Source organism: Dermacentor albipictus, unplaced genomic scaffold (genome assembly GCF_038994185.2).
Source record: "Dermacentor albipictus isolate Rhodes 1998 colony unplaced genomic scaffold, USDA_Dalb.pri_finalv2 scaffold_38, whole genome shotgun sequence".
NCBI classification, from domain to species: domain Eukaryota; kingdom Metazoa; phylum Arthropoda; class Arachnida; order Ixodida; family Ixodidae; genus Dermacentor; species Dermacentor albipictus.
Window position 1 is genome coordinate 1,360,140 of NW_027225592.1, and position 72,089 is coordinate 1,432,228.

The 72,089-nt window shown below is 48.1% G+C and overlaps 2 protein-coding genes and 2 non-coding genes across 4 annotated transcripts; all 4 read left to right on the forward strand.

Annotated features, from left to right (window-relative positions):
• The first annotated feature begins 3,805 nt into the window (after positions 1–3,805).
• LOC139052820 (uncharacterized) lies at positions 3,806–36,706 on the forward strand. The gene is made up of 2 exons (XM_070529958.1): positions 3,806–4,930; positions 35,866–36,706. Exon 1 carries the CDS (start codon positions 3,975–3,977, stop codon positions 4,908–4,910), a length of 936 nt encoding a protein of 311 aa, XP_070386059.1. The 5' UTR covers positions 3,806–3,974; the 3' UTR covers positions 4,911–4,930; positions 35,866–36,706.
• LOC139052819 (uncharacterized) lies at positions 9,134–56,672 on the forward strand. The gene is made up of 2 exons (XM_070529957.1): positions 9,134–10,416; positions 56,566–56,672. The coding sequence occupies exon 1, from the start codon at positions 9,228–9,230 to the stop codon at positions 10,191–10,193; it is 966 nt and encodes a 321-aa protein (XP_070386058.1). The 5' UTR covers positions 9,134–9,227; the 3' UTR covers positions 10,194–10,416; positions 56,566–56,672.
• TRNAM-CAU (transfer RNA methionine (anticodon CAU)) lies at positions 31,541–31,612 on the forward strand. Its single transcript has one exon. It is a non-coding gene; the product is annotated as a tRNA-Met (tRNA).
• TRNAM-CAU (transfer RNA methionine (anticodon CAU)) lies at positions 33,837–33,908 on the forward strand. Its single transcript has one exon. It is a non-coding gene; the product is annotated as a tRNA-Met (tRNA).
• Positions 56,673–72,089: the final 15,417 nt, after the last annotated feature.

The following is a 72,089-nucleotide window of genomic DNA, read 5'->3' on the forward strand; positions in this document are numbered from 1 at the left end:
GAGTGAACTTCAGAGCGAGTGTCCCACATATTCGGGAAGTATATCATGCCTAGAGTAAGCCTCCTGAGTGGGTGGCTATTCTCGATGATTTGATGAAGCTCAATAGATTGTACTATACAATGCTAGCCAAAGTGTGGTTGACATGTTTTAGCGTTTAAATGTGCACTTCATTTGAACTGTAAACGGGCGATCAAGAAAAAGAAAAGCTTCCCGTGGTATAGTGGTTATCGCGTGCGCCTCACACTCGCAAGTCCCCCGATTCGATCCCGGGAGGGATCAGTGCATCACATTTTTTTTTTCTTTTCTTTGCGATCGCGTACACGCAAAACAAACGAGGGAGAGAAATAACCGACCCCGTGCTCGGTTCCCGTGGTGTAGTGGTTATCCCACATTCCACTTACGACCACCACCGTGAGCCGTCGAGGAATGCTTCGCTCGTCTGGGGCGGTGTCAGCGGCTACATCTAGCCGTGGAAACCGGAATGCAGCCAGTGCCAACCATGATTATGAAATTATTTTACCTGCTCTGCCAACCGGTGGTATTGTTTTAACCACTGTATTTTTTCATGGGGATGTGCGTGGAAGCTACCGTGTAGAAGATATTCGCGATGCACTAGGTGCTTTGGCAATGCTCTCTGACGTTGAAGCGTTAGGGGCATACCAAATTAACCACGTGCGGGCGGTGACGCTGCAGACTATGGAGGCTAAGAATAGGTTGCTTTCTGCAACTGAAGTGTCCGTGAAGGAACCCCGTTGTCTCGTCGTAGATCCAAACAACCAAGATGTTCGACTGAAGCTGCATTGGGTCCTCCATTATGTGGACGACGAAGACATACGGACTGCATTTGCACCCTACGGAAAAGTCACCGAAGTTGCAAGAGAGCGATGGTGAATGGAAGGGTTATCGAACAAGGGCTCTACTACGCGTATTATCAGTCTTCAGCTCAAGGCAGGCTACCCGAACGAAGACATCTCTCATCAACTACGAGTAGCAGGTGACCTGACGTTAGTCGTAGCGGCTGGAAGAGCTCCACTCTGCCTACGGTGTAAAGGGACTGGCCACATATGACGCGAATGTCGTGTTCCTCGGTGCGCGCTGTGCAGATGTTTTGGCCACACTGAACAAGAGTGCGTGAAGACTTAGGCGAAGGTTACAGGCCGATCTGCGTGGGATGACAACGCAGACCTACAAATGGATGAATCAGAAGCTGAGGCTGTTGCTACCAGCAAGACCAGAGAACCCGAACAAGCGGAAACGCCGCCTTCGTCGCATTCGCCCAAAGTAAATAAAGAGAAAGAGGATAACGATGAGCAAGTTGTACAACCTGTGCCGCCTCCTCCGACGAAGACCAGTGTGTCCAACAGTTCAGCAAAAAAAAAGGAAAGAAAACCATCAAGAGCCTGTCAACGCCTCTGGAGAAATCCGAAGATGTCGACATGTAGGATTCGAAGACCGATGCAGGGAAGAGAACACGCGAGGAAACAGCACCAGCGAACGCGGCCTCAAACGAGTCCACTGGCTGCGAGTCAACCCCTAAAGAGGCTCAAGGGCGCCGCACGAGCTTCAAGCCAAAGTCCAACGTACCACTGGACCGTCATATTCCGGGGGGACGTAGCCCCCTGGTTCAGTGAAGCCCGGGTCAGCCTCATGGTTCAGACGCTACACATGCTAAAATTGGGCGAGGACAAGCTAAGGGGCTGGAACCCCAGTACCTTCTTTCTGAGGCACTCGTTGTGTGTTTGCCCCTGACAACTGAAGATAGAAAAGCCTCCAGTTAACTTTTTCAGCCTCTCACAGAACAAGCTGAGCGCCATGCGACCTGTTTGATCATTCTCATAAATGGCAGTAAAACTTGACGCACCGCTTAGCATAGGCACGTAAACGTGCGGGGCCTTTCTGCAAGGCGTCGACACTACCAAGTAAGCCGTCTTTTACTGGAAAATGATCTGGACATCGTAGCAATTCAAGAAACTAAAGTCGAAAGCCAAGATCGAACAGATCGCATGGTAGAACCTTTTACTGGACGCTACTATGTATGCGTGTGTCACGCAGTAGGCTCGTCCGGAGGGTGTGCCTTGTTACTACGCAGCTCCCTGAGAATCGTAGTAGAGACAGTGACTTTGTGTAAAACTGGGCGGTTAGTTGTGAATGATTTTCTTTTCTCTGCTTTTAAGTGGCCGACAATATGTTTGTACGCGCCTAACAGAGAAACCGAGCGCTCAGCTTTTTTTGAAAGCCTTCGATCCTTCTTAAATTCTGAAAGATTGATTCTAATGCTTGGCGATTTTAACTGTGTGTGTGTTGCTGCCGATAGAATAAAGAACGAGCCGGTACGCGATAATAGTGCCATGAAATTAAGCGCCATAGTTCAGGATCACTGCCTAGAAGATATTGGTCAACTTGCAGCTGGCGGAAAACGGCCACAGTTCACTCACTTCCAACGCACAAGCCATGCACGCTTGGACAGATTATAAGTATCTGTAAATATAGTGCCGCTGTGCTAAGATTACAACGTAACACATGTTTCATTCAGTGATCACTGTTTGGTTATGGTTTCTTTAGGAGCAAAGCACAAAAGGTCGTCATTCAGTTCGACACTTTGGAAGTTTAATGATAAGCTTTTGGACAATGATAAGTTTGTGAGCAAAGCAAAAGAAAGCATAGAAAGACTACTGTCTAAAACGGATAGTTTCATCGCTGAATGGGAGCTGTTCAAACAAGAGATTAAGATCATTGCAATCGAGAGGGCATGCGCACTACGCCGCAGTGAAAGAAACGAAGAAAATGTGCTCCGTAGTCAGACTATTTGCTGAACGCCGAAAGCACACAACCAGGGGCATTAAATAATGAAATTAAATATGCAAAAAACAAACTGGAAGCAATAGATATCGAAACATATAAGGGAGCCATTGTTCGCACTCGTGGCGAAAGATTGTGATTGGGAGAAACGCCTACAAAGCGCTCACTAGCGGATGAGAAAAGTTATGCCGTCAAAAATGAAATAAAAGAAAAACAGTACGAGGTTGTTATTACAAAAGACAAACGCATAATTGAACTTCCTTTTGCAGAATACTTTGAAAATCTGTTAGGTCATAAAATTGATATTGCAACCGGCTTTGAAAATGAATACCTTCACTTAATGCCAAGGTTAGGCGATGACGTGAAGACGCGCCTTGAAGCAGATATTACCGTACGTGAATTTGAAGACGTAATTGATTAATAATCCGTAGCCAAATCTCCAGGCCCGGATGCCTTAAGCACTTGTTTCTACCAAGCTTTTAAAGGGGATCTGGCAAAAGCGCTGCATCATGTGATAGCCGAAGCCTATAATGAAAATGCAGTGCCCCTATCTTTCAACTGTTCTCACGTTGTATTAAAACCCAAGAGAGATGACCCAGGTAAAGTCCTATCGGCCTCGTCCTATCGACTGATAAGGTTCAGCAATGTAGATTACAAAATATATATCAAATTACTGGCAAAAAGATTACAAACCGTGATCAAAGTTTTGGTAGGACCCCAACAAACATGTCGGATCGGGGGACGCTCGATATTTACTAACATTCATGTTACCAGAAGTTTACTTGAATATTGCGGTGACTTTCCAGTACGGGTAGCAATGTATCAGCTTGATCTAGAAAAAGCTTTCGATCGTGTATCACATCAAATTCTTTTTAGTCTTTTGGAGTATATTAATGTTGGGTTTGTGATTGCGAGTGGTGTGAAAATGTGTTACACTGACAGTTCAGCTAGCATAGTTGTAAAAAAAGTGTCAGCGCAAGTTTCAAAGTTCAGTGTAGTATTTTTGCATCACCGTATTTTTGCACGGTGATGTTCGCGCCAGACCTTACAAGGTCGAAGATTTTAGAGACGCCCTACTGCCGACGGGCCTGCTACCTGATGTGGTATGCATATGGGCGTACCAGATCAACCACGTCTGGGCAGTGACCCTCAGCGACGCGACTGCCCCAAGAAGGATGCTGGACCTTAAAGAACTACAAGTTAAGGGCCGACGGTGCGTCATCATTGACCCGCAAAACCAGCAAGTGAAGATTAGGCTACACTGGTTGCTGTACGGCGTTGCCGACGAGGACGTCCGGGCGGCGTTCGCGGCTTTCGGCAAGGTGGAGGAGGTGAGCCGTGAGCAGTGGCGCGTGGAAGGCATGGGGACCAAGACCTCAACGACCAGGACCGTCCTCCTCAAACTGAAGGGCAACGTGAAGATTGAGGACCTTCCTCATCAGATCCGCGTCGGCGGTGAGTTCGCCTTGGTCGTCGTTCCTGGTCGAGCGATGCAGTGCCTGCGCTGCCATGGCACAGGACATGTCCGCCGAGAGTGCAGAGTCCCCCGCTGTTCCCGGTGCAGACGCTTCGGCCACGTCGACGCAGACTGCGTGAAGTCTTATGCTGCGGTGACAGGCCCACCTGCTATTGACGTGGCGGCAGAGCACGTGATGGACGTGGCCGAGGCGGAGGACGCGGCTAAAGGAACCGGTGACGCGGTCTCGGCAGCTACAATTAGTGGATCGACGACTCTGGAGGTAGACGGAAAGGCGGCTGAGGCTACCCAGAAACCGAGTAGGGCGGAACAGGTCGCTACGACTGAGGGGCAGGTGACGGGAAGCGTCAGTGAAGATGCACCTGACGACGCGACCGCAATGCAGCAGGACGAGGGCGTCACCGACGACGACCATACCCGGTCTCTTGCTGCCTCCGTCAAGCGCACTCACGACCAGACGAAGGACCGCGAGGATCGGGCGACCAGCACCAGTGAGGGACCGCCGACGATGACGCCTCATGGCAGGCGGATGGGAAACAAGCCAAAGCCCAACATACCGCCTGAAAAGAAGCCTGTCGACAAAGCGCCCACGTCTAAGGACACCAACAAGCCGGGAGGTCCCGGAGGCGGCTAGCCGATGGCTAGTCGTGAGCGGTAAGCACCATGCTCCGGGCCTACTTTTCTTTTAGATCAAGATGGCTCAAATACCGTCCCTTAGGATTGCCACATTAAACGTGAGAGGGCTGGCAGCTAGTAGTAGGCAAAGTCAGGTCCTACGGTTGGTCACTGACCACAACATAGACGTACTAGCCGTCCAGGAAACTAAGGTTGACGGAGAGGAGCAGACCGGGAGCATGGTGCGACGATTCACGCACAGATATTTTGCGGTGGTTAGCCATGCGGTAGGCACGTCCGGGGGGTGCATTCTGTTCGTTAAGAAGCTGCCTGGACTGCAGATTCAAAGTGTATTTTCATGCGAATCTGGAAGGATTGTTTTTTGTGATGTTTCGATATGTGAGGTTGAATTCCGTGTCATATGCGTGTATGCTCCGAATTCAGTGGAGGAGCGTGTCTTGTTTTTTTCGAACCTTTCTAAGTATGTCCGTTGTGAGAAGCGCGTTATGTTGTTAGGGGACTTCAATTGTGTGTTGAATGCCAGAGATAGAGTGAATAATGCCGGTGTGCGAGACAAAAGCTGTAGCGTATTATCAAAACTAATAGCGGAAAATGAACTTGACGATGTTTACGAGTGCCTGGAAGGGGGGCGTGAAGTGACTTTTACTCGTTTTCAGGGCAGTAGTCACGCACGACTGGATCGAATGTAGTACATGTCATTGGACACGATTCCAAGATGCCATAGTTATTGTGTTGTGCCCGTGTCGTTTTCGGACCACTGCCTTGTAAAATGTCACATAGGTGTAGTGAAAACGAAACATTCTTTTAATTGGGATCTGTGGAAAATGAATGCCTTGTTACTAAATGATCAGTGCTTTGTAAAAGCAGTAATGGATGCGGTTAACGAAGTATTCGATGATGCAACGGAAACAATAACGGAGAAGTGGGAATGTTTTAAACAGAAGGTTAAAATTAAAGCCATAGAAAGATCGAGTTGCATGAAATTCGAGAAGGAAACGAAAGAAAAGGGCTTAAGAAGACTGCTTGAGCAGCTGATAACGCTTGAGTGTAGAGAGCCTGGTACATATAAAGACGACGTGCGAAACATCAAGGAAAAACCTGAACAGTTCGACAAAGAGCGTTATCAAGGCGCCATCGTGCGTGCGCGAGCACATGCACTAGCGGCAGGGGAGACGCCCACTAAAAGGGCGCTGGGTCTTGAGAAGGCGCACGGACGGCGAAACCACATCGATAAAATTCTAATCAACGGGACTGTCGTTGAAGACAGTGAGAGCATTGGGAGCGCCTTCTTCGAGTACTACCAGTCACTCTTTGCATTTCAGGCTGCGAGTGTAGGGGGTTTCAAAGCGGATTTTCTTAATCTCATGCCGCGAATAAGTGATGATACCAAAGAACGGTTAGAAGCCAAAATAACTGAGGGGGGGGGGGGGTAGAAAAGGCAATCGACAATTTGAACCTTGGTAAGTCGCCTGGACCTGACGGCCTGTGCGCTGGGTGGTATAAGGCGTTCAAGAGAGAATTGGCTCCATTGTTGGCAGAGGTATTAAATGACGCGTATCAGCAGAAATGTTTGCCCCCTTCCTTTGGAAAAGCGCACACCATACTAATACCTAAGAGCGGTCAAATAGATAAACTAAAGTTGGTGTCGTGCTACAGGCCAATATCACTAACAAATGTTGATTACAAGATATTTATGAAGATTTTAGCTACCAGACTCCAAGGCGTCATCAAAGAAATAGTAGAAGACCATCAAACCTGCGGCATCAGAGGGCGAACTATTTTTTCTAACATTCATAAGATGCGAAGTGTTCTCGAGTGCTGTGACGTCACCGGAGGTGGCGTTGCAGTTCTTCAGCTCGATCTCGAGAAAGCTTTCGATTGTGTCGCACATGTTATTTTGTTTGCCATCTTGGATCACGTTAATGTCGGTTCCATCATCACTGAGGGCGTGGCCTTGGCGTACAAGAATTGCACAACCAGATTAATTGTAAACAAGGCACTGGGGGCCCCCATTAACATTATGCGTTCAGTGCGCCAAGGCTGTCCCCTCAGTCCACTTCTGTTTGCTATTTATATAGAGGCCATGTGTGTGGCAATAAATGAAATTGACAAAATACGTGGTTTTAGATTGGCAGCGACAGAAGTGAAGCTGCTGGCGTATGCAGATGACATTGCAGTGTGTTGCACAGATAAACCAAGTGTAACCGAAGCAATATCTGTAGTAAATCATTTCTGTGAAGTCACGGGTAGCAGAGTAAATTGGAGCAAATCCCTCGGGCTGTGGCACGGGGACTGGCTTTCCGCACCGGACTATTTCGCGAGTGTGAGCTGGGTGAAAACTCCGATGAGGTTTCTCGGTGTTCCCCTAGACAGTTGCAATAGCAGTGATGAATATTGGAGGAACCAAACAAATGACATGAAAGAAAAAGCAGACAAATGGAAAGGTACTAAACTGTCTGTTTTCGCAAGAGCGACCGTGTGTAACATCTTTTTAATTGCCAAGTTATACTATGTTATGCAAGCGTTGTATTGTTCTAGACTAAACGTGCAAAGGCTGCACAGAGTGTTTGCGGTTTTCATATGGGGTTCAACATGGGAAAGGTGCAACCGAACAAATTTGTTTAGAAGAGTGAAAGACGGGGGTGTGGGATTAGCCCATCTTTTTGTTCGACAACTGGTCAACCGATTTTTCTTTTTCCGCGATGTGCGCGATCCTTTTCTTCGCACCGTATGTCAGCTCAGATTAAGCAACAGATTGCCGGCACATGTTGTCAACACGGCAAGCATGAATGGAACACTTCGTGGCTATCTTAAGGAAGTTGCCGACAGTGTCCGTTTCCTTACTGTTCGGTTTTCAAATGATTACCTATGTCAAGTGAAAAGGAAAACGCTGTATAAAGATGTGTGTGATATTGTATTTCCATTGCCGCTATACAGAGCCATGTACGGTGGAGGGCAAGGAATGGACGTTCTTAAACGGGTGAAACGCATGCAGGTGCCACCAGGGGTCAAATCATTTTTTTTTTAAGCTCCACACTGGAATCCTGTCTGTGAAGACGTTTATGGAAGAACGAGGCTGTCTCGTACCGTGGGGTTCTCACTGCTTGATCTGCAAGAAGCCCGAAACCATAGATCACGTGTTCTTGCACTGCTGCGCTGCTGTGTTCTTTTGGGACTTCTTGCAGCGAACCCTGAAGAAAGAATTACCTGTAAACCCCCAAGGGATCAGGTATCTGCCTATTAAGGATAAAGACGGGGTCCCATATGACTTCATTATGTTGAATGCTTTCCACTGTATATGGCGGGCGCGAATGGCTGGGTACCACTGTGATCCCGACGCATGGCCGGTTCATATATATTTCAGAGAATATATGTCAAAGTTTGTTGATGTACAGAAAATGCAAGAATGTCCACCGGATTGGCTGTCGAGGCTAGAAGCTCTCACAGCATTGAAGGAATTTTAATTTGACAACGCCGGTCCTATACGGACGGATGGCATTATTGTAAATTTTTTTGCCTTTTTGGATTTCTGAGATGCGTGTAATATTTGTATTTTCTGTGTTATGTCAAAGACCAGCATATGTTAAGACCGGCTAGAAGCTCTCAAAGCCATAAATGAATTTTAATTTGACAACGCCGATCCTATACGGGCGGATGGCAGTACTATAATTTTTTTTTCTCTGTTTTGCATTTCTCAGATGCAATATTTGTATTTTCTGTGTTATGTCAAAGACCGGCATTAAATAAAAAAGAAGCAGCAGAGTGGCGCAGCGGAAGCGTGCTGGGCCCATAAACTAGAGGTCCGTGGATCGAAACCACGCTCTGCTACACGTTTCCTTTATTTTATTTTTTCCAGTTTAATAGAAAGAGCTTATCAGAGCAGTAATTTGGTGTCTTACAGCCATAATTGCACACCGAGAAGCGATCTGGTGCGCTACGCGCATTTGTTTTTCGCCTTAAAAAGAATACTCTTGTTTATAACAAATATAAATAAGTTTACATAGCTGTGGAGGAGCAGCAGAGTGGCGCAGCGGAAGAGTGATTCTGCTTCCGGCCACCGAGCGTGACGGACGCATGATGACGGGCTCCGTTGGAGCGGCTTCAGCGGCCTTTTCTGGCCGCGGTAACAGGGCTATGGAAATGGAAGATCACTACCAGGTTGTACTGCCAAGTCTCCCAACCGGGCGTTTAGTTTTAAATACTGCTTTTTTTGCACGCGGATATCAGGGCCCGCCCGTACCGGGTGGAAGATTTTCGAGACGCGTTGGCTAGGCAATCGCTTCTCTCGGATGTTATCGCCCTGGGGGCGTATCGGATGAGCCATGTCTGGGCCATCACGCTGAAGGATGCGGATGCCGTTAAGAAGATTGCAGGCGTCGGTGAGCTGCGCGTCAAAGAACGCCGCTGCATGGTTATTGACCCGGCAAACCAGGACGTACGTCTCAAGCTCCATTGGCTGCTTCACACCGTGCCGGACGAGGACGTGCGTGTCGCGCTCGCACCGTACGGAAAGGTCTCCGAGGTGGTCCGAGAGCGCTGGCGTGTGCACGGCGTGTCAGAGAAAGGCTCAATGAGCAGGATGGTCACGCTGAAATTGAAAGCTGGCGTTAAACTGGACGACTTGCCGCACCAGCTTAACGTTGGGGGTGAGTTGGCAGTCGTCGTTGTGCCTGGAATGCCTCCGTTATGTCTTCGCTGCCGAGGTACGGGACACATTCGACGGGAGTGTAAGGTGCCGCGATGCGGACCTTGTCGACGTTTCGGTCACGAAGACGGTGAGTGCCCCCGTACTTATGCAAGCATCGCCGGCCCTGGAACCAGTGAAGATGCCTCGGAGCATTTGATGGACGAGGCGGACGCAGAAGAGGCAGTGAGGACAACTGGGAAAACGGAGACGAAAGATGGGCCTTCGTTTACGCCTCTGGTTAAGCAGAAGACAACGACAACGTTGACGTCTTCAGCAGTGGTGGCATCTCAGCGAGCGCAGCGTGACCCCGAAAGCGACAGCGGTCACAGTGCGGTGGCCGATACGAAAGCTTCGCTGAAAACCCCGGACCGGGTGGAGCCTCGCGTTGCCGACGCCATGGACGCCGACGATGAAGCGGCTGCCCTAACCGCTGGAAAGCGGTCCCGCGAAGAGAGCGCCGGTGAGAACCTGCAGCCCGGTGGTAGTAGCAGTGGGGAGCCGCCCTCAAAAACGACACGAAGTCGACGTTCGTCGTTGAAGCCGCGTCCAAACCTTTTGGCCGAGTCACGGCAGGCAGGTAAACTGCCTCCGTAAATTTTTTCCCGTGTTCTGTGGAATGTCAGCGTCGGTTGTGTATTGACCGACACGGTGTTTTTGGCTGACTTTTCGAGTTTGCGCGCATGCAAAGTGGAGGATGCGACGAGGAGGTGCCTCAGACCACTTCGAGACAAGCACCAGTCAAGCCTTTGGGTGGCCAGACAGACCCCCCGTACATCATTGCGGAACACCAGTCGGGAAAATCACATGGTCGACAGAGGTAGGCACCAAGCGGGGCGCGCCCCTTTTTATTACGTAAACGTATGGTAGTTGAGCTAAGAACCCCATTGCGTGTAGCAACTTTGAATGTTAGAGGGCTGGGAGCACGAAGGCGGCAATGTCAGCTTAATCGCCTGCTTATTGATAATGGTCTTGACCTAATAGCTGTGCAAGAATCAAAGATAGTCACAAGGACATGCTGACCGCATGGTGCCCTCTTTCCGCGCCAACTTTGAAGTGTGTGTGTGTCACTCCGTAGGGACATCGGGTGGATGCCTTATCTTCATTCGCAACACATTAGGTATAAGTGTGGAGTCTGCATTTGCATGTGAAAGTGGCCGCTTCTTGGTTGTTGATTTGTCTTTTTCAAACCTACACTGGCGCGTTGTATGTGTTTATGCCCCCAATGTTGAAAGTGAACGTAAATGTTTTTTTTATTCCATTGAGCCGTACTTGAATTGTGACAAGGTGTTGCTTGTATTGGGAGACTTCAACTGTGTATGTGCTGCTACTGACCGAGTGAAGTGTAGACCAGTGAGGGACAAGAGCGCGGAACTGTTGTGCACGATTTATTTATTGAAGGACGTTGGAAGTGTGTTTTCGGCTGGAACACGGCCTGATTACACACACTTTCAACGCGACAGTAACGCAAGATTAGGTAGACTGTATGTTTCTGCTGATCTCGTGCCACTATGCACAGCCTATGATGTAAAACCTGTGTCGTTTAGTGATCATTGCCTTGTAAGCGCGACTTTTCGAATGAAAGGAAGGAAATCACCCTTTAATTGGTACCTTTGGAAACTAAATGAGAAAATTTTAGACGATGAAGGATTTGTCAAGGAAATTAAAAGTGATCTTGATGGGGTACTAGCTGAGCAAGTGGGCTGCTTTGCCGTTGAATGGGAAAGTTTCAAAGAACGAGTGAAGCTTAAAGCTATAGGAAAAAGTAGCGCAATTCGGTATAAACAGAAAGAAAAAGAAAGGGAACTTCGCGAACAACTTGAGTGCTTGGTTAGGATGGAAACCAATAAGCCAGGAAATTTTAGTAAAGAAATAAAAGACGTGAAGTGTCAGATCGAAACAATTGACACTGACAGGTATAGAGCAGCAATAATACGCTCAAGGAGCGATAACTTGTGGGCAGGCGAAGCGCCTACAAAGCGGGCGCTATCAGATGAAAAGCGGTACGCTTGCCAGAAGGAAATCAGGCAAGTAAGATAAGAGGGGCACATTACAAGCGACCCTAGTGAGATTCAGCGCGCTATTACGGAATACTTTGCTGAACTTTTCGGCAATAGGCGCGAGCATGCGCAAGGGTTTGAAGGGGATTTCCTCCCACTAATGCCAACACTCGACAATGATGTAAAAGAGCGTCTTGAATTGCCTATTACTTTGGAAGAGATCGAGAAAGCAATAGATGATCTTCCGTCTGGAAAAGCGCCGGGGCCAGATGGGCTGAACGCTGCCTTCTATAAAACCTTTAAACGTCATGTTTCTCAGTTCCTGTTACAAGTGATAACAGAAGCCTATAAACGCAAAAAAGTTCCACTGTCCTTTGGTTTTTCACACATTGTACTTATTCTCAAGTCTGATGATGCGGAGAAACGAATGTTAGTGGGTTCCTACAGACCTATCAGCCTCACTAATGTCGACTACAAGGTGTACATGAAAGTACTAGCCAAACGACTTCAGAGTGTAATCGACAAATTAGTAGGGCCGCACCAAACCTGTGGCATCAGAGGACGCAGCATTGCTACAAATATACATGTGGCCAGAACCGTATTGGAATGTGTTGACGCGCTTGGAAGCCAGGTAGCTATGATACAGCTGGACTTGGCTAAAGCGTTCGATCGCGTTTCACATGACATTCTTTTCTCCATTCTAGAGCACGCTAACCTGGGTAGTGTAATAGTAGAAGGAGTAAAAATGGCGTAAGCAAACTGTATGACACGCATTATAGTTAATGGTGACCTTACTGAGCGCCTCGCAGTGCGTTCTTCGGTGAGGCAAGGTTGTCCGCTCTCTCCCCTGCTTTTTGCAGCGTATCTAGAGCCTTTATGTCTGGCCATTATCAACAGTGACTATGTCATGGGTTTCAAGCTGCAATCTGCTGAGGTGAAACTTCTTGCGTATGCGGACGACATAGCGGTATTTTGCACAGAGAAAGCATTTGTGAAGTTACAAACACTCTGGAAAGGTTTTGTAACCAGACTGGATGTCAAGTAAACTGGGAAAAAAGTTCTGGATTTTGGCATGGGGAATGGGATATTACACCGCAATTTTTCTCACGGCTGCAATGGTCTCCCATGCCAACGCGATACCTTGGTGTGCCCCTAGAATGTTATCGCGATCCCAGCCCACTTTGGAATGAAGAGATGTCAAGGGCGAGAGAGAAAGCGGGAGCATGGCAGGGAAGGAGTCTGTCAATTTTCTCACGTGCCTTTGTCTGCAATGTTTTTCTAATTTCAAAAATATGGTACCTCATGAATGTGCTGTGTGCTTCGCGGACCTCTATTCAAAAATTGCATCGTATTTTTGCCGTCTTTCTTTGGACTTCGACCTGGGAAAAAACGAGGAGAACAAACCTGTTTCTTTCAGTGAAGAGTGGAGGCCTTGGACTGGTTCATTTGGTTTGCATCAAGTGGTATCACGCTTTATTTTCTTTCGTGATCAAAATGACACCTTCTTAAGAACGGTTATACAGGTCCGATTGCAGAGGCTACTCCCAAGACACATAGTGTCCTCTGGTGAGAACATGTGTGGTGCTGTAACCGGATTTTTGCGCGAGGTTGTGCTCTCTTGTAAGTTGTTAGAAGTGCGTTTTTCCCCAGACTATTTCTACTGTGTTCCCAAGAAAAAGCTGTACAAAGATCTTGTGGATATCATGCTGCCGGTGCCATTGTACCGGGCGCTTTATCGTGGAGGCCCAGGGCAGAATATTTTAAAGCGAGTGAAAAAGATGCCAGTTAGGCCAGGCGTGAAAACTTTCTTTTTCAAATTACACTCTAATACATTACCTGTCAAAACGTGGCTTCAAGAAAAGGGAATCTTTGTCCCTTGGACAACGAACTGTCCCTTATGTAAGAGGCCAGAGACAGTCGAACATGTTTTTCTGGACTGCTGGGACGGGATATTCCACTGGGATGTCCTACAAAGAACTATAAACAAAGAGTTACCACTAGACCCTTATGGTATCAGGTTTTTACCGGTTGATCACGAAGATGGACCATATTATTTGTTCATGCTTCTTGGCCTCCACAGCTTGTGGAAAACACGAATGCAAGTAAGGCATGCAGATGTTAATACGCGCAGTGCACGTGAAAACTTTATTGAAAGCGCTGCTTACCTTCGGGAATGCATCCGGGCACAGCATGACCAACCTCAGTGGGTAACACTTCTTGATGATTTAGTGAGTTTGAAGAAATTTTAACTTTGCTCGCCTCAGCTCAAGCGTAGCTGAAGTGCTTTATCGTTTGTGACTTATTGTTCCTCATGTGAACTTCGGAAATAAAGAAAAAAAATAGAGTGGTGCAGCGAAAGCGTGCTGGGCCCATAACCCAGAGGTCCGTGGACCGAAACCACGCTCTGCTACACGTTTCCTTTATTTTATTTTTTCCCGTTTAACAGAAAGAGCTTATCAGAGCAGTAATTTGGTGTCTTATAGCCATAATTGCACTCCGAGAACCGATCTGGCACGCTACGCGCATTTGTTTTTCGCCTTAAAAAGAATACTTTTGTTTATAACAAATATAAACAAGTTTACATAGCTGTGGAGGAGCAGCAGGGTGGTGCAGCGGATTCCATTTCCGGCCACCACAGCGGACGGTCACGGAATGTTGTGCTCCGTAGGGGCGGTTCATGCGGCCCAGCCGGGCCGCGGTATCAGGCTTACGGAAACGTCTTCACAGGATTACCAGCTTGTTTTGCCGCATCTGCCATCAGGTAGGACCGTGTGTAATACCGTGTTTTTGCACGGTGATTTGAAGGCCAGGCCCTATCGAGTCGAACATTTTCGCGATGCGCTTGACCGTCATAAGCTTTTGCCGGAGGTGGTGGCCCTCGGGGCCTACCAGATGAACCATGTCTGGGCTATAACATTCAAGGACGAAGTCGGAAAAAAGAAGCTGCTGTCAGCGAAGGCCTTTAGTGTCAAAGAACACCGCTGCGTCGCCATTGACCCTTGCAACCAGGATATTAGAATGAAGCTGTTCTGGCTGCTTCACACGACTCCCGACGTGGACGTCAGAGCAGCCTTGGCGCCGTTCGGAACGGTGACCGAAATTTCCAGGGAGTGGTGGCGAGTACCAGGGTGCGGCGACAAAGGTTCTCACACGCGTCTGGTATCGTTACGGCTGAAGGCTGGTATGACCATGGAAGACATCCCGCATCAGCTACGAGTATCAGAGGACCATGCGCTCGTGATCGTTCCAGGCAGAGCTCCGCTCTGCCTCCGATGCCGCGGCACCGGCCATATACGGCGCGAGTGCCGTGTGCCACGCTGTGGACTCTGTCGTTGTTTCGGCCACGACGAGACCCAGTGCGTGAGAAGCTACGCTAACGTGACCGGGTCTGGCCGGAGCGACGCGTTAGACGAGCACTTGATGGATCAAGCGGACGCGGAAGAGACTGCTGGAGCGGGCGGAGACCCACGAGGCACGGAAGAGAAGCCAGTGGTCATGGCAAGCGTCAAGTGCCAACCCAGAAAGGGCAGTAGTGAGGCAGTGGCCAGGAATGAAGTGCAAAGGGAACCGTCTGCAGAAAATTCTATGGTGCGTGAAAGTGAGGGGGACGCGGAGGCTGCCGAGGGCGTTCTGCGACAGGGCAACTCTGGCACTGCCTTCATCGAAGAATCCGGCGAGAAAATGGACCAGGCCAGCGCCGTTTCACAGAGACCTCGCGAAATACCCGATCAAGATGTCTGGCTTGAGCAAGACGACGGTGTCAGCAGCGAAGGGCCACCCACGAAGGCTTCCTCTTTCCGGCGGTCTACACTCAAGCCCAAGCCGAACGTTCCGCTCGAGAGGAGGCCGACGCGAGAACATCCACCTGAGGGGCGCCAGACGCCGACCAATCCGCCAGGTGGTCGGCAGACGCCAACCGTCCCACCAGATGGGCGACAGACGCCGACTGTCCCACCAGATAAGCGGACAACGCCGACAGTTCCCCCGCGGTAGCGGGGTGCTGCTCGGTAGAAGGCTCAGTAAGGACTAGGTGCTGCGGAACCTTTAAGTGAATGATGAGTAGCGTATTTGGTAACGTCATGCCTTCGCCGTATGAGACGGAGCTTATGATGGAGCAGGGTTTTGTTTTTTGTAAGTTTGGCGGTCTTTGATTTCCGTAATGTATTGTAGTTGGTGCTTGCTCTTCTCTTTCAATGGCAAATAATCATAGAATAGCAATACGTATTGGCACGCTCAACGTACGAGGGTTAACGGCTAGACGGCGACAAGCACAATTAAGTCTCCTGATGCTGGAAAACGACATAGATATTCTTGCTGTTCAAGAAACTAAAATTGAAAGCGAAGAGCAAATGGACAAAATGGTTCAGGTTTTTAAATCCCGTTACAACACTTCGGTTCGTCATGGAGTAGGTAAGGCCGGTGGCTGTCTTTTATTTTTGCGTAATTCAATAGGTATTGTTGCGCAGAGTGTAATGTCGGCCCAAGATGGGCGATTTGTCCTATGTGATTTCTCTTTCAATAATATTGATTGGCGAATTGTCTGTGTATACGCTCCAAACAAAATTAGTGATAGGAAATTTTTTTTTTAACTTTGTTGAGTCACACCTGACGTGTGAAAGAAATGTTGTTCTTCTTGGGGACTTCAATTGTGTTTGCATGTCCGAACATAGGGTGCCCAGTAAAATAATACGGGATACAAGTGCGCATCAACTTTGCGCAATCGTGGCAGACTATGATTTAGTAGACGTTGGAAGCATATTAAGCGGTAACAGTGTTGTTTTTACTCATTTCCAAGGGCAGAGTCACGCTCGACTAGATCGTTTGTACGTATCAGCAAACCTTGCGCGAACGGTCACTAGCTACGCAGTAAAGCACGTGAGCTTCAGTGATCACAGCCTAGTAATGTGTACATTGGGCACGAAACATAGAGGGTCTCACTTTAACTGGGAACTGTGGAAAATGAACGAAACGATCTTAAGTGATGAATGGTTTGTCAAAACGGTAAAAGGAAAAATTGACGTAATGCAAATAGACGCTACAACAAATTGGGCTGAGCTGTGGGAGCAGTTTAAAATTGAAGTGAAAATGAGTGCGATCGAGAGGGCTTGTGTGATGCGTCATAAAGCTAAACAAAGAGAGAAAGAACTGCAAAGCATGCTCGATTATTTTCTAAACGCGGAGTGCACAATACCGGGATTGTTTTCGAAACAGATTAGAGAAATTAAACGCGAACTTGAAAGGGTGGACGCTCAAATTTACCAAGGAGCCGCGATAAGAGCACGATCCGAGAGGCTGTGGCTGGGAGAGGCGCCAACTAAGCGCGCGCTCAGTGACGAAACGGGTTACGCATCCAAAAACATAATAAAAGAAATTTTTTTTAACAACACAATGTCAAAAGACCCAGAAGTAATTGAAAAAGCTTTCGTTGAACACTACCGAGCGTTGCTCGGTAGGCAGGTGCCCGTAACAGAAGGGTTTGTGAACTCCTTTCTAACACTTCTGCCAAAATTACAAGACGAAATAAAAGAGAGACTCGAGAGACCGATCTCTGCGAAAGAAATTACAGAAGCCATAGAAGACTTGGGTAAAGGAAAGGCGCCTGGACCAGACGGCCTAGGAGCAGCTTTCTATAAAACTTTCAAGGCCGAAATAAGCGAGATACTGCACTGTGTAATATCAGAAGCTCATGAAACTAAGCACTTGCCGCCATCATTCAGAAAAAGTCATGTTGTGCTTATACCGAAAACAACCGATACGGTAAAGCTGAAATCTGTCGCTGGATACAGGCCCATAAGTCTTACGAATTCGGATTATAAAATCGACATGGAGGTACTCGGAAAAAGGATGCAGTCAGTTATTAAGTCCATAGTAGGCCCACACCAAACATGCGGTATCAGGAATAGAACAATATTGTCGAATATTCACATCGCTAGGAGTATATTGGAATGCTGTGATGCGAACCTCGAATGTGTAGCAATGGTTCAGTTAGACCTAGAAAAAGCTTTTGACCGGGTTGCTCAAAGCATACTTCTTGCCCTGCTAAAACACATTAATGTAGGCGAAGTGATTCAGGACGGAGTAGCCATGGCTTATGAGAACTGTTCCGCTCACCTAATAATCAATAAAAGACTCAGCGAAAATATACCAGTATTATCCAGTGTGCGCCAGGGGTGCCCTTTGTCGCCCATAATTTTGCGATTTTTCTTGAACCTTTGTGTTTGCTGGTACGATAAAACGAAAACATTCGCGGCTACCGTCTTTTAACTCGGGAAGTAAAAATACTAGCTTACGCAGATGACATCGCACTTTTTTGCATTGACCAAGAGAGCATTCGGGAGGCAGTCAAGGATGCAAGAAAGTTTTGCAGTCTAACGGGGAGTGCCATAAGCTGGCCAAAAAGCTTAGGCTTCTGGCACGGTGAATGGGACAGCCGGCCTGCAGTGTTAGAAACAGTACCGTTCACAGATGCGCCAACCAGTTATCTTGGTGTCCCTTTGGAATACTATCGCGATACCACGACGCAATGGACTGAACAAACTGAGCGGGCTAAAGCACAAACAACGAAGTGGGGAGGCAAGAATCTGTCAATATTGCTACGGCACAATATGTGCGATCACGAAAGGCCAGCAGTGTGAAGACGACGACGACGATTTAGAAGCTAGCGCGGGCTGTTGCCTCTTGGCCAAGCGCAGCGTATTTTCCTTGTAAATATATTTGTACATAGCTTGTCGTCTGCGTCTTCCTACGTAACATATTTGGTGGAGGTGGACGTTCCCTGTACCTCGTCACGGAGCTTCGCAGTGGACGGTACGTCGAGCCTACCTTCATGGCTCCCGGCGATGACAATTCGACTCAGCCGCCTCCGACCCCTCCTGCCACTTCGACGACCTACATCTCTCTCCCTGCTCCTCGTGATCCTGGCGTATTCTCGGGCAACGATGGGGACGACGTCGAAGACTGGATCAGCCTGTACGAACACGTCAGCCGCAATAACCGCTGAGACCCTACTATCATGTTCGCCAACGTAGTCTTTTACCTCGGTGGCACACCTCGAGTTTGGTTTCGGACGCACGAAGAGGAGCTCACCAGTTGGGATTCGTTCAAGCAAAAGCTCCGAGACTTGTTCGGCAACCCCTACGGTCACAAACTTGCCGCGCAGAAGGCGCTTTCCGGCCGTGTGCAGACGTCACCAGAGCCCTATGTCACGTACATTCAGGACGTCCTGGCTCTGTGCCGCAAAGTTGATGCACACATGCCTGAGTCAGACAAGGTATCCCACATCCTCAAAGGCATTGCCGATGACGCCTTCAACTTGCTCGTGTTCAACAACGTCGCGACGGTGGATGCTTTTATCAAAGAGTGCCGCCGCCTGGAACTCGCTAAAAGCAGACGTATCGATCAGCAGTTTGCCCGTTTGCCCAACACCCCAGCGACTTCTTCCTGTGCCGACGCTCCTCGTCCCAACAACACCGGCGATATTACCAAGATCGTTCGGCGTGAGATTGAGGCCGCCTATCCGGCTGCCTTCGACTCCAGCCCCACCAACGCACCGGCAGTCACGGTTTCCCTGATCCAGGCAGTTGTCCGCCAGGAGTTCGAAAACATGGGCCTTCACACCATCTGCTCGGCCCATCACCCTGATACCCATCCGGCTTCTTCGATTCCGCCCCGTCCCGCATCGTCTTACCCACCACGTTTCCGCAACCCAGCTGAATGGCGCACTGCTGACGACAAGCCCATTTGTTTTCACTGCCGTCGCATCGGGCACATTTCTCGGCACTGTCGAAGTCGCTGGACTTCCCCGACCCGGTCTGCTTATACTGCCTATTCTCGCCCCTCGGGTGGCCCTTCTCGTCCTTATGCCGCACGCTCCGATACTGCCGCCACTGACCCTCCTGCGCCGAACCGCCCCTATTCTCGTTCACCTTCGCACCAAGGACGACAATCTCGCTCTCCCCAGCCCCGTCGCTCCTTTTCGCCGACTCCCTTCGGCCGCCGCTCCCAGCCGGAAAACTGAATGATGCAGCGCCTCGAGGTGACGCTGCATTGCTCCCTACGCCGCCAAATCCTCCACTGACGTTGCCCACTCATCTGAACCTTCTTGACGTGCAAGTCGACGGTGTTCCTGTATCTGCTCTTATAGACACTGGGGCGCATTTGTCGGTAATGAGCGCGGACTTTCGTACCCGCCTGAAAAAAATAATCACGCCCGCCACGACGCTTGTTGTCCGTGTCGCCGATGGCGGAACAGCCCCCGTAATTGGTATGTGTGCCGCCCGCGTCTCCTTCGCCGATCGCTCAACAGTCGTGCTATTCACGGTCATCGCCCACTGTCCCCATGACATCATCCTCGGCTTAGACTTCCTCTCCGCACATTCTGCTCTCATTGATTGTTCCGCCAGTACTCTCCGCCTTGACCTGCCTGTTCTGGATCCCGCTGAACCACATCCCAGTCGCCTCAGTTCCGTCGACTTTGTTCGCTTGCCACCTACGGCACTGACTTACGTTGACCTAGTGTCATCCCCACCAGTGCCCGACGGTCACTATATCGCGGCTCCTATACAAGACGTCCTCCTTACACACGGGATCACGGTACCTCATACCGTTTTATCTATTACGGCTAATTGCGTCTGCCTGCCAGTGGTCAATTTTGGCTTGACGACACAAGTGCTGCCACGTGGGATGTCTCTGGCCCAGCTTTGCTCATTCGAAGATCACTCAATAGCATCTATTGAGGTAGACAGCCATTCAACCGATCCTCCTCTGCCATCTCAGTCGACAACTTGCACCATCGCCGACTTACAGAAAATGATTGCGCCCGACATGCCGTCCGAGCACGCTCGTGAGCTCTACCGCGTTCTGTTTTCCTACAACGATATTTTTGACTTTCACGATCGTCCTTTGGCCCAAAGTACAACTGTTAAACATCGCATTAATACCGGCGATGCCCCTCCTATTCATCGCCGCCCGTATCGAGTGTCACCGGTTGAGCGTAAAGTTATTCACGCTGAAGTGCGCAAAATGCTTGCCAATAACATCATAGAACCGTCATGTAGTCCATGGGCGTCACCGGTTGTACTGGTAAAAAAAGAAGGATGGCTCATGGCGCTTTTGCGTGGATTATCGGCACCTTAACAGGGTTACCAAAAAGGACGTGTATCCCCTACCTCGGATCGATGACGCCCTTGACTGCCTCCATGGTGCTCGCTACTTCTCTTCTATTGACCTCCGCTCCGGCTACTGGCAGATTGCTGTGGACGATCTCGACCGCGAGAAGACTGCTTTTGTAACTCCGGACGGTCTTTATCAATTCAAAGTCATGCCGTTTGGTCTATGTAACGCCCCTGCCACTTTTGAACGCATGATGGACTCCCTTCTGCACGGTTTCAAATGGTCCATATGCCTGTGCTACTTGGACGACGTCATAGTATTCTCCCCAACGTTCGCTACGCACCTCGAGCGCCTCTCGGCAGTCCTGGACGTTTTTCGTCGCGCCGGTCTGCAACTGAACGCGTCGAAGTGCCAATTCGGCCGTCGCCAGATTACCGTCCTTGGGCATCTCGTTGACGCGAACGGAGTGCAACCGGACCCAGGCAAGATCCATGCTGTTACGCACTTTCCTGTTCCAAAGTGTGTCAAGGATGTGCGCAGCTTCATCGGCCTTTGTTCCTACTTCCGCCGTTTCGTGAAAAATTTCGCGGCCATAGCACGACCACTAACCGAGCTTTTGAAAAAAGACGCCCCTTTCCAGTGGGGCGATAACGAGGCCTCTGCATTCTCGCATCTAATCGACGTTCTCACAACGCCTCCCGTTCTGGCCCATTTCGATCCTTCAGCGCCTACCGAAGTTCGTACTGATGCCAGCGGTCACGGAATTGGCGCAGTACTGGCACAACGCCAGCGCGGCAACGACCGTGTTATCGCTTACGCCAGCAGGCTCCTCTCACCCGCGGAGCGCAACTATTCCATCACTGAGCGTGAGTGTCTGGCCCTAGTTTGGGCGGTTGCAAAGTTCCGCCCATACTTATATGGCCGACCCTTTTCCGTTATCACAGACCATCACGCGCTTTGTTGGTTATGCTCATTGAAAGACCCTTCAGGACGACTTGGTCGCTGGGCCTTACGCCTCCAAGAATATTCGTTCTCTGTCACCTACAAATCTGGCCGACTACACAAGGACGCTGACTGCCTGTCTCGCTACCCGGTAGACGAGCCTGACGACGCCGACAGTAGTACCGCCGACGGCATTTTCTCTGTCTGCCTTCGCTAACATCGCCGATGAGCAGTACCGAGACCTAACGCTGCGAGTACTCATCGAGCGTCTGCGCTCTACACCTACCGACGCATCCGTTCGCCGATATGTCCTCCAGGGCGGCATTCTGTACCGAAGGAACTTCCTCCCTGACGGATCTGATCTTCTTCTTGTCGTGCCAAAACATCTACGACAGACTGTGCTCTTTGAGATGCATGACGCACCTACTGCAGGACATCTTGGCGTAACCCGCACGTACGACCGCGTCCGCCGCCGCTTCTATTGGCCTGGTCTCGCTCGCTCCGTTCGACGCTATGTTGCTGCCTGTGATCCCTGCCAGCGTCGGAAGACACCTCAGGTGCTACCTGCCGGTCATCTCCAGCCGATCACCGTCCCTGTGGAACCGTTCTTTCGTGTTGGATTAGACCTCCTCGGTCCCTTTCCCACGTCATCCTCTGGGAACAAATGGGTAGCCGTCGCAACTGATTACGCCACCCGATACGCTATCACGCGGGCTCTCCCTACCAGTTGCGCCACTGACGTCGCGGACTTTCTCTTGCGTGACATTATCTTACTTCATGGCGCCCCGCGACAGCTGCTCACTGACCATGGTCGTAAATTCCTCTCGAAAGTTATCGCCGACATTGTACGTTCCTGCTCCACTCAACACAAGCTGACTACCTCATACCATCCTCAAACCAATGGCCTGACAGAGCGGTTAAACCGTACTCTTACCGATATGCTGTCAAAGTACGTTTCCAAGGACCACCGCGACTGGGACATTGGCCTTCCTTACGTCACACTCGCTTATAATTCTTCCCGGCACGACACCGCCGGATTTTCTCCCTTTTATCTGCTCTACGGTCGCGAACCGACCTTTCCCCTTGACACGGCACTTCCTCCTGCTTCGATCTCAACCAGCGAGTATGCGCGCGACGCCATCGCTCTCGCCGACCATGCACGCCAGCTTGCCCGTGCTCGACTGACAGACTCGCAAACCACTCAGCAGCGTCAGTACAACGCCCGCCACCGTGACGTACAGTTTTCGCCTGGTGCGCTCGTGCTCTTGTGGTCGCCCTCTCGTCACGTCGGACTTTCAGAGAAGCTTCTTTCGCGATACACAGGGCCCTACCGCGTGCTGCGCCAGGTGACGCCTGTGACTTACGAAATTGCTCCTGTGGGCTCAAGCTCGTCCTCTCCTGTGGCATGTAGTGATGTCGTACACGTCAGTAGGCTCAAGGCCTACTACACTGCTTCCGAGTCCGATCTTTAGTCGCTCCGGGACGGCGCTTTTGCAGCCGGGGGAAGTGCTACGGCACAATATGTGCGATCACGAAAGGCCAGCAGTGTGAAGACGACGACGACGATTTAGAAGCAAGCGCGGGCTGTTGCCTCTTGGCCAAGCGCAGCGTATTTTCCTTGTAAATATATTTGTACATAGCTTGTCGTCTGCGTCTTCCTACGTAACAATATTCACGAGAGCCACTGTCTGCAATTTATTTCTTGTCGCTAAAGTGTTTTATATGTTGCAAGTTTTATGTATATCCCGAGTGTGTGTACAAAAGTTGCACAGGGTTTTTGCTATGTTCGTGTGGGGATCAGGATGGGAGCGCATGAGTCGTTTGAATCTGTTTCACGCTGTGCAGAAAGGAGGATTGAGTTTGTCGCATTTATTTTTGAAACAAGTTGTGTCGCGCTTCATGTTCTTGCGCGACGAAAGCGATTGTTTTTTGCGGTGCGTTATCCAGACGCGATTAGGTGACGCACTGCCAGAATATGTTGTGACGTCGTATGTCATACGTCAAGTGGTTGGCCTGAGGTTTTTTGTTTGAAGTGATAAGCTCTTTCCGTTTTCTAAAAGTGCACTTTTCTTTGGAATACCTGAACACAGTCGCAAGAAAGCGATTATACCGAGATTTAGTTAATATCATGTGTCCAGTACCAATATACCGTGCAGTATATGCACTGGGGCGTGAGCAGAATGTCTTAAAAAGAGTTAAGAAAATGCCCGTAAGAGCAACAACAAAAACTTTTTTTTTTCATGCTACACACTGGCACGCTTCCTGTCAAGCCATAGCTGCAGGAGAAGGGGATCTTTGTACCCTGGAGTGTGAATTGCCAGATATGTCAGAAACTGGAGACAATGGAGCATATTTTTCTGGAGTGCAGGGACTCAGTCTTCCTTTGGGACATTCTACAAAGGACACTAAAAAAAGAATTTCCTTTAACACCTTTTGGAATCCGTTTTTTACCGTTTGAAGAGACAGAAGGCATGCCATGTGATATGGTGATGTTACTCTGCATGCACAGCGTGTGGAAAACACGAATGGCGGTGCGTATTGAGGATGTTGACACAAAACTGGCCAAAGAATATTTTGCTGAAAATGTATTGTACATTCACGAAGCGTTTAAAGCGCTCAGCGAACCACCTGAGTGGTTAACAGCATTTGAACAGCTTGCAAACATTCAGCCTTTTTAAACCAAAATTAAACGACAAGGTACACCCGCACATTGAACTGTCTTTTTTGTTTTGTAATCGCAGCGGAGAATAGCTGTGAATCGTGTATTTGTTATAAAACAGGCAATAAAGAAAAAAAATAGAGTGGTGCAGCGAAAGCGTGCTGGGCCCATAACCCAGAGGTCCGTGGACCGAAACCACGCTCTGCTACACGTTTCCTTTATTTTATTTTTTCCCGTTTAACAGAAAGAGCTTATCAGAGCAGTAATTTGGTGTCTTATAGCCATAATTGCACTCCGAGAAGCGATCTGGCGCGTTACGCGCATTTGTTTTTCGCCTTAAAAAGAATACTCTTGTTTATAACAAATACAGTGAAAGCTCGTTAATTCGAACTTCAATAATTCGAATTTATGGATAATTCGAAATGTACGATTTGGTCCGGCCAAGCTCCACAGAAGTGTATGTATAAAAAAGTCCGTTAATTCGAACGCGAGAAGGTTCCCTCACGGATAATTCGAACTACGCTCGCCTGGCACACAGCCAGAGAAACGCGTCTACTGCCTACACACAAGGCTGTATTGCCTCCGAAACGGAGAGAACGGCGAGAGAAGGCAAAATCGGAAAAAAATCTAACCGACGCGGGCTCAGCCAGAAGGCAGCGGCAGCTGCCGCCTCTCCGTTCTACGTAACCTCCGAGACTTCATGCCCGTTGCGAATCTCGGAGGCTTTGCAAATCTTGTACAACTGCTAATGTTGTGCGGAGATGGCACGGCAAGCGCCATCGTAACACAGCGAATCAAGTACGTCGCAGCTGCGCTTGCAATCAAGAACCAACGAATCAGGGCCTTCGCCACCTTCACATGTTCAGCGTCTTTGTCTCGGCAGTCTTCATCGGTTGTGCACGTCTGTTTTCAGCTTAGGAGGTATCGGCCATCGCGATTCATTGTGATGGTGTTAAGCCTCGGCTAACGTTCGTTTCGGTGGACATCGGTAGTGTGGCACAGTCGGATCCAGAGCTTCGACTTCAAGAAGGCGTGTGCCCGCGGCACACGCCATCTTTTTCTGACACGCCAAATTTCTGACATGCCCTACTGCTTCCAAATCGCAGTGTACTGTTGCTTTCCTTCACTTTCGTTAGTTCGAACTTTCGTTAATTCGAACTGAAGCGGCTTCCCCTTGCGGTTCGAATTAACGAGCTTTTACTGTATAAATAAGTTTACATAGCTGTGGAGGAGCAGCAGAGTGGTGCAGCGAAAGCGTGCTGGGCCCATAACCCAGAGGTCCGTGGATCGAAACCACGCTCTGCTACACGTTTCCTTTATTTTATTTTTTCCCGTTTAACAGAAAGTGCTTACCAGAGCAGAAAGTGCTTACCAGAGCAGTAATTTGGTGTCTTATAGCCATAATTGCACTCCGAGAAGCGATCTGGCGCGCTACGCGCATTTGTTTTTCGCCTTAAAAAGAATACTCTTATTTATAACAAATATATATAAGTTTACATAGCTGTGGAGGAGCGGCAGAGTGGCGCACATTCTGCATCCGGCCGCCGAGCTGTTCGGATCGTAGGGTCATGGCCTCTTCCGGGGCAGCGACAGCGGCCGCTTTTGGTCGCGGAAACAGGATTACGGAAGATGATAAGGAATATCCGTTCATTTTGCCTCAACTGCCTAAAGGACGAGTTGCGATTAACACCGTGTTTTTGCACGGTGATGTGCGTGCGAGACCATACAAGGTCGAAGATTTCAGGGACGCCCTACTGCCGATGGGCCTCTTACCGGACGTGGTATGCATAGGGGCGTGCCAGATAAACCACGTCTGGGCGGTGACCCTGAATGATGCGACTGCGACGAAAAGACTAGTTTTCCTAAAGGACCTGCAAGTGAAGGGACGACGGTGCGTCATCGTGGACCCGCAGGACCAGCAGGTCAAGCTTAGGCTTCATTGGCTGCTGTACGGCGTTGCCGACGAGGACGTCCGAAAAGCGTTCGCGGCTTTCGGCAAGGTGGAAGAGGTGAGCCGGGAGCGATGGCGAGTCGAAGGCATGGGAAACAAGACGTCGACCACCCGGACGGTGCTCCTCAAGCTAAAGAACGGCGTCAAAGTTGAGGACCTTACTCATCAGGTCCACGTCGGCGGAGAGTTGGCCTTGGTGGTCGTGCCCGGTCGACCCATGCAGTGCCTGCGCTGCCAAGGCACGGGGCACGTCCGCCGAGAGTGCAAAGTCCCGCGCTGTTCCAGGTGCAAACGTTTCGGGCACGTTGACGCTGACTGCGTCAAATCCTACGCCGCCGTGAAAGGACCAGCAGCGAGGGACGTTGCGGCTGAACACGTCATGGACGTGGTCGAGACGGAAGACGCCGCCAAAGGAACCGGAGACTCGGTTTCGACAGGGAAACTCAGAGGGTCATCTACCACCGGTGCTGAAGGAATGGTGGCTGAGGCTGACGAAAAGATGGACAAACCGGTGCACGTCCTGCCTGCAGAGAGCCTTGCTGCGCGGGGCGTTAACGAAGACGCACCCGACAACGACACGACGGCAATGCTGCACGACAAGGAAGTCAACAACGATGAGCGGACTGGGACTCCTGGTGCCCCAGTCAAACGCCCCCACGACGATACCAAGGACAGGGACGGTGGTGCCACCAGCTCCGGCGAGGGGCCGCCGACGAAGACGCCACAAGGAAGACGGATGGGCTGCAAGCCAAAGCCTAATGTACCACCTGAAAGGAAGCCTGCGGGCAAAACGCTCTCGCCTAACGACACGAACAAGCCGGGAGGTCCCGGAGGCGGCTAGCCGAGGGCTAGTCGTGAGCGGTAAGCACCATGCTCCGGGCCTGCTTTTCTCGCTAGCTTAAGATGGCTGAGATACCGTCCCTTATTATTGCAACATTGAACGTGCGAGGGTTGGCGGCTAGTCGTAGGCAAAGTCAGGTCTTACGGTTGATCACTGACCACAACCTAGACGTACTAGCCGTCCAAGAGACTAAGGTTGATGGAGAGGAGCAGACCGGGAGCATGGTGCGACGATTCACGCACAGATATTTTGCGGTGGTTAGCCATGCGGTAGGCACGTCCGGTGGTTGCATTCTGTTCGTCAAGAAGCTACCTGGACTGCAGATTCAAATTGTATTTTCCTGCGAATCTGGAAGGATTGTTTTCTGCGATGTTTTGATAGGTAATGTTGAATTCCGTGTCATATGCGTGTACGCTCCGAATTCAGTGGAGGAGCGTGTCTTGTATTTTTTCTAACCTTTCTAATCATGTCCATTGTGATAAGCGCGTTATTCTGTTAGGGGATTTTAACTGTGTGTTGAATGCCAGAGACCGAGTGAATAATGCCGGTGTGCGGGACAAAAGTTGCAGCGTATTATCAAAACTAATAGGTGAAAATGAACTTGATGATGTTTTCGATTGTCTGGAAGGGGGGCGTGAAGCGTCTTTTACCCGTTTTCAAGGCAGTAGTCATGCAAGACTGGATCGAATGTACATATCGTTGGACACGATTCCAATATGCCACAGTTAGTGTGTAGTGCCCGTGTCGTTTTCGTACCACTGCCTCGTGAAATGTCACATAGGTATAGTGAAAACGAAACATGCTTTTAATTGGGCTCTGTGGAAAATGAATGACTTGTTTCTAAGTGATCAGTGCTTTCTAAAAGCAGTAATGGATGCGGTTAACGAAGTATTCGATGATGCAACGGAAACAATAACGGAGAAGTGGGAATGTTTTAAACAGAAGGTTAAAATTAAAGCCATAGAAAGATCGAGTTGCATGAAATTCGAGAAGGAAACGAAAGAAAAGGGCTTAAGAAGTCTGCTTGAGCAGCTGATAACGCTTGAGTGTAGAGAGCCTGGTACATATAAAGACGACGTGCGAAACATCAAGGAAAAACCTGAACAGTTCGACAAAGAGCGTTATCAAGGCGCCATCGTGCGTGCGCGAGCACATGCACTAGCGGCAGGGGAGACGCCCACTAAAAGGGCGCTGGGTCTTGAGAAGGCGCACGGACGGCGAAACCACATCGATAAAATTCTAATCAACGGGACTGTCGTTGAAGACAGTGAAAGCATTGGGAGCGCCTTCTTCGAGTACTACCAGTCACTCTTTGCATTTCAGGCTGCGAATGTAGGGGGTTTCAAAGCGGATTTTCTTAATCTCATGCCGCGAATAAGTGATGATACCAAAGAACGATCAGAAGCCAAAATAACTGAGGGGGGAGTAGAAAAGGCAATCGACGATTTGAACCTTGGTAAGTCGCCTGGACCTGACGGTCTCTGCGCTGGGTGGTATAAGGCGTTTAAGAGAGAATTGGCTCCATTGTTGGCAGAGGTATTAAATGACGCGTATCAGCAGAAATGTTTGCCCCCTTCCTTTGGAAAAGCGCACACAATACTAATACCTAAGAGCGATCAAATAGATAAACTAAAGTTAGTGTCGTGCTATAGGCCAATATCACTAACAAATGTTGATTACAAGATATTTATGAAGATTTTAGCTACCAGACTCCAAGGCGTCATCAAAGAAATAGTCGGAGACCATCAAACTTGTGGCATCAGAGGGCGAACTATTTTTTCTAACATTCATAAGATGCGAAGTGTTCTCGAGCGCTGTGACGTCACCGGAGGTGGCGTTGCAGTTCTTCAGCTCGATCTCGAGAAAGCTTTCGATTGTGTAGCGCATGTTATTTTGTTTGCCATCTTGGATCACGTTAATGTCGGTTCCATCATCGCTGAGGGCGTGGCCTTGGCGTACAAGAATTGCACAACCAGATTAATTGTAAACAAGGCACTGGGGGCCCCCATTAACATTATGCGTTCAGTGCGCCAAGGCTGTCCCATCAGTCCACTTCTGTTTGCTATTTATATAGCGGCCATGTGCGTGGCAATAAATGAAATTGACAAAATACGTGGTTTTAGATTGGCAGCGACAGAAGTGAAGCTACTGGCGGATGCAGACGACATTGCAGTGTGTTGCACAGATAAACCAAGTGTAACCGAAGCAATATCTGTAGTAAATCATTTCTGTGAAGTCACGGGTAGCAGAGTAAATTGGAGCAAATCCCTCGGGCTGTGGCACGGGGACTGGCTTTCCGCACCGGACTATATCGCGAGTGTGAGCTGGGTGAAAACTCCGATGAGGTTTCTCGGTGTTCCCCTAGACAGTTACAATAGCAGTGATGAATATTGGAGGAACCAAACAAATGACATGAAAGAAAAAGCAGACAAATGGAAAGGTACTAACCTGTCTGTTTTCGCAAGAGCGACCGTGTGTAACATCTTTTTAATTGCCAAGTTTTACTATGTTATGCAAGCGTTGTATTGTTCTAGACTAAACGTGCAAAGGCTGCACAGAGTGTTTGCGGTTTTCATATGGGGTTCAACATGGGAAAGGTGCAACCGAACAAATTTGTTTAGAAGAGTGAAAGACGGGGGGTGTGGGATTAGCCCATCTTTTTGTTCGACAACTGGTCAACCGATTTTTCTTTTTCCGCGATGTGCGCGATCCTTTTCTTCGCACCGTATGTCAGCTCAGATTAAGCAACACATTGCCGGCACATGTTGTCAACACGGCAAGCATGAATGGAACACTTCGTGGCTATCTTAAGGAAGTTGCCGACAGTGTCAGTTTCCTTACTGTTCGGTTTTCAAATGATTACCTATGTCAAGTGAAAAGGAAAACGCTGTATAAAGATGTGTGTGATACTGTATTCCCATTGCCGCTATACAGAGCGATGTACAGTGGAGGGCAAGGACAGGACGTTCTTAAACGGGTTAAACGCATGCAGGTGCCACCAGGGGTAAAATCCTTTCAACGCGATAGCGTTAAGGAGCTCGTGTCGCAGAAAAGCCGGTGTCGACGGCGTCGGTGTCGGTGTCCGGAGCGTTGACCGTGAGCAATAAATCACTGCAGGCACTTCATAAATAAAAAGCAGCTTCGAAGATGGGCTGGGTGGGAATCGAACCAGGGTCTCCGGACTGTGAGACGGAGACGCTACCACTCAGCCACGAGTTCGATGCTTGAAAGAAGTACAAAAGCGCTTCTAGTGAATGCGGTGTTGCCTTAGAAACGTGCCGTAGAAAGTTATACTGCGGTGTATATCGGTAATTACGAGCATGTAACTTACAGAATTCGCATTTACATGAGTAGCGCAGTACGTTTCCGCAACATTTCTTCTGTGCTTACCGCACACGCAGGGCCATCTTGCGGCAAACACAGAATACCCCCTCCTCTCAATGTACGGCGCTGCCCGGACAGGTGGCGCGCCACGGCTGTGCGCGGACCGGTGCCAGGCGCGTCGCATGCCCCGACTCCCTCTCCCCTGACGACGCTTCGCTGTTCTCCCACACGGGTTGCAGACTCAAGCGCCGTTCCTTTCTTTAGATTACTATCTATCTCTCTGCCCGTGCCGATCACGACGTTCGGCTGGCGTAGATCATTTCCTCCTCCGAGACACCGAGTTCTTTGGTTCGTTCCGTTTGCTCAGGCGCACATTTCGTTGCCGCGCCGAACACTGCGTTGCTCGACGCTCACCGTGTCCGATGCGGGGCGCCTCGTAAGTGATCGCTGCGCCTTAGCGCATTGTCTTACACCCCTTGGCGGGTCGACGGGAACGCTGTCGCGTTCCACTCTTGAAGGCGAAGCTTAAGCGTCCTCCATTTTTTTTTAAGCTCCACACTGGAACCCTGTCTGTGAAGACGTTTATGGAAGAACGAGGCTGTCTCGTACCGTGGGGTTCTCACTGCTTGATCTGCAAGAAGCCCGAAACCATAGATCACGTGTTCTTGCACTGCTCGGCTGCTGTGTTCTTTTGGGACGTCTTGCAGCGAACCCTGAAAAAAGAATTACCTGTAAACACCCAAGGGATCAGGTATCTGCCTATTAAGGATGAAGACGGCGTCCCATATGACTTCATTATGTTGAATGCTCTCCACTGTATATGGCCGTCCCGAATGGCTGGGTACCACTGCGATCCCGACGCACGGCCGGTTCACATATATTTCAGAGAATGTATGTCGCGGTTTCTTGAAGTACAGAAAATGCAAGAATGTGCACCGGTTTGGCTGTCGAGGCTAGAAGCTCTCACAGCCATGAAGGAATTTTAATTTGACAACGCTGATCCTATACGGACGGATGGCATTACTGTAATTTTTTTTTCTCTGTTTTGCATTTCTGAGATGTGTGTAATATTTGTATTTTCTGTGTTATGTCAAAGACCGGCATTAAATAAAAAAAAGCAGAGTGGCGCAGCGGAAGCGTGCTGGGCCCATAACCCAGAGGTCCGTGGCTCGAAACCACGCTCTGCTACATGTTTCCTTTATTTTATTTTTTCCCGTTTAACAGAAAGAGCTTATCGGAGCAGTTTTTTGGTGTCTTATAGCCATAATTGCACTCCGAGAAGCGCTCTGGCGCACTACGCGCATTTGTTTTTCGCCTTAAGAAGAATACTCTCGTTTATAACAAATATAAATACGTTTACATAGCTGTGGAGGAGCAAGCCTTTTAAAACAAGCCATATTGTACTAATACCTAAAACAGATGACCTTTCGAAATTAGTTTCAGTGGAAGCATATCGGCCGATAAGTCTTGCAAATGCTGATTACAGGATATTCATGAAAGTGTTAGCTAAAAGACTGCAAAATGTAATAACATTGGTAGTTGGTAAACACCAAACATGTGGCATAAAGGGGAGGACAATTTTTACGAATGTTCATACAGCTCGAAGTGTACTGGAGTGCTGGGATATGGTATGTGGGCACGTGGCGATGGTACAGCTGGACCTTGAGAAAGCCTTTGATAGGGTAGCGCACGAGGCGATCTTTAGATTACTGGAAAATACTAACGTCGGCAAGGTGGTCCTAGATGGGGTAAAAATGGCTTACACTGATTGTACTACCAATCTAATAATTAATAAGACATTAAGTGATCGAATATCAGTTGTAACTGGTGTGAAAGAGGGAGATCCGATTTCAGCATTATTATTTGCAATATTCTTGGAACCTCTTTGTCTTAAAGTGCAAAACAACCAGAATATACGAGGTTTCCGTTTCTTCACACATGAAATTAAAATCTTGTTTTACGCAGATGACATTGCAATTTTTTGTGGAGACAAAACAAGCATTAAAGAAGCAGTAAAAGATGCCAAAGAATTTTGTAGCTTTACTGGCAGTGCCATAAACTGGCAGAAGTGTTTAGGTTTCTGGCACGTAGAATGGGAAGATAAGCCAGAATGCTATGAAAGCATAAGGTTCACAACTGTGCCATCCAGCTACCTTGGTGTTCCGCTTCAATATTATATAGCTGCAACGAGCCAGTGGGTAGAGCCAACTGAAAAAATGAAAGCACAGACATCAAAGTGGGGCGGAAGAAGTATGTCTATTTTCACCCGTGCGACGGTGTGTAACTTGCTTTCGGTAGCGAAAGTGTTTTATATGTTACAAGTGTTGTGTATGTCAGGGATTTGTGTGCAGAAATTGCACAGAATATTTGCTGTTTTTTTGTGGGCATCTGGTTGGGAAAGGATGAGTCGTGTAAACTTATTTCATGCGGTGAGGAATGGAGGTGTAGGTTTATCTCATTTGTTCTTTAAACAGGTCGTGTCGAGATATGTGTTTTTTCGCGACCAAAGTGACGCGTTCTTGCGCACTGTTATTCAACTGCGATTGTGTGATGCAATGCCTGATTTTATTGTTACGCCACACACGCTTCGTAATATAGGTGTGAAAGGATTTATGCGTGAAGTTGTGGATAGTGTCCGTTTTCTGAGAGCGCATTTTTCAGTAGATTATCTTTCAGATGTTTCCAGAAAGAAGCTTTACAAGGACTTTATTTATGTCATGTGCCCTACACCAATTTATCGTTCAGCATATCATTTAGGACAAGAGCGAAATGTGCTGAAACGTGTAAAAGGTTTCCCTGTGAAGGCTTCTACCAAAACTTTCTTCTTTATGTTACACTGCGGCACACTACCTGTCAAACCTTGGCTCCAGGAAAAGGGTATCTTTGTGCCTGGGAGCGTCAACTGCATCATTTGTAAAAAGCCAGAGACAATAGAGCATGTTTTCTTGAATTGTTGGGATTCCATATTCTTATGGGACATCCTACAGAGAACTCTCAAAAGAGATTTCCCATTAACGCCTTTCGGGATAAGGTTTCTGCCTTTCGAGCAAACAGAGATGGTGCCGTATGACCTAATAATGTTGTTGTGCATTCAGAGTCTCTGGAGGACGCGAATGGCGGTCAGAAATGCAGACCAAGTTGCACGACCAGCAAAAGAGTATTTTGTTGAAAATATTGTATATGTACGTGACGCATATAGGTCTTTATACGAGCCCCCAGAATGGCTATGGATCTTTGACCACCTCGCGACAACAAAATACCATTAACCAAGCTGTATAATGTGCAATACAGCCGGTGTTTTTATCGCCTCATTTCATTGTGAATGTGGTTTTCCTTTAAATTCAAAATTGTGAATTGAGTCATTTCATGTTTTTTCCTGTTGTATCACTAACAGGCATTAAATTAAATAAAAAGCAGAGTGGCGCAGCGGAAGCGTGCTGGGCCCATAACCCAGAGGTCCGTGGATCGAAACCACGCTCTGCTACATGTTTATTTTATTTTTTCCCGTTTAACAGAAAGAGCTTATCAGAGCAGTAATTTGGTGTCTTATTGCCATAATTGCACTCCGAGGAGTACTCTCTCGCGCTACGCGCATTCGTTTTTTGCCTTAAAAAGCATATTCTTGCTTATAACAAATATAAATACGGTTACATAGCTGTGGAGGAGCAGCAGAGTGGCGCAACGGAAGCGTGCTGGGCCCATAACCCAGAGCTCCGTGGATCGAAACCACGCTCTGCTACATGTGCCACTGTTCAATGAAGCTCTCCCCAACTTGGGTCAATAAGTGCCACTGAGTATGCGGCAAGCGAGGGAACAATTTTCAGCATTCGCACGCACCGGCGCGCCTCGCTTCACGTCTCGGAGGCCACGCGTGTACTTCTCGGCAACGCGACTAGATGGCGCCGCGTGTCCAGAGAGAAGGGCGTAACAGGAGCCCGGTCAGCGTATGGCGCGTTCCTTAGCGTTCGCACATACCGGCGCGCGTTGCAATTCGAGGGCCACGCGTAGGCTTCGTGGCGGCGCCGCTACATGGCGCTGAGTGTTCTTAGGGAAGCGCGAAAGAGGAGCCACCCTCCAGTACACGTTTCATAGAGAAATCAATTCTACGGTGGTAATACAGCGTGCCGCTTTAACTATTCAGTCCTAAATGCATTACCGTCGACAGTCATTGTGAGATGGGTTCTGCCGAAATTTTTCTTCAGACACACTGGTTTTTCAAAAAGGAGATGTTTCGCCTGGTACACCCGACGCTGTGGGTCAATGGCCCCGGCGTAGCGCTATTGAGTACGAGGTCACGCGTGTACGATCTCAGCGGCGGTGGCCTCACTCCGATAGCGACATGCAAGGAAGAACGCATGCCGTGCTTGGCTTACCTGTTAAAGAACCCCAGGTGGCTCTTACGGCCTCCCTCACAATCCACAGTGCATTTTCGTGACGTTAAACGTTACAATTTACCTAAGTTTACTAGGGATACTCACTTGTTCAGCGACTGGTAACACTGAGTAGTAACTGTTAGTCGTCAGCAGTCATATAATTTAGTAGGGTTTTACTGCTCAGTTGTTGTGGGGTTGATTTAATGGAGCGGAGTCGTCGCATGTCTTCGTTGTGTCTAGTCGCCTTGTTTTTCGCTGTTGGCAGCGATTGCGATAAATGTCGTAGTTACACCATATGAACTATTTGGCATGTTTAAACAAAAATGTTAAATGGCGACACTCGAACGGAGACAGTGCATGCCGCGTGCCTAAGGCTAACTGCGCCTGTATATCTTGGAACATCTTCCGTAATAACGTCTGTGAAAACTTTCGTTGAAACCTACCCTGTCTTTCTGCGCTCTTAGACGTTCCAACTAAAATAAAACCAACTGTGACTGATGGACAAGCCGTAGGTTGGGTACCACTGATGTTGTCTATCGTAGCGAGCACTCTGAACTCTAATTAGTGAATTTTAAGAGGGCCTCCTGGTGACGCGACCCGTGCGATGCACGCAAAGCCCCGTGCACAACGTTCCTACTTCTCTCGCTTGAAAAAAATATTAACTGGGCATTCAACAAGTGACCTCGTGAGTGTAGGGGGACAGAGAGAGAGAGATAAACGAAGAGCGAAGAGGTAGGCAGAGTGTTCTAGGGACGGTAATCGTAGGGGGAATTCTTAACCATCAACTGGCTGAACAATAAGTTGGTTATTCAGCCCGGCCCATTAATGCTTCTCGACAGTTGATACCAGAAGATGCCACTCTAACTTTCCGTACATGGTATGGCGCAGAAAATTACGGCTTTCCACTTTTCCCATTCTCGGTCCTCTTCTCCTGATATTCTCTACTCATTTTCCGTGTCCCCGTACATGGTACGCTTGCAATTGGACATTCGCTCTCGTTAATCTCTTTCTCTGTGTTACCCTAGTTCTCTTTCTCATGGCTATTCGCAGTCGTTTTCTTCTCTGCAGGTACATCAAGGGGGGCGCTGCGGAGTTTTACCCACGTCTTAGGGCGCGCGCATCTCGCGCATTAGGCTCTGGAACGCCGGAATCCGGCAGCTAGCTGGATGCGCTCTGCCACCGTTGGTTGTCTGGACTTTCTGCTACTCCCGGAAGCCGCTTGTCGCGACGAAAACGCCGTCATGGAGGGTGTCTGCCCCTCGGCGACGGGATGCGGCGCGAAGAACTCGTCGCTGGCTACGACCGGCCAGAGCAAGACAGGAAGAGGCCCGGTGACGGTCGCCGTGGCCGCCTGCGAGTACCTGTTCCCGCATTCAACATTCCTGGATGGGCCCTGCAGGTGCGTCTCCGTGGGCGGCAGCGGAACAATGTGTGTGACACTCAGTCTGCACCAAGTCACGTTCATGTCCACTGTGTGCGGAATGCATGGGTTGCTCCGGCCTATAGCCGGCAACGGCCGTCCAGTGGCGTCCATGGCGGTGATTCCATGGCTGTCGCAGCCCGTGGCTACGACAGCAGCTGTGGAGCCTGCGACCACACCATCGCTGGCAGGTGTCTCCGGCGGGAACACTTTTCGTGGGTCTACGGTGGTGAGGCCGCCGTTGTTTTCGTGACCTGATGCTTCCGACGGCGGCTCTGGGAGCGGGAAATCTGCTGGCGCCATTCAAAGGACAGCGGTCTCCCGAGCGCCGGCTGGGGCGCGGTGCAGTTCGCCAGGCACGGCCATGTTTCGGGCGGCGGCACCACCTTTGACATTTTCATTATTGTAGCGTTAGAAAGTGCAGCCATTCCAACGCAATGGCATCATTTTTTGTTGCGATAAATATAGGCTATATTTGCCTTTCATTGACTGCGTGCTTATTTTGACACATGCGCGCGGCGCCTGTGCGATCTTTGCATTACATTACATAATTGCACTTATATATGTAATACGAGACGTACTGTCCCTTTTATCAAAGTGCCAATGAGGCATTTGTAGGCACCCCCAGACACCCCGAAATGGCATCTAACTGCTGCCCTTTAGGCGACGTACTGATAGGGTGCATTTTTTTCCGACTGGCAAAGCTCACGAAAGATGAAACATGCTACGTGGATGCGCTCCGACTCGCATCATAAAGCAGCGCGCTCGAATAAGTTTATTGAAAGCAATTGCACTGCCTGTCGCAAACCGCAAGAGGCAGCGCAGCACCTTCATAATGGTACGGACGGAGCACCAACAGCAGGTTTCGAGGCTTTGCAGCTACTCCTTCCTCTCAAAGCCACACTTATTATCCGTCTTTCAAGGCCGACTGATCATTTTGATAATAAAAGCCCCTTGATAACAAGGCCGAAGCGCCACTCTGACCAAGCACGAAACGCGAAAAGCAATGTAATAGGCATGGAATGTTTCAAAATCCCGGCTTTGCTAAACACCGCATCGACAGAGTGCGCGTGCAGCTATGTTTCGCGCCAGAAACTTGATTTGGACCAAAGCTAAATGAAAGTGACCGTTTTAGTTTTCATGAGAGTGTATAAGTTCTGCAAAAACAGGTTCATGCTACACAATAAAAGTAAATAAACAGACCGGGAAGCGACCCATGCCTTGAGCAAAGGCAAAACTGATGCGTTCGAGAAAGTAAATAAGCACTTCTAGATGAGCCGAATTGGCAATAGTAGCACGCTTCCCAACAATGCGGCCAGCGCGCGCCGCCGTGGCAGACGACGCAGAACACGACTCCGCCCCTCCTAAAACCCCTTTGATAGAGTTTTAGCCCAGCGGGTTTACGGCCAGCGGAGCGGAGCGGTCTCCACCGTTGCGCCAGCGGAGCGGCTCGCGAAAAAAATTTTAGCCCAGCGGATCTTCCGCTCGAGCGGGGTAAACAGCGGGGCGCTCTGCTGCCCCACCTAGTGGTTCGAATAGGAGTTACTGAGAAATGAAATTGAATTACGCTTGCTTTTATTATGCAAGAAATGTTGAATAAAGATATATTACATGTTCTCAGTGCATTATTTGTTAATAATGTACTGAGTATTAATGTACGGGCCAGCGCGGCAGTCGCCGTCTTCGATGCAGAACTGCCGGCGTTCATGTTCGCGGCTGCCGTCTTGCATTTCCCATACACGCCCGCGCGCCCTTACGCACGCTCGCGCGCTGCGTATACCCTCCGCTGGGGAGTGCTTTCCAGCGGGCGTAAACGCTGCTCCGTATAACCGCTGGCCGCCTCAGCGTGGTGCGCATGCGCAGTCGCGTCTCCGCTCGCCCGCTCCGCTCCGCTGGCCGTAAACCCGCTGGGCTAAAACTCTCTAATTTGAAGGTAGTGACACTCTCCTCCTCACGGCGCTTTCCTCCTCGATTCTCCTCGCCCGCCGGCTGCGCACGGCACGCTATTCCTCCTGGGCTCCCGCGGACGGGCCGCAGGATTCTATGGAGGCGTGTTATTTTGGGCCAGTTGCGCGCCCCAGTGGGGTTGAAAATTTTGAGAAATGTTGATAGCAGCATCGATAATGCTGGAGGCAACGTTTATGAGGAGGTTTGTTTTTTCTTAAAGCCGTATCAACGGGGTATACTGATTTAAAGGGAGCTTTGAGGCGAGTTCTACACTCCAGACAATTTTTCTGCCACATGATCAGATGCTTTACTTCGTGCGTCTGGTCTAGTATTGCTTGTGACACATCCCTTTGTGTGTGGCTTATTAAAGGGAAGCTGAAGAGTCTGTCGAATTCAATAAGACGCTCATATACGGATGCGGCAACCTTATAAACCATGTAGGTCAAATTTGGGTTTTTTTTTTCAAATAGGAGCGACGTAATCGTTGGTTGAAATTGCGCTGTAGCTCCGCACACCGTCGAATGCCGCGCGCTGCTGCTGACGCTGACGATGCGAGCGGAGACCGGAAACCGCGGTGTTGTGACGTCAACTTTAGTGTTTTGCTCCTTCGCAGCCTGCGCGACCGTGCCTGACCGTGCTTGTTTCTGCGTGCGTGCCGTCGTAATCTGCTTCGATCGACCCTGCATTTCTTTGTTGGTGCGTCTGTGTGTATGTAGAGTGGTGGTCAACGTGCGCAGCATCAACTGATGTGGTGGGCCGATCAAGCCGTCTTTCTGTGCGGCCTACGGTTGCACGAACACCAGCGGCCGCGACGATGTTGTCTTCCATTGCTTCCCACAAGACAAGAAGCTTTTAAGGAAGTGGGAGGCTGCTGTAAAGCGAAAGAATTTCAAGCCCTCAAGAACAACACTGGTGTGCTCCAACCACTTCGGTGACGACGATTATCACCAGAATTTCCACTAGCAGGCTTTCTAAACGCAGCGCGAAAAGATCGGAGCAACGAAAACAAAGACGGCACGAGTGCGGACTGACTGATGATAACTGGTGTTGGAAGGCCTTATGAATACACGAACTCGCCCAAACCTGGAGTTTGATTTACTGCGAGCTCCTTCATGTTAGCACGCTGAACGGAAGGTGCATGTTTATTTCCCGCCCTCGACGCAGGTTTCGTCGCAAAGCGCCGCGAATTTTAACGCGATAGCGTTAAGGAGCTCTCGTGTCGCAGAAAAGCTAGTGTCGTCGGCGTCGGTGTCGGCGTTTTGCGGCGTTGACCGTGAGCGATAAATCACGGCAGGCACTCCATAAATAAAAAGCAACTTCCAAGATGGGCTGGGTGGGAATCGAACCAGGGTCTCCGGAGTGTGAGACGGAGACGCTACCACTCAGCCACGATTTCGATGCTTCCAAAGGGTACAAACGCGCCTCTAGTGAATGCGGTGTTGCCTTCGAAACGAGCCGTGGAAAGTTATACTGTGGTGTATATCGGTAATTATGAACATGTAACTTACAGAAGTCGCAATTACACGAGTAGCGAAGTGCGTTTCGCTGCATTTCTTCTGCGCTTTCCGCACACGGAGAGCCATCTTGCGGCAAACACAGAAGACCCCCTCCTCTCCATGTACGGCGCTGCCCCGACAGATGGCGCGCCACGCGCGCATTGGAGTTGTCGCGGCTCGGACTCTCTCCCCTGACAACGCTTCGCCTTGCTCCCTCTGTAGAATCAAGCGTCCTTCCTTTCTTTAGATCACTATCTCTCTATCTCTCTGCCCGTGCCGATCACGGCGTTTGGCTGGCGTGCATCATTTCCCCCTCCGGGATACCGAGTTCTTTGGTTCGCTCCGCTTGCTCAGGCGCACGTTTCGTTGCTGCGCCGAACGCCGCGTTGCTCGACCATATGGCTCGACGCTCACCGCGTCTGATGCGGGGCGCCTCGTAAGTGATGGCTGCCCTGTAGCCCATTGTCTTACACCCATTGGCGGGTCGACGGGAACGCTATCGCGTTCCACTCTTGAAGGCGAAGCTTAAGCGTCCTCCAATTTTTCTATTTGCACGTGTGTTGTAAAACAGCCTGCACGCAGCTACCATAACGCAGTGCAAATGTAGAGTTTGCATGTGCTGGAAAGCCGGCGCACGCCAGGACGCTACGCTCCCCCCGTCTCTCGCGCACAGCGAGAAACCGACCGTCTCACGTAGCCGACGGAATTCGCCGCCTTTACGACTTCGGTTACGAGTAGTGTGCGGATGGCGCACAGGTGAAGGTCACTACACGTACTGCATGAACCGGGAAGCTTTTCACGCGTTTAAACCGTCCTTGTAGATTGCCGACAGCTTTGCACAGCGCACAAATGCCGACGATAGCATCCCCGCTTACGTTCCATGAGGAGGCATGCAGGAGCACAACACTACAGTTGTTTCACCGGAAACGAGCTCACTATAGATCGGCGAAAGATCGGCGAGATCACTAGATCGCTTTGCAAAAAACATACTCACCAAGGAGCATTTCCAACACGAGGAGATCCCGAGACTTCGCTTTCGTTCGCGTCGAAAGCACGGCTCGCACCAGGATCATTTGCTTCTTCGAGAGGCCGGCTCTTCGCAATCGGCTCGTACATGTAGGGAGCGACGTCGAACTCTTCAGAAAAACGCAGTCTCTCTAAATTTTCTATTACCTCTTAATTTTCCATTACGGCACCAAACTACCTGGCACCGCGCTTCATGTGGAGCGGCAGCGGCCGGTCGCTAAAGTTGACGTCACGGGTCGCCCGACCAATCACAGGCGGAAACGAGACGCGCGAGCTGGGCGTGTCCGCTGCTGCACTTTTCGTCGAAATAAAATATATTTGCGCTTTCTTTCGCTCCATTTCGATACGATATTCGAATTCGGAGGGTTGAAAACCATTATGTACACATGTTCACTCATTTTTTCTGGAAAACCTTTCAGCTTCCCTTTAAGCGAAAGCCTTAGACCTCTGTTTCAAGGTCCCGTTGTGAGCAACAGAAAATATCACGTGACCAAAGGAAGGCGGGAAGCGAACCAAAGCATGTGCAGCCGCGTATAAGAGATGATTAATTATTACCAAAGTAATGATTGATTAGTGATTGGATTGTTGTTCATGCACCCTAATCCACCCCAATCGGTCTTAATACCCTTTCATCAACACTTCACCTTAATGCACCATAATCCGCCTTAATTCACCTCCAAGCATCTAAATCTTTATTCATGCATCTTAATCCTTCGTAATGCACTCTAATCCACCTTAATCTTCTTTAATACACTAATCAACCTTAATCCTCCCTAATCCACCTTATGTAAACCACTAATGATTCATTAATTAACTTGGGTAATCATTCTCTCATACAGGGGTGGACATGCTTTGGGTCCCCTCTGGCCTTCCTTGGGTCACGTGATACTTCCAGTTTAGAACGCGACCTTGAAACATAAAGGTCTAAAGGCTTTCGCCTTAAAACTTTAAAAAAAGCTCAATTTTGACTAGTGAACGCTCATCACCTACAATACTACGGGGATACTTGCCACTAATTTTTTCAGGGCGTAAAGTAGAATCAATAATACTGCGCTTCCGACTGAATAACAACAGTTAGCAACGTGCGAAGTGATGGAGCCACCCCAGAATATTAAGCATACTGAGGACAACCGAAACAAAAACGCTGGTGAGCAGGCCGGAAGAATGATAAAAAAATGCAGCATTACGGGATGCTTTGCTACGAGCTATAAGAAAGACTCCTCAGCTCGCAAACAACGCTGTTCTTTGTCAGAACAAAGTTGCTTCGGCCAATGTCATGCAGCCACTGCTTCCTACGCAAGCCGTTACGCTTTCGTTGTGGTATCATAAAAACGGCATAACCATCTTCAGGCTTCTTGCTGCAGTTATATGCGCAACAGCCCGGCATAGCGCTAGCACATAGACCAGAAACACTGCGCACAACGTTCGCTACGCTGAGCTAAAGCACCGAGCCAGCCGTGCTCAGGAGGAAAATGGCGCGAACGAAAAAGAAAAACACAAGCAAAACTCAAGATCCGCGCGTTTCCAAGGGCAACGGCAGGGAGACCAATCGTCGTGCAGAAAAACGGGGGCAAAACTGGTTGCCGCGGGGGGACACGCAAGGGGCGAGAAGGAGGCGAGGAGGTCGCGCGGCGGCGGCAGAGTTCAAAGAGTGGCGGTACTTTCAAATTATCAAGGGACTTTCCTGTATATGGTCTACGGGGACACTCTGCGGCCGCGCGAGCTGCAGCCGCCGGCCGCTTCGGTCTTTACCGACTCCAGCTCTCGCCGCATCGCGATACAATGCGTTCCGAGCTTTCCCCTGAGTGATCATGTACCGGAAACAATATGCACTAGGTTTTCCTCGAGTAACGCAATCGTTCTCTTTTAAATTTAAGTCCATGATATTTAACTGGGACATCCTGTATATATTTCTGACCTCTCGGTGCAAGTGACGATGTTTCATTTCCTTAAAATGTTGTAAATTATGAGAAAATATGTTTTTTATGAGTCGTGAACACTGCTTAATGGAAATAGAAGCAATACTGGGACAGATATCATCCACGTGCCTTTCACACACCGTTGATAAAAGACTCTGCTGAAGGGGTCATTGAAGTATGCAGGTTTTTTCAGGGTGAAAAAAGCACGCAAAGCAATATGAAACGAGGTGAACATACAGCAACATATTCATTCTTTAAGCATTGGCTATCCATACCTTTAGAAATAATTTTTAATTACCTACCTCCTTGTAAATCGAAAAATATAATAATCTTTGTGCTGTGTGAATATTTAAATATAATTTCTATGTGCATGGAGTTTACAGTGGAAATTTAAAGCAATGCTTATAGAAGTGAGAAAATATGAATGGGGCAGCCGTTGCCAGTTCTTCTAGGTCGCTTGTCTTCCTACTGTCAGTATTTGCAGAAATAAAGCCGAAGTAAAAATTAAAAGCCGTGCACGTCAGCGCCAACCATGATGCAGTAAGCCATTAGCCACAATAAAATTTGGAGTGATAAGGTCGAGGCAAGCGAAAACAAACCTCAAATGATGCGGGTGACGAAACTGGCCATGACACGATAGGTAGAGCGGGGAGTAGGCATCGGCATCAACGGAAAAGGGGCTCAGCTCCCCCCTCCCCCCCGGAAACTCTGGAGGGGGCTCGGGCCCCGGAGCCCGCCGTTGTCGGTGGTCTTACTCCTCGTTGCTGAACTTTGATCTCGACTCGCACTCCTAGAGCATGTGTGCTAGAATGGAGTTTTGCCCGCAGGACGGGCAGGCATGGTCGCGATATACGCCGGGGTAAACTTCGTGTAGAACGGCCAGACACGGATATGTGCCTGCCTGTTACAGTCTAAGAGAATCGGCTTGCGCCCTTTTCAACTTCGGGTGAGGGGGTGGAAAGGCCCTTCTAGACATGAAGAAGAATTTCATGACTTTGTTGCGAGTAGCGGGAGCGTCCCTGTGGCCGTAGGGGGGAAAGGAATCGGCGGTCTTTCGAGAGGAAGCTTGGTCCGTGAGGTCGCGCACAGCCTCCTGAGCAGACTCATTGAGATTCGGGGGAGCACCCTTGACCGACCCTACGTGATCCGGTAACCAGTGAATCGAATTATGCGTGAGAGCATACGGACTCGAGACGCTAAGAAGACGAGCAGTTCCCCGCAGGGACGTCTGCGCAAGCAGGCGTTTGGTGTGTTGCGACACCATGGACCCGAGCACACGAGGGTTGGCCCCTCCCGCGTGTAGCCGTGCGCGGCTTAGCCGTGTCTGGGGAAAAGGGGATCCTGGGGGTTGAGCTGATGCTGGGTGTTTGGACCTTTAAGGCCCCCCGGCGGAGGCAACACACCCCTTTGGCCTCTGCTTCACACAGACGGCACCCCCGGACTGACCCACCCGGGGGAAATCGGTAGTTGCCTTTTCCTGTCTCTCTCTCCCTCCAGCCTTCGTCTTTCTCTTACTTTTTCATCTTTCCTGTCTTCTCCTAGCTTCCGTTTACTTCCAATATTTCCAGGCAGCAAGGGTTAGCCTTCTGTGAATAATCACTCTACGTTATCTCACGTTATTTAGGTATAGTGATAACGTACAGCTGGCGTTTGCAGGACCTGTTTTTACAGTCCCTGTAACGTCCCCTTGTAGGACTCCACGGTGGGTGGCTGGCGTTATTGCCGAAAATTAAGTTCTTCTATGGCAAATTCCTTGCCACCCCTTCTTGATCGCCCTCAGAAAAGAGGGCGCACCGAAGATGTATTCAAGGTCTTTGGTCGTGAAAGACCCAACTTCCCACGATTTCATGTGATTCACTCGGAAAAGTCAGACACACAAGTACGCACAATCTCCCCATTTCTAGTTTCACAGTCTTTAACTGAGGCTCTTGGTCAAGGTTACAAGGCAACAAGGATGGCAAGTGGAGATCTCCTCTTGGAGCTCCACAATGTGAAACAATTTGAAAAGCTACCCAGTCTCGTGTCATTTGGGGACGTTCAAGTGACAGTGACTCCGCACCGCACTATGAACATTACCCGCGGCGATGTCTCAGACGATGATTTGCTTCAGCTGACAGACGCGGAGCTCTTGGAGGGCTTTAGCGAGCAAAATGTTGTCAATGTGAAAAGAATAAAGATGAGGCGCGATTGTAAAGAGATTGCGACCAAACACATAATACTCACCTTCAATTCAAGTGCCCTACCCGAGTCAATCGAGGCCGGGTACATAAAGCTCCGTGTAAGGCCTTACGTGCCCAATCCACTTCGATGTTTCAAATGCCAGCGCTTCGGCCACAGTTCGCAGAGCTACCGGGGCCGCCAAACATGTGAGAAATGCAGTGCCCAAGAACACACCACTGAAGCTTGTGCGAACGCTCTCCACTGTGCAAACTGTGATGGGGAGCATGCCGCGTACTCGCGGTCGTGCCCATCCTGGAAAAAAGAGAAATACATAGTCACAATCAAAGTAAAGGAAAACATATCATTCAAAGAGGCACCCAGGCGGGTAGCATACTTGCCAAAGAAAAGCTTTGCCGAAGTGGCGCGTCAGGGGGCAGCGTCACAACGGCCTCCTGCGGCTGTCCGCCCCACAGGCAGTGAGTCGGCAGCTACGCCATCTGCCCCCGCGGTGGTTGCAGCTAGCGCTGCTCCGTCAACCCAGAATGAGGGATCATCGACCCCGATGGTTGGCGCAGCCGAGGCTGCCCCGGCCTCCCCGGCCCCTTCCTGCGCTGGCAACACCGCCGCAGCCAAATCCCTCAGGGAGCCCCATCGACCTCCGGGCTGGTGGGCGCAGGGGTCTTGCCCTCCAAGGCGGGACCCTCTCTAGTAACTTCTCGCTCGCAGGAGCACGTGTCCGGCGCCTCACACGAGGCAATGGACACTACACCTACCCTCAAGGCGCACCAAGCGCCTAAGAAGCGGCGAGGCTCACTCGAACGCTTCAGAGAGCGCAAAACCCCGATTACAGGGCCTCGAAAGAGCTCTGCAATCTAAGGCATCGTTCCGTTTCCGTTCACACAGCACCAACTTACTTTAAATATGGATACACAAATCATACAATGGAACGTCAGAGGTCTTCTTAGAAACGTTGATGATGTGCAGGAAATCATCCACCAACCCAATCCAAAAGTGCTGTGTTTACAGGAAACACACCTAAAATCCAAACACACAAACTTTCTCCGACAGTACATAACTTTTCACAAAGATCGCGATGATGCTGTCGCATCATCGGGCGGTGTCGCCATTCTTATCCATAAGAGCATTGCATGTCAACTTTTACAGCTACAAACGCCTCTCGAAGCAGTGGCGGTTTGAGCTGTTCTCCTAAACAAACTCATCACCATTAGCTCTCTTTACATACCCCCACATTACAAATTAACGAAACATGAATTTCAATCCTATATAGATCAATTGCCAGAACCTTATTTTGTTCTGGGCGATTTCAATGCGCACAGCTCCCTGTGGGGCGACTCTCGTACAGACGCGCGAGGTCGTCTTGTTGAACAGTTCCTTTTTCCTTCAGGTGCGTGCTTGCTCAATAAGAAGGAACCCACGTATTACTCCCTAGCAAACAGAACCTTTTCTTCAATAGATCTTACCATAGTTTCCCCGTCCATACTGCCCGAACTCGAATGGGAAGTTACAAACAATCCTAACGGGAGCGACCAGTTCCCCATACTGCTCAAAACATGTAAAGAAAACGAATATCCTCCGCAAGCTCCTAGGTGGAAGATAGACACAGCCGACTGGGAGAAATTTCGAACTCTCACTAACATCTCATGGGCCGAAATATCTTCTTTAGAAATTGATGCTGCTATGGAGTATCTTACATCATTCATAATAGATGCAGCATCAAAATGCATATCCGAAGTGAGTGGTCTAGCATGCAAACGACGTGTACCGTGGTGGAACAGGGAATGTAGGATCGCCCGTAAGAATCAGAACAAGGCGTGGGGATTGCTACACGCTTCTCCCACTGCAGAGAATCTTATGAACTTTAAAAAAATAAAGTCCCAAGGCAGGCGAACCCGCCGACAGGCCAGAAGAGAAAGCTGACAGAAGTTTTTATCGAGTATTAACTCGTTTAGGGATGAGGCCAAAGCCTGGAACAGAGTTAATAGGATTAGAGGGCGGCAAACACATTCACTCCCCCTGGTAAACACACAGGGCGATACACTGCAAGACCAGGCAGACTCACTTGGGGAATATTTTGAGAGCGTGTCAAGTCCAACAAATTATACACAATCCTTTCTCAAATACAAACAAACAGAAGAACGGAAGCCATTAACAAGAAAAGGTCGAGAGAATGAGCCTTACAACCGTCCTTTTTGTATTGCCGAATTGAGAGCTGCCTTGAGCGCGTGCAACAGCTCCGCACCAGGATCTGATAGAATCATGTATGAAATGCTCAAAAACTTACACAACGACACGCACGTTACACTACTCACACTTTTCAACACCATTTGGGATGCAGGGTACCTTCCAACTGCATGGAAGGAAGCCATTGTGGTCCCTGTTTTGAAACAAGGCAAGGACCCTTCCTCAGTGGCAAGTTACCGCCTGATAGTCCTCACAAGTTGCATTTGTAAGGTGTTTGAAAAAATGATTAATCGGCGACTCATTTCCTTGAACTGAGCAAAATCCTTGATCCCTATCAGTGCGGCTTCCGAGAAGGGCGCTCCACAACTGACCATCTTGTGCGTGTAGAAGCAAATATCCGGGAGCATTTGTACACAAACACTTCTTCTTATCCATATTCCTCGATATGGAGAAGGCGTACCATACGACGTGGCGTTACGGAATCTTAAGAGACTTGTCAGAAATGGGCATTCACGGTAATATGCTTAATATAATAGAAAGCTCTCTGTCAAATCGTACCTTCCGGGTAAAAGTCGGCAATGCACTCTCACGTCCTTTTACGCAAGAAACGGGTGTACCCCAAGGAGGCGTGCTCAGCTGCATGCTCTTTATCGTGAAGATGAACACGCTTCGTGCTTCATTACCACCCGCCATCTTTTACTCTGTCAACGTGGATGACATTCAAATAGCTTTCAAATCTTGTAACCTCGCAGTCTACGAGAGACAGCTACAGCATGGCCTGAACAAAGTGTCAATGTGGGCAGACAGGAATGGATTTAAGATCAATCCTCACAAAAACTCTTGTGTTCTTTTTACAAGAAAGAGAGGACTTATCCCAGAGCCTTGCATAGAACTGCGTGCACAACAGATACCTGTAAACAAAGAGCACAAATTTTTAGGTGTCATACTTGACTACAGACTCAGTTTCATCCCCTACATTAAACATGTTAAAGAAAAATGTCTAAAAACAATGAACATAATGAAACTTCTATCCCAGATTACGTGGCGTAGTGACAGGAAGTGCCTAATGAATCTCTATAAGAGCCTCATCCGGTCACGATTAGATTATGGTGCCGTGGTATATAACTCTGCCGCCCCGAGCGCGCTAAAGATGCTAGACCCTGTTCACCATCTACGTATACGCTTAGCCACGGGCGCTTTCAGAACAAGCCCGATTGAAAGCTTATATGCCGAATCGAATGAATGGTCTCTCCACCTACAGAGATCATACATTAGCTTTACATATTTCCTTGAAGTACGCTCCCATCCTGAACATCCATGTTTTGATACCGTTACCGATATGACGGTCACTTTTCAGCAATCGTCCCTCCATAAGACAGCCTTTCTCGCTGCGTGTGAAGGAGCTTAGCAATGAAATGTATGTCCCACTCCTCGAGCATCGCTTAATGCACCTAACCAAGCTCTTACCTCCTTGGGAGTGTCAGGTGATACAGTGTGACATACCCTTTATAAAAGTTACAAAGCACGCTCCTGAGGCCCAAATAGGAATGCATTTCCTAGAACTCCAGCACAAGCACTCCTGCGCAGAGTTCTACACAGACGCTTCGAAGTCAAATGCCGGGGTATTCTATGCAGCCGTCGACCCATCGTTTTCGGAATCCGATGTACTGCATCCGGAAACAAGTATCTTTACGGCCGGGCCCTACGCATTACTCTCTGCTGTAAAGCACATAAGAAAATCGAAACTTCCAAAAGCAGCGATCTATACTGGCTCTCTCAGCGTCGTGAAGGCCTTAATGTCACTCAGCAAACATAAAAATCCCGTATTTAATGAACTATATTCGGTCTTGTGCAAAGCGTACTCATCTAACCAGAATATCATAATATGCTGGGTCCCTGGCCATAGGGGAATCGAAGGTAACGTTCTGGCGGACGAGATGGCCACGTCAATCACATTGCAAGCTGTTAACCCTACCGCTGTGGTGCCTGTCACAGATCTGAGGCCTTTCTTGCGAAGGAGGCTGCGAGATCACTGGCAACACATGTGGGATGCGGAAATGGATAATAAGCTCCACCTGATAAAACCACAGTTAAAATTTTGGCCCTCTACTACAAAATCGCGCCGGACAGATGTCCTATTATGTCGTCTCAGAATAGGACACACGTTTGGCACCCATAATTGTCTACTCACCGGAAGTGAGCCTCCAACTTGTGGTAGATGCGGGGAGAGCCTGACCGTACTCCACGTCCTCCTGGAGTGTCGAGAAGCCGAATCTGAGAGAAAGAGACATTTTTCATTAGTATACCGACAGCACATTCCTCTTCATCTTGCAATGCTTCATGGTCCAGAACCGCTTTTTAATACAGACACAGTGCTAGGTTTTCCTAAAGATGTGGTCTTAAATGTTATTAGTTCCATGAATTCGTAGCGCCTCCTCTCTCGAGAGGATGCCACTGCGATAATTGTTTTGCATAGCACATGCCTCTAGGCCTTTGTGTTTCAAGGGCTCTAAGGAGGCAGAAGTGCTCTAGGATTTTTTACAATCAGATATATTTTACCTGTCGTATCATTCTTTTTAAATGCATCTAAATGTTCACAGTACAAGTCATACGTCATCGCCATAATTTTATCATACAGATTTTACGCACTTTAGAGCGTATATTTTAAGGCCTCTTCACAGCCACCTCCCACGAACTTCATAGTAATCATAATTACACCGCAAACTCATTAGCACAGACATGGCGCTCTTTGGCCATACCTGGCCCTTGCGCCACAAAACCCCATAAATCATCATCATCATCAAGACGAGCAGTTTGCGCGGCGATGCAACCCTTCTGAAGAGTCGTAAATGCTGTTTTGGAATCGCTATAGATCTCGAGCCCATGACCGTCTAACAGGGCGAGGGCGATGGCGGCTCGCTCAACGACTTCCGTGTCTGAAGTGTGAATTGAGCCGCTATTGATAATATTGCCGCTGCAGTCGACCACGACGACGGCAAAGGTCTTCCTATCGCTGTACTCCGCGACATCGACGACCCTTGCTCTGATGTCTTGTTGATTGATCTGTTTGAGGATCGTTGCTGCTCGGCCTTGCGTCTGCCCTCGTTGTGGACGGGATGGACGTTTCGGGCCACCCGGGCCACTTCAAGCTTGCCTCGCACATAGGGATCGGGGTACTGACAATCTGGAACCTCGGAGGGTGGTAATCCAGCTTTTCGAGGATGCGTTCGAGGTCACATGAGTATGTGGCAATGCGTTCGTATGTGCCGCTCTTCAAGGAACCTCTTTCCCGCTGAGATGGGTCACTGTAGATGCGGGACTGGGTAGGTACCGATGCTCAGTGAAACATTACGTCGGTGATTTGGAGCATTGGGTATGCGCCTCTCGGTCTGTGCTGGTCTTAAGTGAACCAGCAAGCAGCAGCAAGCAGCAAGCAGCAGCAGCAGCAAGCAGCAAGCAGCAAGCAGCAGCAGCAGTAGCAGTAGCAGCAGCAGCAAGCAGCAAGCAGCAGCAGCAGCAGCAGCAGCAGCAGCAGCAGCAGCAGCAGCAGCAGCAGCAGCAGCAGCAGCAGCAGCAGCAGCAGCAAGCAGCAAGCAGCAGCAGCAGCAAGCAGCAAGCAGCAGCAAGCAGCAGCAGCAGCAGTAGCAGCAGCAGCAAGCAGCAAGCAGCAGCAGCAGCAGCAGCAGCAAGCAGCAGCAGCAGCAAACAGCAGCAGCAGCAGCGGCAGTAGCAGCAGCAGCAGCGACAGCAGCGGCGGCGGCGGCGGCGGCGGCAGCAGCAGCAGCAGCTGCCGCCGCCGCCGCCGCCGCTGCTACTGCTGCTGCTGCTGCTGATGATGATGATGATGATAGCAGTTTAATATCGCGGGGTGTCTTAGCTAAAGTGCGGCGCAAATAACCTTATTTGTTCAGATCTTAAGAAGCCAAAGGCGGTTAACCCCCTTTCTTTTCCCTAATTTGTTCAGGGCTTTCTCGTTTACATATTCAGCATGTTTGACCGTGAAAGATGTTCCGTTAGAATAACACCTAAGCGTTGATATTGAGACACGCTTTTAAGTGGGATGCCATCCAGAGAATAATCGAACGAGAGGGGGCTCTGTCTATTGATAAATGACATCACAACTGTTTTACTACAGTTGATGCTCATTTGCCACGTTTTGCACCAAGTGCAGAAAGACATAAGGGATTGGGCAAGATGGTCGTGGTCATTAGTGTAGTTAAGATATTCGTATAATGCGCAGTCATCTGCATAAGGTCTGATTTTAGTTGAGGTGCTACAAGGGAAATCATTGATGTATATTAGAAATAATAAAGGGCCTAAAGCAAATCTCTGAGGAACGCCTGACGTAACGTCCACAGTAATTGAGTCACTGAATTAAAAGAAACAATTTGTGAGCGATCACGAAGAAAGCTGGTTATCTAAAAAACAAGCCAGGGTTTATTTAATATGGTGTTTAATTTTACCAGTAGTTTAGAATGAATTACAGAGTTAAAAGCTTTAGAAATGTTAATAAATACGGCATCCACTTGATTACCTATGTCTAGGTTAGAAGCGATATCATGAACAAAATCGGCTAATTGCGTTACAGTTTTTTTATTTATTTTATTTTTTATTTCACAATACTGTCAATCCCGTTTGGGATTATTACAGGAGTGGGCATATGGTCATCAAAAAGTACAGTGTGAGCAAACACTGAGCAAACAAGGAGTTAGCATAGAAAAACATGGACGCTTTCATTTATAGAGTAACACACTGGTCTTCACACAGTTGCTCTTGCAGGAGAGAAAAAAAAATAACTGAAACGCTAAGTGGTGATTGCGATTTCTTCTTCTAAATGATTGGTAAATGTTTCTAGTGTGGGCTGGGCAGTAATAGCAGGGTTTAAGCAGTTCCACTCTCGCACAGCTCGCGGAAAGAATGAAAAGAAATAAGTGTTGTTGTTACAAAGAAATTCCTCTAGCGTGAAAGCGTGTTTATGCCGAGTCGGTCTAGTGAGCTTGTACTTTAGAAAAGTGGCGGGATCCAATTTCAGTACACTGTGTAATACCAAGTATAGGAATTTCAATCGTTGAACCTTGGCTCGAATTTCTAGGGTAGCGAGGCCTGCGCGAGAAAGAAGTTCGGTTGGTGAGTCTGTGCGTTTGAAACGGTTATAGATAAATCGGGCAGCTTTTCTTTGTATGCGTTCCAGCGTATGAATTTGGTTTTTGGAATGTGGAAACCATACTATGTTAGCGTATTCGAGTGCCGGTCTGATGAGGCTGACGTAAGCAAGCTGTTTTGTCTGGCTGGTGGAATGCGATAAGGTGCGTTTGAGGTAGAACAGTTTGTTCAAGGCTTTTTTAGCTACGTACTGTATGTGCGCATTCCAGGTGAGGTCGGATAAGATGATTACGCCTAAGTATTTATACTGGGTGACGCTTTGTAGAATAGTGCCGCTGAAACCGTACGGGAACTGCAGAGTTGATTTTTTGTTTGTGACCGACATGCAGACAGTTTTATCAGAATTTATCACCATTTGCCAGTCTGCACACCATTGCACTACCTTATTTAGGGATTTGTTCAGTTTTGCTTGATCTTCGTGGTTACGCACAGTATGATAAAGAATGCAGTCGTCTGCAAAGAGGCGAATGGTGACGTCGACTTGGTTGGTTATGTCATCTATGTATAATAAGAACAGTAGTGGGGCCAGAACTGAGCCCTGGGGAACGCGGGACAAAACAGGGACAGCATCAGAAAGGTGATCATTGTATTCGACATATTGGGAGCGGTTTGACAGAAAGTCATTGATCCAACCAACAACAGGGCCGTTACCAAGTAGGCGGTTAAGTTTGTGAAGCAATTTAACATGGGAAACACGATCAAACGCTTTAGAGAAATCCATAAAGATTATGTCTACCTGTAGTTGCTCATTAATGTTTTGAGTTAAGTCGTGAAGGGTTTCAACGAGTTGGGTGACTGTTGATAAACCGTTTCGAAAACCGTGCTGGTTTGAATAGATTAAATTGTTTGCTTCCACGAATTCTGTTAAGTGTTTCAAGATTATGTGCTCTAGTATTTTGCAGCACGTGCATGTTAAAGAAATTGGCCGGTGGTTAGACAAGGAAGATGTGTCACCTGATTTTGGTATGGCAATTATTTTGGCAACCTTCCACTCTGCAGGAAGGCGGCTCTCACGGAGTGACTTTAAAAAAATTAAATGAAGAAACTTGCTTACTGGTTCTGCGTACCTTTTCAAGAAACTGTTCGGAATTTGATCTGGACCATCGCTTTTCTTTTCATCTAAATTCAACAAGAGAGATAATATGCCAGCCTGTGATATTTTTGGGGTGCCCAAAGTGCTTTCTTGGCGGTGGCTAGGGTCGAAGTGGTTGAGGGAACCGTTATCGACGGTGAAAATGGATTGAAAGTACTTGTTAAACGCGTTAGCTTTTTGTTTACTTTCCTGAGCATTCATGGAGGGCACGTTAGAGCGCTTCACGCTTATGTAGCGCCAGAATTTTTGAGGCGATTTCCTGATAAAGCTGTGTAATGAATTGTTCAAGAAACTGTTTTTGGCACTACGTACTTTACTTTTCAATGACGTCGTTAGCAGAGTTATTTCCGAGTCAGTTTTTTTACACATATGCGACTTTCTTCTTTTCCTAAGTCTCTTTATTTTGCGCTTCAAGTGGATTATATCACGACATATCCATGGACTGCGTTTTCTAGTTTTTCTTTGAACTCGTGGAACAAAGGCGTTTATACAATGCGTCACAATGGCTTTAAACTCGGTCCACACCACATCGATAGACGACTGCTGGTCAGAAATGAGGTCAAAAAAATTTTGATAATTGAAGGCAAGGTAGGTCATGATAGCTGCATCGTCTGCATCTTTGAATGAGAGCACTCGCTTTATAGGACCGAGCATTCGTACAGGACTTGGGAATTGTAAAGAACAAAATATTATCTTATGGTCAGATAATCCTTCAAGGGGTTCAACGTGAACAGTATTCTCAACGAAATGGTCACTAATAAACACAACATCTAAGAGTGAACTTGAGGTACCGACTACCCTGGTTGGGAAATCGACAATTTGTGTCAGGTTATATGCTAACTGTATATCTGATATGGTGTCAAGTGTAACATTTCCTGGTGTCATTGAGTTCCACCTTATGTCAGGCAAGTTAAAGTCTCCCGCCATTATTACTTTGCTGCCATAGGAGATGTGTTGTTGCATGTATTCTGAGAGAGATTCCAAGAATAGAGGTTCAGCATCAGGCGGCCGATAAACCGCACCAATATGGAAAACATCATCTTTCAGACGGACGGTGCACCAAAGAGCCTCGATGCCTGTAGCCTCGGGCATGACGCTGTAAGATATCCCTTGCCTAAGCAGCAGTGCAACGCCCCCACCTCTTGTCTTTCTATCTTTGCGTACAATTGCATATTCCGGTGGCACAATTTCTTGGTTGAAAATATTCGAGTGAAGCCACGTCTCTGTGATGACGGCGATATCAGGCTGGTAAGCAAGTAGAACAGCTTCTAGTTCGTGGAATTTGTTCACCAGGCTGCGCGCGTTTAAATTTATGATTGTAGCTGATTGCGGTTTTGAGCACTGCGCGTCCGCATGCTGATGTGTTCTTCGTTTTTTTTGCAGTCTACGATATCGTGTGAATCGTTGTCCCAGGCGAAAAGACGGCCATCAATGCGGACTTTGTCGTAGACTAGAAATACCTTTTCCTTGCGATCACGGTTTGCTTTAGTTGTTTGCCACAACTTCTTTCTTATTTCCCGGATAGGTCGTGAAAAATCTTCGCCGATTGAATAGCCGGACCCTTTTAGCCTAGAACATCGTTTTAGAATAGTCGCTTTGTCACGGTAATCAAGCAACTTCAGAATTATCGGTCTTTTATCGTCTTCGTTGTTCGGCTTTCGGTTTCCCAAGCGATGGATTCTTTCTATGGCTGGGGTATTAAAGTCTAGCACTTCCCCGAAAACTTTCTTAGAAACTGTTTCGTGCAGAATTTCTGGGGTTTCGCCTTGTTCCTCTTTTACGCCATAAATTATGAGGTTAGACCGCCGACTTCTATTTTCTAGTTCATCGATTTTCTTTCGCGTGGAGACAAGGTCACCTTCAAGATCGCTTATCCTTTTCAGACAGTCGGAAACCTGTTTTTCAAGCCTACTGATTTTTTCTAGCTTTTTATCAATGGCTCCTAACTTTGTCATAGTTTCAGCCTTGCCCATTTTAATTTCCTGTATGTCCTCATATATCAGTTTTAGCTGATCTGCCACAGAGGGACCGGGGTTTGTCTCGATGTCACCACTAAGCAGGAGCAATGACCCCATATAGGTACTTATGCTACTAAACATTTCAATCAATGAGTGAATTGACCGTGGGCACGGCAGCAACAGCAAGAAAACGTTGTCACTGCGGTATGATTTTCCGCAGTATTTTCTCACCTGAATGAACAAGAGAAATGGGTTTGAACACTTCATCTTGGCGTTGCCGCCGTGCCCACTGCCAGCCGATCGCCAAGAAGCTCCTTTTATACGGAAGGGTCTCGATGACGTTTGGCCTGCCGGTTCCGTGAAAGGCATGGTCACGCAGCGAGGAACGTCGTTATAGGCGTGGACGAGTAGGGGCAGATGCGTCGCCGACAGCAGTATCGGCGCGCAGTAGGCCAGGGTGGAGGGTTGGTGCGCATGGCATCCCGGAACAAGAGCTGTCGTCATGGGCAGCAAGCCGAGCATTCCCTGAATGAACAAGAGAAATGTGTTTGAACACTTCATCTTGGCGTTGCCGCCGTGCCCACAGTGCTATAACCACGACGGAAACCATGCTGGGCAGATGTTATAACATCATTGGAGTTAAGGAATTAGATTATATGTTTGTGAATAATGTGCATGACTGCGGCGTGAGAGACATCGGCCTGTAGTTAGAGAGAGGTTGTTGGTCACCTGATTTATACAAAAGCCGGACATTGGCTGTTTTCCATTCAGTTGGTACTTCACCCTAGTCTAAGGATTTCTGGAAGATTACAGAAAGGTACTGAGCTGTCCATAGGGAGTACCTTACAAGGAAAGAGTTCGGGATACTATCTGAACCAGTGCACTCTTTAGTGTCGAGATTCAGGATTAGGTTTAAGACTCCATCAAAACTTATTACGATGTCACCTAATTTATTAGTTTGTGCATCGTAAACAAACTTTGGAACTACATGGTTATCGAGGGTGAAAACAGATTGGAAGTACGAGTTGAAAGCGTTCGAAACTGGGGCGCGGTCGTTAGTAATAGCGTCGTTAATCTTGAAACAAGTACGGCACATTGCACTAGGTAAAATTGATGTTCAGAAACTGCGAGGATTCGATTTAAGTAGTAGAGGGAGCTCTACCGAAAAATAGAAATCTTTAGCATTTTTAGTACGAGTACGAAGTTCCTCCTTTGATTTTTCAAAAGGAACGAGAAGGGCAGGAATAGAATGCTTGAACTTGCATAGTCTACCGACCCCGCGTGACAGGTGCAGGATATCCCGGTTAATCCAAGGAAGTTTATTATTTAACTTCTTTGTTTTTAGTTTAATACAAGGTAAGCGGCATGGATCTGTCCACCGCAGATTTCGACCCGGCGGAATGAAGTCCTGAATGCCCGAGCAGGCTCGCCTTGGCAGCAATCCAGGGAAGCCGATAAGAACGCAATCAAGCAAAGCGGCGTCAGCTCCAAGCGTCCCCTCGAAGGTCGATGAGACGGCTGCGGCTCGTTTTCGCGCAAGACTACTGCCACAGCCGTAGGAGTCGACTACGGGGGGCTCCGGGGCCCGAGCCCCCTCCGAAGTTTTCGGCGATGCCGAAGCCTACACCCGGCGATGCTCCCGGCGATGCCGGAGCCTACCCCTCCCTTCCTCCACCTAACGTGTCATTGCCAGTTTTGTCAGCCACATCATTTGAGGTTCCTTTTCGCTTATTCTTACTTTCGCTTTATTTCTGAAAATCCTGACAGTAGGAGGACAAGCGTACTATAGAAGCACTAGCAGATGCATTGTTTTCAATTTCCACTGTAAACGCCATGCAAATACACATTATATTTAAATATTCACACAGCACAAAGATTATTATATTTTTAGAAAGACAAGGAGGTAGCCAATCAAAAATTATTTCTAAAGGTATGGATAGCCTATGCTTAAACAATGAATATGTTGCTGTATGTTCATCGTTTCGAATTGCTTTGCGTGCTTTTTTTGACCCTGAAAAAACCTGCATACTTCAGTCACCCCTTCGGCAGAGTCTCTTATCAACGGCGTGTGAAATGCACGTGAATGATATCTGTCTCAGTATTGCTTCTCTTTAAATTAAGCAGTGCTAACGACTCACAAAAAATATTTTCTCATAATTCACAACATTTTTAGGAATGGAAACATCGTCACTTGCACGGAGAGCTCATAAATATATACAGGATTTCCCAGTTAAGTATCATGCACTTAAATTTAAAAAAAAAGAGCGATTGCGTTACGCGAAGAAAACCTAGTGCATATTGTTTCCGGCACAGTAGAGTAGGTGCTAGTAATGTTTACATCACTGAGATTTATTTAGGAAATAGTAATTAATTTTCTAACTCAAGACGTAATATCCTAGTCATCAAAGTGTCACCGAGGCAATTGTAGGCGCAGCCATAGGAAATATAATTATGGTATTTTCAGTAGCATGCCAATTACGTAGTAATTTTATCGGACGATAAGTAAGCCCCGCGAAATATGAAAAATACGTCGTGACTGCGCTCCCACCCGTATCAAAAAGCAGCGCCCTCGAAAATGCTCCATCTGAGTTATCCAGAACGGAATAAAGGAAATAAAGAAAAACATCGTGATCGAGCTAGTGCCTTATCTGGGCCGGTATTTTGTAGCGATGCCTTTTCCGATTCTATGCGTTTTCAGGCTTTTCGCGCTTGGCCAGTGGTCAGAGCGACGGTCTGCCCACATTATTAACGAGATCAGGCGGCCGTGTGTGGTGGATGATAGAAATAGCATAGAATAAAGCATAAGGCATCGCTACAAAATAGCGGCCCTGCCGAGCCACGGCCGAAGTAACACGTCGCGTTTGGTGTTGGATGGAAAGAAGCTGTGACAGCGGTTGTTTTAACGTAGATAAAGTGGGCGGATTGCTTTTTTTTTTGCCACAATATCTATCAACACAAAAGTGAATTCCCAACGTCAGTGCAAATGTTTAAAGGTGTGTTTCGTTTCGTCCCAGTCGTTCATGTCTCTCTCTAATAAGAAGAAGGTAAAAATTATCCTTGCCTTGGGAGCTGCAAATAACGAAAAGAGGAAGGAGTGCGACGGTAGACCAAACGCGTCGACTATCATCAGAAGTGATGAAAACTTGAGACAAATCGGCAGCTTCAAGAAACAGTGGCGTAGGACTCCATCTTTGAGTCATAGCCTACGCACGGATGTTCACGCATTAATGCCCTCAAACCCGCATGCTAGCGTGCGGGACGTGGCCGCCCAGGTAATAATGTCCAAGTCATCAATTTGGAGGATTCCAAACGACGGCATTTCACTCGTACCACCTTACCCAGCAAATATGCTTGGAAGATAGGGACATGTAGAATCGTCTAAATTTCTCGAATCGGGTCCCCACAAAAGCGGATGGGTCCCCAGACTTTTTGAGCAACATCATGCATAGGCACAGAAGCCAATTTCAAGAGAAACGCCCAGGGAAATTTGCATAATGCACACTATTTGAGTGACTACAATGTACACTGCTGAAAGACGCCTATTCAAACACGTCCTCTAGGCTGGTGTTCTAATGCGCTTTCGATTTCATAGATAATAAGGGCACACTGAAATCTGACGTTTTCTTTTTTTATTTGTGCAGTCGTCCCTATTGCCAATTCGGCTCATCTAGAAGTGCTTATTTACTTTCTCGAACGCATCGGTTTTGCCTTTGCTCAAGGCATGGGTCGCTTCCCGGTCTGTTTATTTACTTTTATTGTGTAGCATGAACCTGTTTTTGCAGAACTTATACACTCTCATGAAAACTAAAACGGTCACTTTCATTTAGCTTTGGTCCAAATCAAGTTTCTGGCGCGAAACATAGCTGCACGCGCACTCTGTCGATGCGGTGTTTAGCAAAGCCGGGATTTTGAAACATTCCATGCCTATTACATTGCTTTTCGCGTTTCGTGCTTGGTCAGAGTGGCGCTTCGGCCTTGTTATCAAGGGGCTTTTATTATCAAAATGATCAGTCGGCCTTGAAAGACGGATAATAAGTGTGGCTTTGAGAGGAAGGAGTAGCTGCAAAGCCTCGAAACCTGCTGTTGGTGCTCCGTCCGTACCATTATGAAGGTGCTGCGCTGCCTCTTGCGGTTTGCGACAGGCAGTGCAATTGCTTTCAATAAACTTATTCGAGCGCGCTGCTTTATGATGCGAGTCGGAGCGCATCCACGTAGCATGTTTCATCTTTCGTGAGCTTTGCCAGTCGGAAAAAAATGCACCCTATCAGTACGTCGCCTAAAGGGCAGCAGTTAGATGCCATTTCGGGGTGTCTGGGGGTGCCTACAAATGCCTCATTGGCACTTTGATAAAAGGGACAGTACGTCTCGTATTACATATATAAGTGCAATTATGTAATGTAATGCAAAGATCGCACAGGCGCCGCGCGCATGTGTCAAAATAAGCACGCAGTCAATGAAAGGCAAATATAGCCTATATTTATCGCAACAAAAAATGATGCCATTGCGTTGGAATGGCTGCACTTTCTAACGCTACAATAATGAAAATGTCAAAGGTGGTGCCGCCGCCCGAAACATGGCCGTGCCTGGCGAACTGCACCGCGCCCCAGCCGGCGCTCGGGAGACCGCTGTCCTTTGAATGGCGCCAGCAGATTTCCCGCTCCCAGAGCCGCCGTCGGAAGCATCAGGTCACGAAAACAACGGCGGCCTCACCACCGTAGACCCACGAAAAGTGTTCCCGCCGGAGACACCTGCCAGCGATGGTGTGGTCGCAGGCTCCACAGCTGCTGTCGTAGCCACGGGCTGCGACAGCCATGGAATCACCGCCATGGACGCCACTGGACGGCCGTTGCCGGCTATAGGCCGGAGCAACCCATGCATTCCGCACACAGTGGACATGAACGTGACTTGGTGCAGACTGAGTGTCACACACATTGTTCCGCTGCCGCCCACGGAGACGCACCTGCAGGGCCCATCCAGGAATGTTGAATGCGGGAACAGGTACTCGCAGGCGGCCACGGCGACCGTCACCGGGCCTCTTCCTGTCTTGCTCTGGCCGGTCGTAGCCAGCGACGAGTTCTTCGCGCCGCATCCCGTCGCCGAGGGGCAGACACCCTCCATGACGGCGTTTTCGTCGCGACAAGCGGCTTCCGGGAGTAGCAGAAAGTCCAGACAACCAACGGTGGCAGAGCGCATCCAGCTAGCTGCCGGATTCCGGCGTTCCAGAGCCTAATGCGCGAGATGCGCGCGCCCTAAGACGTGGGTAAAACTCCGCAGCGCCCCCCTTGATGTACCTGCAGAGAAGAAAACGACTGCGAATAGCCATGAGAAAGAGAACTAGGGTAACACAGAGAAAGAGATTAACGAGAGCGAATGTCCAATTGCAAGCGTACCATGTACGGGGACACGGAAAATGAGTAGAGAATATCAGGAGAAGAGGACCGAGAATGGGAAAAGTGGAAAGCCGTAATTTTCTGCGCCATACCATGTACGGAAAGTTAGAGTGGCATCTTCTGGTATCAACTGTCGAGAAGCATTAATGGGCCGGGCTGAATAACCAACTTATTGTTCAGCCAGTTGATGGTTAAGAATTCCCCCTACGATTACCGTCCCTAGAACACTCTGCCTACCTCTTCGCTCTTCGTTTATCTCTCTCTCTCTGTCCCCCTACACTCACGAGGTCACTTGTTGAATGCCCAGTTAATATTTTTTTCAAGCGAGAGAAGTAGGAACGTTGTGCACGGGGCTTTGCGTGCATCGCACGGGTCGCGTCACCAGGAGGCCCTCTTAAAATTCACTAATTAGAGTTCAGAGTGCTCGCTACGATAGACAACATCAGTGGTACCCAACCTACGGCTTGTCCATCAGTCACAGTTGGTTTTATACGGTGATGAACGTCTAAGAGCGCAGAAAGACAGGGTAGGTTTCAACGAAAGTTTTCACAGACGTTATTACGGAAGATGTTCCAAGATATACAGGCGCAGTTAGCCTTAGGCACGCGGCATGCACTGTCTCCGTTCGAGTGTCGCCATTTAACATTTTTGTTTAAACATGCCAAATAGTTCATATGGTGTAACTACGACATTTATCGCAATCGCTGCCAACAGCGAAAAACAAGGCGACTAGACACAACGAAGACATGCGACGACTCCGCTCCATTAAATCAACCCCACAACAACTGAGCAGTAAAACCCTACTAAATTATATGACTGCTGACGACTAACAGTTACTACTCAGTGTTACCAGTCGCTGAACAAGTGAGTATCCCTAGTAAACTTAGGTAAATTGTAACGTTTAACGTCACGAAAATGCACTGTGGATTGTGAGGGAGGCCGTAAGAGCCACCTGGGGTTCTTTAACAGGTAAGCCAAGCACGGCATGCGTTCTTCCTTGCATGTCGCTATCGGAGTGAGGCCACCGCCGCTGAGATCGTACACGCGTGACCTCGTACTCAATAGCGCTACGCCGGGGCCATTGACCCACAGCGTCGGGTGTACTAGGCGAAACATCTCCTTTTTGAAAAGCCAGTGTGTCTGAAGAAAAATTTCGGCAGAACCCATCTCACAATGACTGTCGACGGTAATGCATTTAGGACTGAATAGTTAAAGCGGCACGCTGTATTACCACCGTAGAAACGATTTCTCTATGAAACGTGTACTGGAGGGTGACTCCTCTTTCGCGCTTCCCTAAGAACACTCAGCGCCATGTAGCGGCGCCGCCACGAAGCCTACGCGTGGCCCTCGAATTGCAACGCGCGCCGGTATGTGCGAACGCTAAGGAACGCGCCATACGCTGACCGGGCTCCTGTTACGCCCTTCTCTCTGGACACGCGGCGCCATCTAGTCGCGTTGCCGAGAAGTACGCACGTGGCCTCCGAGACGTGAAGCGAGGCGCGCCGGTGCGTGCGAATGCTGAAAATTGTTCCCTCGCTTGCCGCATACTCAGTGGCACTTATTGACCCAAGTTGGGGAGAGCTTCATTGAACAGCGGCACCTACCCCGTACAAACGCGTTCATAAATTTGGAGACCATGCGAGCCCGTGGCCGTGAGCATGCGCGCGCCGTCTGGCGGCTCAGTGCATGCTGTCGAGACTATCGCAGTGCGCAGGCGCGTCCATCCTATCTCGCTGGCCTGCGTGGTCGCTCGCTACGCACCGGCGCGCGGGCCGATTATCGTAATTTGCGTTCGTAGTCACCAGAGGCGCGATCGGAGTTATTTGTTCGTTTCGCGCTCTGTCCAGCTGGCGGCATGCTTGAACACTAAGCGGCAATACGCAAAATGCACTTATACACTTTCACAGTGTAAGACTTCTCAAACAACGTCTGTGTCCTCCAATAGGGAGGCGCCCTAACGCAGTGGAAATTTCTGAGCATAGCTGCGTGAAAGCCTGACAATGAGTAGCGCTTCTTCGAACGTGGCTTTATGCCGACGATAGCGCCCCGCTCCGTAAAAAGCGCGAGTGGTGTGTATCGGCCACGGTCCAAGATATGTACTCTTTAGGTAGGGAATCTTCTCGGCTTCCTGAGACCCATCGACCAGCTAAAGTTGCAACGGCGCACTTCGATCGACCCGGTGACGGCAGCGGATACCGATTGGTGGGACGACGAAACTTCAGTTAGAACGCAGCCAGTGTCTTGCGCGATCAAGGAACGCTGCATAATACAACCAACAAGAGAACGGCGTCTGCAGGCGGCGATGCGTCGCCGAATCAGCTCATTAGCCCGGCGAAGCCCTCTTTCCCACCGTCTCCCCTCACCATGGCGACCTATAAATATATATAATTATACTTTCGCGCGTCACTTCGGATTTCCCGCGAAGAGCCATTTCCATACCAACGGGACATAAAACCAATGAAACATCTTCTGTCTCGAAGTTGCGTCGTACCGCTGATAGGTATCCACTGCCATCGATGGGCGCGGTTGCACCTAAAGAGTAGGTATCTTACATCGTGGTATGGGCCAAACAGCCGTGATAGAAGCGGGGAAAGCAGGCGCTTCCGTAGTTGAAAAACATCGCCGAAGTCGGACCAAGGGGATGGAAGATGCCGCGCCGCTGCTTCGCGAACACTACTGGTGGCTGCAAATTCCTGTGAACGACGCGCTCGCGGGTGCGCAACGAGCGAGCGAGCAGGCCAGCGAGAGAGGGTGGACGCGCATGCGCACTGCGGCACTCTCTACAGCAGAAACCGAGCCGCCGGAGGGCGCGCATGCACACGGCCACGGGCTCGCATGGTCTCCAAATTTATGAGCGCGACTGCACGTGCCAGACCATACAAGGTTGAAGATTTTAGAGACGCCCTACTGCCGACGGGACTGATGCTGGACGTGGTATGCATAGGGGCGTACCAGATCAACCACGACTGGGCGGTGACCCTGACTGATGCCACTGCGACGAAACGCCTTATGGACTTCAAAGAACTGCATGTGAAGGGACGACGGTGCGTCATCGTGGACCCACAGGACCAGCAGGTGAAGCTTCGGCTTCACTGGCTACTGTACGGCGTTGCCGACGAGGACGTCCGGACTGCTTTCGCGGCGTTCGGCAAGGTGGAGGAGGTGAGCCAGGAACGGTGGCGCGTCCATGGCATGGGCGACAAGACTTCGACCACCACGACTGTACTCCTCAAACTGAAAAGCGGCGTCAAGGTGGAGGACCTTCCTCATCAGCTTCGCGTCGGTGGAGAGTTGGCCTTGGTGGTCGTGCCCGGTCGACCCATGCAGTGCTTGCGCTGCCAAGGCACGGGGCACGTCCGCCGAGAGTGCAAAGTCCTGCGCTGTTCCAGGTGCAGACGTTTCGGCCACGTTGACGCTGACTGCGTCAAATCCTACGCCGCCGTGACAGGACCAGCAGCGAGTGACGTTGCGGCTGAGGACGTCATGGACGTGGTCGAAACGGAGGACGCCGCCATGAGAACGGGAGACGTGGTTTCGACAGGGACACTCAGCGGGTCATCGACTGCCGGCGCAGAAGGCTCAGTAGCTGAGACTGCCGATAAGGCGGGCAAGCCGGTACAGGACCTCCCTGCAGTGAGCCGTCCTACGGGCGGCGTTAACGAAGAGGCGCCCGACAACGACACGATGGCATTGCTGCAGGACAAGGATGTCAACGACGGTGAGCGGACTGGGACTCTCGGTGCCCCAGTCAAGCGCCCCCACGACGAGACCAAAGAAAGGGACGTCGGTGCGACGAGCACAAGCGAGGGCCTCAAGGCCTCGCTTGTGCCTCAAGGCGCCTCAGGGCGCCTTGAGGCCTCAAGGCCTCAGGGCGCCTCAAGGAAGGCGGATGGACTACAAGCCAAAGCCGAATCTACCACCTGAAAGGAAACCTGCGGGCAAAACGCCATCGCATAACGACACCAACAAGCCGGGAGGTCCCGGATCGGCTAGTCGTGAGCGGTAAGCACCATGCTCCGAGCCTGCTTTTCTCGCCAGCTTAAGATGGCTGAGATACCGTCCCTTATTATTGCAACATTGAACGTGCGAGGGTTGGCGGCTAGTCGTAGGCAAAGTCAGGTCCTACGGTTAGGCCACTGACCACAACATATACGTACTAACCGTCCAAGAGACTAAGGTTGACGGAGAGGAGCAGACCGGGAGCATGGTGCGACGATTCACGCACAGATATTTTGCAGTGGTTAGCCATGCGGTAGGCACGTCCGGGGGGTGCATTCTGTTCGTTAAGAAGCTGCCTGGACTGCAGATTCAAAGTGTATTTTCCTGCGAATGTGGAAGGATTGTTTTTTGTGATGTTTTGATATGCGAGGTTGAATTCCGTGTCATATGCGTGTATGCTCTGAATTCAGTGGAGGAGCGTGTCTTGTTTTTTTCGAACCTTTCTAAGTAAGTCCGTTGTGAGAAGCGCGTTATGTTGTTAGGGGACTTTATTTGTGTGTTGAATGCCAGAGATAGAATGAATAATGCCGGTGTGCGAGACAAAAGATGTAGCGTGTTATCAAAACTAATAGCGGGAAATGAACTTGACGATGTTTACGAGTACCTGGAAGGAGGGCGGGCAGTGACTTTTACTCGTTTTCAGGGCAGTATTCACGCACGACTGGATCGAATGTACTACATGTCGTTGGACACGATTCTAAGATGCCATAGTTATTGTGTAGTGCCCGTGTCGTTTTCGGACCACTGCCTTGTAAAATGTCACATAGGTGTAGTGAAAATGAAACATGCTTTTAATTGGGATCTGTGGAAAATGAATGCCTTGTTACTAAATGATCAGGGGTTTGTAAAAGCACTAAAGGATGCGGTTAATGAAATATTCCATGATGCAACGGAAACAATTACAGAGAAGTGGGAATGTTTGAAACAGAAGGTTAAAATTAAAGCCATAGAAAGATCGAGTTGCATAAAATTCGAGAGGGAAATGAAAGAAGAGGGCTTAAGAAGACTGCTTGAGCAACTGATAACGCTTGAGTGTAGAGAGCCTGGTACGTACAAAGACGACGTGCGAAACATCAAGGGAAAACTTGAACAGTTCGACAAAGAGCGTTATCAAGGCGTCATCGTGCGTGCGCGAGCACATGCACTAGCGGCAGGGGAGACGCCCACTAAAAGGGCGCTGGGTCTTGAGAAGGCGCCCGGACGGCGAAACCACATCGATGAAATTCTAATGAACGGGACTGTCGATGAAGACAATGAGAGCATTGGGCGCGCCTTTTTCGAGTATTACCAGTCGCTCTTTGCATATCAGGAAGCGAATGTAGATGGTTTTAAAGCGCATTTTCTTACTCGCATGCCGCAAATAAGTGATGATTTCAAAGAAGGATTAGAAGCCAAAATAACTGAGGGGGAAGTCGAAAAGGCAATCGACGATTTGAACCCGGGAAAGTCGCCTGGACCTGATGGTCTCTGCGCTGGGTTGTATAAGGCATTTGAGAGAGAATTGGCTCCATTGTTGGCAGATGTATTCAATGGCGCGTATCAGCAGAAATGTTTGCCCCCTTCCTTTGGAAAAGCGCACACCATACTAATACCCAAGAGTGATGAAATAGATAAACTAAAATTAGTGTCATTCTATAGGCCAATATCCCTAACAAATGTTGATTACAAGATATTTATGAAGATTTTAGCTAGCAGGCTTCAAGGCGTCATCAAGAAAATAGTCGCAGACCATCAAACGTGTGGCATCAAAGGGCGATCTATTTTTTAAAACATCCATAAGATGCGATGTGTGCTCGAGTGCTTTGACGTCACGGGTGGCGGTGTTGCAGTACTTCAGCTCGACCTAGAGAAAGCGTTCGATTGTGTCGCTCACGTTATTTTGTTTGCCATCTTAGATCATGTTAAGGTCGGTTCCATCATCGCTGAGGGCGTGGCCTTGGCATACCAGAACTGCACAACAAGATTAATTGTTAACAAGTCTCTGGGGGCCCCCATTAACATCATGCGTTCAGTGCGCCAAGGCTGCCCCCTCAGCCCGCTGTTATTTGCTATCTACGTAGAAGCAATGTGTGTAGCAATTAATGAAAATGACGGAATACGTTGTTTCAGATTGGCAGCGATTGAAGTGAATTGCTCGCATATGCGGATGACATTGCAGTGTGTTGCACTGACAAACCGAGTGTAACGGAAACAATATCTCTAGTAAAGCATTTCTGTGCCGTAACGGGTAGCAGAGTAAACTGGGGCAAATCGCTAGGGCTGTGGCACGGGGACTGGTTTTCTGCACCCGACTATTTCGCGAACGTGAACTGGGTGAAAACTCCGACCGGGTATCTGGGTGTTCCCCTCGACAGGTATAATAGCAGCGACGAATACTGGAGGAATCAAACCAAGGAAATGAAAGAAAAAGTAGACAAATGGAAAGGTACTAACCTGTTCATGTTTGCAAGAGTGACAGTTTGTAACGTGTTTTTTATTACTAAGTTATATTACGTCTTGCAAACACTGTATTGTTCTAGAGTAAATGTGCAAAGGCTGCCCAGAGTGTTCGCAGTTTTCATCTGGGGATCAACATGGGACAGGTGCAGCCGAACAAGTTTGTTCAGAAGAGTGAAGGATGGGGGTGTGGGCCTGGCGCATCTTTTTGTTCGTCAAGTTGTAAACCGATTTTTGTTTTTTCGCGATGTTAGCGATCCTTTTCTGCGCGCCATATGTCAGCTAAGGTTGAGTAACGCTTTGCCGGCACATGTTGTTAGCACGGCAAATTTGACTGGAATGCTGCGTGGATATTTCAAGGAAGTGGTTAACAGTGTTCGCTTCCTTTCTGTTCGTTTTACAAATGATTACCTTTGTGAAGTGAAAAGGAAAAGATTGTATAGAGATGTACGCGACATTGTTTTCCCAGTGCCCTTATACAGAGCCATATACAGTGGAGGGCCAGGACAGGATGTACTTAAAAGAGTAAAACACATGCAGGTGCCACCAGGGGTAAAGACTAGGGGTGTGCGAATATTGCAATTTTCGAATACGAATCGAATACGAATAAGGCGAAAAACTGTCTTCGAATATCGAATCGAATATCGAATATATGTGTAGTATTAAAAATTGCAAAACCAGGTAGCAATAGCTTTATTACGCTTTTCAAAATAATATTGCATTTTACGAGGCTGTTTCAGGTTAAAGAGGCACTCATTATAGGTAATGCACTCAGGTAATGCCAGGTAATGCTCTGTCAGGTAAACGCTTGTTACAGATTATCGCGAAGGAAAATTGACTGCTCAACATGTTCAGAAAATAAGGGCTCTCTATTCACTGTGACAACATTTGTCCAGGTAACATTTTCTAGGTGCATATTTTATTGCGCATACTTACAAAGCCCGAAAGTACATCATATGGTGCATATGGCTAATGCATACATCATACATCATACATCATCTAGGTGCATATGGCTAATGACCAGAAAAACATCATCGCTCGTTTTCATTCTAGAACGAAGAAAGCCGACTTTGTCAGTAAAGCACGTAAAGCTAAACTTTGTCTTAGTGACATTGGATTTTCCGGCTCTTCCAACGCTCCCGTTTTTGTAAATGAGCATTTGACCCCATCTAACAAGGCACTCTTCTCCAAGGCTCTAACTTTGAAGAAAGAAAGAAAATGGATGTTCCTTTGGACAGACAACTGCCAAATTAAGGCTAGGAAGACCACTAACAGCAAAGTTCTGCGTATTCGTGACGAATCCGACTTAACCAAATTAGACTAGGCATAAATTGTTTAACCAGTTGACACAACAAACATGGCTTCTACACTGGAAACCGATCAATTGAATTCTTTCTTAAATGGATTTCATTCCATCATTAATTTTAATGCTAGGAGTCTTCGTAAACACTTCGACGCTATCGATAATTTCCTCGCATCACTAACTAATCCGTTTTCACTAATTGCCATTACTGAAACCTGGTTATCTGACGATGAAAAAAATTTGTATTGCTTCCCTAACTATAAAGTGGAATACTGCAATAGATTGACGACTAATCACGGTGGTGCTGCTATATATGTTTCTTCTAATATTGCTTATCAAAGAAGACATGATCTATCTTTAACCGTTACTAAGTGCGAATCTGTTTGGATTGAAATCAGTAACTGCTTTTTTGCTCAAGATAACAAGAACTTCATATTTGGCTGCATTTACCGTTCTCCCTCATCGTCAGTCAATGAATTCTGTACCAATCTCGATCATATTTTACATACTATATCTCTAGAAAATAAAAATGTTGTTATAATAGGTGATATAAACATTAATTTACTCGATGAAACATCACCCATCTGTATTAACTACACTAGTTTATTCCACAGCTACGGATATGACTGCTTAATCAATGTGCCCACACGCGAAGTCTCTTGTGGTACAGGCTCACTTATTGATCATGCTTTCTCTAACCTGCTTCCTTCACCAGAGGCAAAAGTTTTGCACATCGACATCAGTGATCATTACCCCCTGCTTTTACGTTTCAATTCTAATGTACGACCTTACCCACTTTCACTCACTAAAGACGTTCTTGATAAAGATGGCTTCATAACTGCTGTTGCTAATACAAACTGGTCTGAAATTAAATCACTACATGACCCACAGAAAGCTTTTTCCAAATTTTTTTCTCTAATTACATCATACTTCCGTAAGTTCACCTCCAAAAAGAAATGCAAAAAAATGTGTCATTTGTTCACAATCCATGGCTCTCACAGCAGTTATTAGCACAAATGCGCAAACGGGATAACTTGTATAGGAAAACTAAAAGACAACCATTTAACATGAACTTACGTGCGAGATATAAAAACTTCTGTAACAGTGTTAACTGTAAAATAAAAACAGCTAAACGTTTTTATGTCGAGCAAAGAATTTTACAGGCAGGTAATAACACTAAAAAGAAATGGGAGTTTGTCAACTCCTTTTTAAATAACACACGACTAAACCAGGTAGCCAGAATTTTAAAGGATGGAGTAGAGCTCGATTCCCCTGCTGAAATAGCTGAGGCTTTTAGTAGTTTTTTCTTTCCTAACAATCCACCTAAACTTGCAGAAAACATAAACATGAACCGTCTACCTCATTCATTCTTTTTATTTCCCACAACGCCAGAAGAAATAACTGCCGTTATAAATAACCTAAAAGTGACAAGCGCTGGAATTGATGAGGTCCACCCTGCTAACATTAAACTTATCACGCACCTAATTTCAGACATACTTTCATTTATTGTTAATTTATTATTCAGAACTGGTTTATTTCTCTCTGAACTGAAGCGTGGCAAAGTTATCCCAGTTTTTAAAAAAGGCGACAACTCACTACTGCACAATTACAGACCTATTTCCATTCTGCCGTTCTTTGGGAAAGTTATTGAAAAACTAATTGAAGTACGACTAACAAAATATCTCTCTAAATTTAATATCATCTCTCCATGTCAGTTCGGTTTTCGCCCCAGGTATTCCACAGAGCTGGCACTTATTCATCTTACGGACCAACTAAAAAAATTTATTGACGAGGGATTTCTCACCGCCTCAGTTTTCATCGATCTAACGCAAGCATTTGATAGCATTAATCATAATATCCTATTTTCTAAGCTCGAAGCAATAGGCATTTGCGGTCCCGCCCTTTCGCTACTAAAAAGCTACTTATATAACCGGGTTCAAATTGTTTCAATTTCCAGTGCTTATTCTCGACAGCGAACTACTAACATCGGTGTGCCTCAGGGCTCCATCCTGGGGCCACTCCTGTTTTTAGTTTACATTAATGATTTGCCTAACTGTCTTTCTTCGACAAAATGCATTCTGTACGCTGAGGATACCACTATATTTACTTTTCATAAAGATATCTCATCTCTCGTTAACAAACTAAATGCTGACTTAGAAAATATTCGCAGGTGGTGCAACGTTAACATGTTATCTATTAATGCATCTAAGACTAAATTTGTTGTATTCTCTTCACATCAGCGAAACATAGCGTCCATTCCATCTATCAGTCTTGGTCCCCACTGCCTTCATCCAAGTTCATGTTCATCTTTCCTTGGCGTTCTACTTGACTGTAATCTGAAATATCACAATCATATTGCTCACATAAAAAAGAAAATAGCTTATGGTATACGTATATTAATTAAAGCACGCCCTTACTTCACACGTACCACATTGCTCTCACTTTACCACTCTTTCGTCCACTCTCACATTACTTATGGGATCATATGTTGGGGAAACACCTATAATACTCATATTAAGTCTTTACAAACAATTCAGAACCGAGCCATCAGAATAATTACATATAGTTCATGGTTTTCTAATGCCACTTCCCTACTACACGAGAATAACATCCTTACTATTTCCGGGCTCACTACATACAACCTAGGTATATTTTTCTACAGATTTCTACATAATGAGCTACCGTCGATCACATTTTCACCATCTAACTTGACAACTAATAGTACCACCAGATTCGCGTTAAATAACAATTTTCTTTTACCACAAATCCGCACTAACTACGGTAAACAAACCGTGGAATTCACTTCCATATCAGTATGGAACACTCTTCCTCTCATCATGAAAACTACAAGATCTTTACACCAATTCAAAAGGGAACTGAAAATGCATCTATTATTGACAAACTAATGAGGAAATTTACTGTATCCGTTTTTTTTTCGTTCTTTCTTGCTTTTTTGCCTTTTTTGATGTTGTTCTTGTAAACAAACTACTGGTATATTTTTCACATGCAATTTTTTATGTTACTGTGAGATAAGCTAAACCTTGTTATTATTTGTAATGAATTCTGTATTTTGCTCTGTTAACGTTCATTTCCTGTTGCTTGTATAATACCTTATTATATGCTACTGTTGCTTTGCGATGTCAATTATCATAACTATTTTTGTACAGGAGGTCCCGATACAGTCTTTGACTATGGGACCTCCTCCTGAATACTAAATACATGTAATTTGACCCAAATTCTAACAATAAATTCTGATTCTGATTTTGATTCTGATATATTGTTATGAAAGAGCCCTGGAATAAAGCTTGGTAAAAAAATTGAAACTGATCATGTCTCACGGGCCTGATGCAGATAGACTGGAACAGAGCGTACACATTCATAGTAAGGTTCGTTACAGCACTTAAGATCACAGTGCTGTAACGCTGTGTCATCGTTTGGTACTCTTTTGTCCTTGTTTTGTGTTGCGCTGTAACGAACCTTACTATGAAACCCAACAAACTGGCCCAACTTGCCATCTTTATGCAGAGCATAGAGATAATGAGCGGATCATGCGAAGCTCTCAGTGAATAAACATGTTTTTAGGAGAATGTGGATCAAGCATATAATTCATTAATTGCTAAATTATTCACAGTCTGTCCGAATATTCGCCGTTTCGACCATTATTCGGCCGTCCTCGAATATTCGGGAATTTACGAATATGCATTTCTTGAATCGAATGCGCTTCGAATAAGGAAAATATTCGATTCGTATTCGAAATTTCGAATATTCGCACACCCCTAG

Bases quoted from the DNA above. Each gene is read 5' to 3' on its own strand.
- LOC139052820 (XM_070529958.1), top strand. From the start codon at position 3,975: ATGCTGGACCTTAAAGAACTACAAGTTAAGGGCCGACGGTGCGTCATC.
- LOC139052819 (XM_070529957.1), top strand. From the start codon at position 9,228: ATGAGCCATGTCTGGGCCATCACGCTGAAGGATGCGGATGCCGTTAAG.